Source organism: Rhamphochromis longiceps, linkage group LG5, assembly GCF_057381845.1.
Source record: "Rhamphochromis longiceps isolate RC_006_pf linkage group LG5, R_longiceps_female_GT1.1, whole genome shotgun sequence".
NCBI lineage: Eukaryota > Metazoa > Chordata > Actinopteri > Cichliformes > Cichlidae > Rhamphochromis > Rhamphochromis longiceps.
Window position 1 is genome coordinate 28,742,627 of NC_140561.1, and position 64,015 is coordinate 28,806,641.

Below are 64,015 nucleotides of genomic sequence, written 5' to 3' on the forward strand. Positions count from 1 at the left end.
CCTCTTTTATTTAATTTGTGGTCTTAAAAAAATCCAGTGACATGGGCTCTGATACTGGGCTTTAATATTGATGAAATATAGAAAAATCGAAGACGATTCATCACAAAAAACACCAACAGACATGAAAAAAACAACCTGATTCTCCGTTCTTTTCTAAATCTGCATTAAGATAGCTTCCAATTCTTCAAAAATAAAATAAATATAAAATTATGCACAAAAGATCAAAACATCACATCATACCAACATTTCCAAAGGTGAATTTATATTTATTTAACATGTTATAGAGTACTTACACTGCCACCTGCTGGTGAAATCAGGTTAGTAGCTAAAAAAAATGTAGGTGCTAAACGCTAAAATAACAATAATAAAATAAACACATGCAAACCTGAACTAAAGCTTATTTCATTTGAGCAACAATTAAAGCCCTTACCATCTCAACAATATAACACAATAAGCATTAAAGGAAAGCATTTATTCTTGTGGGTATGTCTTCTTCCAATTATTTCTGCTCTTTTTCTGTACCAGCAACTGTTAAATCTGCTAAGTGTTATTAAAGCTTTTATTCTATCTGGTAATAATATTTGGGCTTCAGAAGGGATGCATCTGTACATCTCTTTAAGACCACAAATGCTTTGGGAATCGTCTTTCAGTCGAATCACCCAGTTGTAAACAGTTTACAATTCTTTGATGTCGCTACATTTCCTTTTTCTTTGTGTTAGAATTTGCAGAGCTTGTGACTTTGTGGTGAATTTCCCCTGCTGGTCATAACATTGGCAACAAAAATTAGTGACTGGTTAACCTGCGATGAAAGCTTTCCTGGCTTTCTTCACAACTGTTGGATTAAAGCCAGATGTTATAAAAGTATTGAAAAGTAGAGCAAATCAAAATGTGGGACATTGTTTCAATGAGTGGGATGAGGGACAATGGGTAAAACTGGTCTTTAGTCTCACATGAAGCGTGACAGCTGGTGGGTGTATATAAAATACTTTATTGTTAATCTATCAAATACCACTTAGTAGAAGAGCAACATATACATTTGTTACCCAGGAAGTACAGATACTTGCAACTATACAACAGGATAAAAAAAAGAATAGTAAAAATATCCAACCATGCAATAAAAGTAGAATAAGCATATCAGAAGTAAAGGGTGCTTTGTGCATTGACCCAGGGGATAGCCGTCCTCATTAGTGCTTCTGAAGTGCTCCACTTTCCCTAATTTAAATCATTGAACTGGAACTCTCCACCATATATGTGTTGTTGGCATCTTTAGAGCATTTTCATGGAGTTATCAGCCAAATACTCTGGCCTCCTGTAAGGTACAGACCACACAGGACGTTTATGCTTCAGTTTTGGTTAAGTGAAATTCTGGCATTTTACCAGACTGTTATTCGTACCAATTAACAGGTATACATATGTGCATCGCACCCTTGGAGGCAACATGCAGGCATTAGCTGTAAACTTAGATCAGCTATTTACCCCGAATATGGTCGCTTTTGGTTCAACTGAATAAAACGTATAAACCGTTTCATACACACTGAATTCTTAATGTGAGGTTTACTTTGGAGAGGACTTTAGTGTCTCTTACTGCTGTGTGTTTTATCAGTCCAAGCTCGTGTTTTCAGAACAGTCTATTCCAATAATATCTCAAGTCATGTGTTATCTTGTGTCACAATTTGGCCTCGAGAGAGATTGAGGTCTCCATAAAACAGATTTAAATGAGCTCTTCCACGCCACTGGAGAACTTCTTTTTTTTTTAAAGCAGATCAGGTGAAACCTCAGGAGACATTCAAAACAGCAGACTGACATTATACATGTTGAGCTTCCTTCATCCCCGTTTGCCCCAACAGTCACCTTAAGGTCCTTTTATCCTGCCTCTTGATTTTTTTTTTTAATCCAATCAGTCAAGTGACTCTGAAAATGATTTAAGTACTTAAATTATGGCATTATTTTTGTGCCACTATTCTGAGCGCAAGTAAAAAAAAAAATTGCAGGTGCAAGTGTTGCATTTTGAGGAGAATTTTAATTTGAGCGACGAAAAGCTAAATTTGAGTGAACAAAAATCATTGCTGGGTGCAAAAAATGTATTTCAGTGTTTGCTATTATCCACACACACACAATAGCAGCCTCTCTCGCTCAGTTTTTGCATTTGCGCTTGCTTGCAATGTGTTGCTCGCTCTCAACATTTCTGCCCATGCGCGTTCAGCTCTTTCTGTACACCGTTATATTTGTGCCACAAAACCAGCCAATCACAGACTTGGATGCAAAAAAAAAATCTGATTGGCTGTTCTTGTCTCCAATCAGCTCGAAATGACGAAATGCAATATCCCAGAATCCATTTCGTCCAAAACTCAAACGAGGCAGTGGCGGAGTTTGAAATATTTCTCTTTCTGGGTCACAAAATAAACTGAATTCATTCCGCACGCAGCAATGAATTTTGTTCACTCAGCTTTTCTTTGCTCAAAATAAATTTCTCCTCAAAATGCAACACTTGCACCTGCATTTTTTTTTTTTACGTGCGCTCAGAATAGTGGCACAAAAATAACGCCATATTAAATCTGCATTAGGTCTGCTGATCTGACATCTGGCTTGTGTTGTGTCAGCTAACTCAATTTTATAGTCTTTTTTTTTTTTTATAAACATTGTGACTGATGCCTTGAGGACTTGTACAGCAGACGATCTTATCTGGATTTTCAGCTGGTAGGGAGCATGTTTGGACTGTGAGGCCAGAGCACACAGTGTCTTTTCCAAAAATTCATCATGTTATAATATAAAACAACTGCTCTGCAATGATGTCCATTACTAGCAGGAACAAAAGATTTACCAACAAGATAGTGGAGCCAACCACAGCTGTCAGACTAGGCACTATTGCATTCTGCAAATTCACCTTTAAAAAGTAAAGGACCTAGAGAATGACAGGCACTGAAGCAGTTGAAAGGGGAGGGGTTTTTCTATCACTTAAAAGTGTTTCAGATATGTGATTAGCACAAGAGCTGTCACTGGTTATTATATTCAACACATTACATATATTTAAAATGATGCAGAAGACATTTTTCCCAGGTAAGGGATCAGGCCTCCTTGTGTGACTCCTAACTACACTCATTTTTTGGGGTTGGACACCCACACCCCAGGTCGCCCCTTTAGCCTGTAAGCAAATTTGAAAATTTTAGAGCGAATGCCTGTGGTTTAGCTGTGCTCGGGGCAATGAGCTGCGTCGGGACGTGGATTGCTTTAACTATGAGGCTTGAATTTATCGTTCATTTATTTTTTTAACTGGTCATTCCTGCCAACCTGTTAGGAAAGATTATCACAGTATTTATGCCATACAACTAAAAATTTATTTAAACCTCATTTAGGTCACAAGCAATTTATCTGCTAAGACCCTAGAAATATGGACCGGAGTTATACCACAGACAATGGTAGGAGGACAGTTTTATCTTCATTTGGGAATTTTTTAGCAACCCTATGAAAAATCCTCAGGACTGTAATATACACACACAAGTGAAGAATTTTTTAATTATCTGCTGCTCTACTCAAACATGGTAATACAGTAGGCTATCAGTTGGCCAGAGTGAAAAATGTATTTGTCAAATAAGGCAAAAAGGACTTGTTGCTTTTACTGTATATCAATCAATCGCGCTTGTGTGTGGTAACCCTCCTGACTCTGAATGAGCCAAGAATAACCCTAAAGGTTTGTTTCAGTTTAGTGAAAGATCACAGCATGGATTAAACTAAGAACTTTGTTATGGTTAGAACCTGCTTTGTCATAGCTGCAATATTAAACACAGATAAGGTTATGAAAAAGGCTTAATATCAATTTAAAACAGGCAACGAACAAGCCATCGGGTGTTTCAGCCAAATGTTTTCTTGACCCGACCTTTCAACCCAATATAAAAAGTCCCCCCTCCAGAGAGATGCATCACCTTACAACCATACGAGGAGAAAGAATTCAGAGTCGGCATGTTTTTCCTTTTTGTTTTTTTAATCGTCACTTGGCAGTTTCAACATTAATCCACTTACAAGCAGGTAAAGCCTGCATTGAGGCTTTAACCGTTGAGGGGAAAAGACGGGCACTTCACCTTCACCGTGATCCATTTACACCCAGCATTGCAAGAACCTAACTGGCCATAGTGCGTAACGAAAAGAGTTGAGAAGGTGGGGCACTGCAAACACTTTGGCCCTTCGAGTTGAATTACATTAATTACATCAAAAGGAAGAAAATGAGGCATCAAAAGGACTCCTAAATCAGGCAAAAACGTTACGTGCTTTGGTGGTACTTTGATTACTTTGGCTGCGGCTTGCCTCTTGACTTCAGTGATTAGTCTGGATGAGTGGTTATCGCCTCAGGACCGATCCCAGTTTTGTTAAGACAGCTTGAGTGCAGTTTTCAATTAAGTGCTAACACATGTCATTATTAGTGTGAACACACTGGAATTAGGCCAAACATTTGCCTGGCTTAAGATGCGGGAGAAAAACCTGTCCCATCATGTTCCACCTTGAGCCGCTATGAGACAGAGAGAAGAGTTTAGATAGAAAAGCATGAGGATTTGTTTTATTCCATAAACAGAGAGGGAATGACAACCAGCAAGAGAAATTCTCTTTAACAGCAGTAGCACTTGATGGCGTTTCGGAAGAGTATGGGCGAGAAAGAGGAGAGATAGCCGAAGAGTTTGGTGTGTGTTGGTGTGTCAGAGCAGAATAAGACGAGATTAAAAAAAAAAAAAAAAAGCTTCCACAGCTTCATCTATTTATTCTTTTAAAAAAAACTAACCATTTAAAGCTACTGATGGAAGCTTTGGTGGTAGAATGGCATCCACCTAAAGTCTAGCTTCAACCAGAGGCGAGTCGTTCAACGCTCGCTAGTTAGCAGAAGCTACCGTTAAGGGTACCGTTTTCAAACGTCAGCATCACCAAATGGATTGCCAGATGCAACTTGTGAATTAATGTCTTTAGCATTTCATTTACAGGCTGAGGGGAAGAAAAATGTCTCTGTATCCCTGAATCACTGAGCTATTGTCCAGCCTAAAACCAAACACAGCACCCAGAGTGCAACATGGTTCAAGTGCTCCCACCCACCAAACACCAACACCATTCTGGCCACACCTCTTCCTCTTTCTTCTGTTCTTCCCCAGACTTGCAGGGGAGCTTAATAACGATAGTGGTCCGGTTTGAAGGGCCCCTCGGTGGGCAGGCCCAGGTACTTGGCCTGCTTTTCTGTCAGCTTGGTAAGCTTCACTCCCAGTTTATCCAGGTGGGCAGCTGCCACCTCCTCATCCAGCTACAGGCACACAAATAAAGAATAAATGAGCAAAAACATGTTAAATAAAGATTCCAGTTATTTTTCTTTTTTGCCTATTCAGTTTTGGGGGTTTTTGCATTTATCCTTCATGCTTTAATGTCTGCCTGAAAATATTAACAAGCAGAAACTTAGAATTTCAGAAGAGATAATTTTCTTGCAGTGGTTATTTAGTCCCAGAGGTAATTTTTGATCACATCTTAAGATATAATAAATTACTGAATAAAGGTATATAAAATTGCTCTTCACTCAAAAAAATAAATAAATAAAAATAAATTCTGTTTGAAAATCAATGTCTTTACACATCTAAAGAAATTTGACTTAAGAAAAAAAAAAAAGAAGATTCTAGTTTAAGTAAATATCTGACATTTCCTATTCATGTCCAACAAAGTACAAACCAGATACAATGCAAGTGCTGCATAAGCTTAAGCAGTATTATCACAGTGCATGTTCTGACCTTCTTAGGCAGGAAGTAGACTCCCAGAGGGTACTTCGCAGTGTTTGTCCACAACTCAATCTGAGCCAGCACCTACAGTAGAGAACTTGGATTTAATAAAGACTACAAAACAATTATAATGTTATCACTTTGTTTCAAAGACTTTGTTTCAAAGTTCCAAATGTTAATAGAATTCTAGTGTTACAGATGAAAGTTTACAGCATACATAATAATTTTTTTCTGTAGCATCGCTGACTCAGCCTTAGTACCTGATTGGTGAAGGAGTTGCTCATGACAAATGATGGGTGTCCCATGGCACAGCCCAGGTTAACCAGCCTGCCCTCTGCCAGGACAATGACGTGACGACCGTTCTTCAAACGATAGCGATCAACCTGAGGAGTCGGAGGAGAATCAGCAGCTGTGCAGGGACAGTTTAGACATAGCAGGAGACATCTGCTCATCCTTTGTGTTGTGTAACCTCTCCCTGTCCTCGCTTAGGCTTTACCTGAATATTTAGCCAGCTCCTACAACTACACATGTATCAGGGTGATTAAAAAAATGACAGCTGCAGTACATCTTATGTTAAGCTGTTGGTGGGAATAACTCTGAGTCCCCAATGTGTTTTAGAGTCTCAGTGTAAACCACCACCAGTTTCTTTCTGCCACCTTATGACACAGCTGCAACACCAACAGTTGGACTGTAACGCCTCAAGGGGCAGTAAAAAAAAAAAAAAAAAAACCCTAACTCATATTGGGTTTTGTTTGTTTGTTTGTTTGTTTGTGTGCTTGTTTTCCATGTGGAGAACTATTTTGGCCACCCCCCTCATGACTAACACACAAAGCAACAGAATACAGAACACTTCAACATTCACCAACATCCTATTAACAGTAATGCCATCTTAATATACATTTTAGTATATACTCTATAACCAAAAACACAGAATTCTCTAGAATCTTTAAGTAGCTGTCATTGTTCTTACCTGAGGCTTGACATTGATCTTCTCAGCAGCATTTTTGGTGAGCCAGCTGACATCAATCTCACAGTCAAAGTGTCCAATATTACAAACAATGGAGTCGTCTTTCATTTGCTCAAAGTGGCTGAAGGTAAACACATTGACTTATAAGCCACTTTTTAAATGTGTAAGAAAACTCAAAAACAATTAAACTGTTTGAAAGACACGAGAGTTGGTCAAACATACTGTCCCATGATTATGTCTTCACAGCCAGTGGTGGTGACAAAGATGTTTCCTTCCTTACAGGCCTCATCCATGGTTGTAACCTCATAACCTGCAAGACAGAGGAGAAAAGCACCGTTTCAATTACAGAAACCTGTTTATTTTAAAGGAAACATATATAATATGCAAGTTTCCCAACAGCTTAAAAATGATTGCTCCCATTATTTAAGTACTGCACAGTTTTGTCATCCTCATCTACCTTCCATAGCAGCCTGAAGGGCATTGATGGGGTCAATCTCAGTGACGATGACACGAGCGCCGAATCCTCGCAGAGCCTGGACACAGCCTTTACCCACATCACCGTAACCTGCCACCACTGCAACTTTACCAGCAATCATCACATCTGTGGCTCGCTTGATACCATCGATCAGACTCTCCCTGCAGCCGTACAGGTTGTCGAACTTACTCTGTGGGTGGGAAACAATGTTATTACATGGAATAAAGAGGCTGTTCCAGACTGAAATGAGGCAGAAGAATACAAGCTGACAGGCTGGTGTTATTAACTGAAAATCTAGTTCAAACTCATTCAATTAGCCATATCATTACTGTATACAAAGTAATTCACCTCATAAACAGATAATATTTTACAACTACTCCATTATCTTCAAATCTATAGGATGGAGAAAAATAGATCACCAGATAAATATTCACAAGGTCACACATTTTACAGACCAATTCAATCAAGCATATTTATAAACTACTTAACATATTTATATTTGCATGAATGAATAAGTCCACTAGGAGGGATGTTTATATTTTTATACATGACAGGCTGGAGATTAAAAAGCTCAGGATTGCTCACCTTGGTGACAGAGTCATTGACGTTGATGGCAGGGATCTTCAGTTCGCTCTTTTTCAACATCTTGTACAGGTTGTGGACACCTGTAGTGGTCTCCTCCGACACGCCACGGATACCTAGAAATACAAAATTGCTTAAAAACCTGGAACTTTATATAAACTTTGACCGTGACGAATAAATCATGACCACAACTGGTCATGCACTAGACTTATTATAGATGTTTTCAAGCCACAAAAGAACAGTAACAAATAATGTACATAATAACTAACCTCTAAGTGGTTTGGTGTACCCTGTACATAGTTTACAGATTTTTTTGAGAATTTTGGCCATAACCATAAGCAACTGCTGGCTATCACTGAGAAATTAAGGACACTGCATGGTTATACAAAAACAATACAATCAGTCAGAAGGGATTCACACTTTGAAAGAACATTAGGTTCATTAACCTAATGCCGTTTTAAAACAAGACCTGAAACTAGTGAAAGATACCATAAACTCATCTTGAAAGGTCATATATCAAGTGACCAGTAGTCTTTTTTGCATCTTCAAATCCCACCAGCAGGAATGAAAGACATATTTTCCTTTATGTTTTACCATAGAAGTGCAGGATTTTTTTACTGTGGTGAAAAATGAACACACAATGAAGAAAAATGTTCACAAACAACAAATAGAACATTATTGGGACTTTGAGTACCTCTCTCAGTTCTTTAGTTGTAAAGCCACTATTATTCTGTATATACATGACAGCTGGATTTTAACAGGATGTTTGGTCATGCAGTACACCTTTATGTGAAACTGTCGGTGGGAATAACTCTGAGTTCCAATGTGTTTTAGAGTCTCAGTGTAAACTACCACCAGTCTCTCTCTGCCACCTTATGACACAGCTGCAACACTAACAGTTGGGCTGCAACGCCTCAAGGGGCAGTAAAACTACGTGCATTAAAGTGCAAAAAGAGCTTGAGCCCCCCCCCCCCTTCCCGTTTTAGCATTTTCCCACTACACTTAAGATAATGGATCATTTACTGGAAACAAGTCTTGCACAATACCAAGAGCAAAACTATTGTTATACCACGAGCAAACAAGTCCAAGGGAGTTCTACATGAAGAACTTAAGAGCTTGGAAAACTTGCATGAAAAATAAAAATGCTTAAAAAAACCAAAAAAAAAAACCCATCAGTGTTCATATTATTAAAATAATGTGTCGCAGCTGCTGTATGCAGTGGCCAAAAGCTCAAAGAAAGATTGATTCATGCAAGATTTCTTAAGAATAATAATAGCAGCTTCATTTTACACCGTGAGTGTAGGTGCATAAAACCAACCTGCCAGCAATTTAGGGTACTTTGTGTGGACCAGGTTGGTGAGGTCTCCTCCATCATCCAGGATCATGTTGAGGGGCTGACCATCTTTGAAGTACAGGGTCTGTTCAATGCACCACACATACTCCTCATCTGTCTCACCCTTCCAGGCATATACTACAGATGGACAGAGATATATTTAGTAACGTGCTTTATTTCTAAAATTCAGGTGGGTATATTAAAAAGTCCTGGCAGTTTTGTCATGTATTTAAAACAACACATGGTGCTTTGGAAAGCTCTTAAGAGCATGTACTTCCTCCTAACTGTCACTTCCAAGATTTAAAAAAATCTAAGATTTAAGAATGCTTGCAGAAAATGAGTCAGTTCTGAGACTAATTATCCAATTCATTTCAACTTGTCAGTGTGTGTTACCTGGAATGCCAGCCTTGGCGATGGCAGCAGCAGCGTGATCCTGAGTAGAGAAAATGTTACAGCTCGACCACTGAACCTGAGGAGGAAGAATCTGGGTCAGTTTAGGCACAAACAAATGAAGCTACAATCACACACACTAAACAGGAAATCACCACAATCTATGAAATAAATATTTACATGAACCCAGGTAACCTAGCTGTTGATGAACCTCTGTGCTAATTGATTTTATAAACAACGTGTAAAGTGACATGTTAATAAATAACAGCTTGCTGGCTTTGAGTGCATTTAACTGGTTTTCTGGCAGGATTCTTACTTGGACAGAAATGTGTAGATAACGGAAACCAAAGTCCAATTAAAGCAAGCTACAGCACACTGTGTACTCAACTGTCGGTGGGAATAACCCTGAGTCCCCAATGTGTTTTAGAGTCTCAGTGTAAACTACCACCAGTCTCTCTCTGCCACCTTATGACACAGCTGCAACACTAACAGTTGGGCTGCAACGCCTCAAGGGGCAGTAAATCAGTCACAATGACATGCAATGACGCCTGGTGAGAAAATCATTCAGCACATCTAGATAAACTTTAGCAGCATTCGTTGATTTTTAACTTGAGATTTTCCAATCATCACATTCACCCTTTCATAATGTAACATTACATAATAAATCAGGGTAGGTTTTTTGTGCACACAAAACATGATTTTTCCTGAAGTCAAGTTGTTAGAAATAAACCTTAAGGCTATTACCTTATGAACAAATGTCACCCAATGCTGCCATCTACAGTTCAATACCCTTACTAACAGTTTTAAATATGCAAAGTTGACTGTAAGTCAAGTCACCACCAATGCAGACAGAGTAAAACCAATTCAGGGAAGAAGAAAAAAAAAGGGGGGGAGGGGAGATTGTTATTTGTTCTCTGCTAGGTCTCAGGGTGCAGGTTCTTGCAGGACAAGACCAGTTGTGGTCAGAGAGATAAAACCAACATGATAACAAGATACCACGGCCTTGAGGCACACAGAGGGGGAGAAAAGCCAGACTCCAGATGGGTTGTACCAATAAATGAATCAATTAATGTGTCCTCTACTGTAGTTGTCTGGAGGGTCTGCACAGTCTTATCGAAAAACAACATAAAGGATTTTGACAGATCTATATGCATCAACTTTAAAGGGACCTACAGTTTGTTCTCAAAAAGACATTACTATGTCTAAATGCAGAAAGTAAGAGGGCATATGTGCCCTCGCACAATGTAGGCGAAGTTACTGGAAGCTCTCTTGATAAATAAATACTAAAAGGCAGCTTTTAAATGTCACCTCAGCTCCGAGGGCAGTGAGGGTCTCGATGAGAACAGCAGTCTGCAGGGTCATGTGGAGGCAGCCGGCGATACGGGCTCCCTTTAGAGGTTTGGACTGACCGTACATCTCCCTCATCTTCATGAGGCCAGGCATCTCGTTCTCTGCCATGTCGATGGCCTTACGTCCCCATTCAGCCAGGCTGATGTCAGCTAGAAAAGAGACCGCAGGTTGTCAAAAGGAGTACAAAGATAAAACTGATTAATGCAATAAGCTTGTTCTCTGGTCTGGCATTCTCAGGTGGATGTTTTTTTGTCAGGTAAAGCCTCATATATGCATCAGACTTGGTCTGTTTATTCAAGTCCAAAAGTTTAAAACTTGAGTGTTTTTCTTTAAGCAAAATGCCTGTTAACATAAATAAATAAAAAATAAAAGACACTCATAACATTCATACATTATTTGTCTGGAGTGTTCCATTTTTCAAAAAGAACTAGTTGGGGGGGGGGGGGTAAATGCCTAAAACCACATCATCAGGATGTGGTTTTGCAAATCAGCAACTCTGTTATGTTTTAAACTGCAGTTTTACAAGTCTCAAAAAGGCAAATCTAATAGTTTTAATTGTACTGTCCAAAATACAAAATACTGGGGCAGGGATAGCTCAGTAGGTAAAGTGGTCGCCCCATGATCGGAAGGTCGGCGGTTCGAATCCACTTAACGGCTACCCTGAGGTACCCCTGAGCAAGGTACCGTCCCTACACACTGCTCCCCGGGCGCCTGCTTAGTGGGCTGCCCACTGCTTCACTGAGTGAATGGGTCAAATGCAGAGAAAAACAAGTAATTTCCCCATGGGGATCAATAAAGTATCCATTATTATTATTATTATTACTAGCAAAATTGTGTGCAAGTTTAACACCCTGTGCATACCCAGTTTTGTCTGCACAGATTTCTTATATAAAATTGTATAATCTTCTTTTCTAATAATCTTGTTGTAGGTGGAGAATTCACATGACCACAGCTGTGACATAACAGATTTGCACTTTTGACAGTTTGTCTCTACACTCCCTTCTTTCATTTTCATAACAGCTGCTGTTGCACAAGTTGGCCAGACTGAGGAAATAAAATCATGTCATGAACAGCATGCAATAGGGAAGTGTGATTATCCTTTTCAAATTGGAATGAGCCAAGTAAGCCAGATCTTTACAGAGAGCACGTAAATCTACAAAAAGTCTGTTTGTTCTTAATCCTGTTTCTTTGTTAGCACTTCAGCCTCTTGTTGCTTTGTATGAAGTGCACTTTCAGAACAACCATGTGCCTATATTAATATCAAACCATTCCTACAAAGAGTAGAATGTGTCATGTCATGTACATTACATGTAAAATAAATATGATTTCTGACAACTCAATGCATAAATATTAGGATTCAACAATGAGGTTATTCAAAAGTGGAGCACTTCTTACACAGAATCTGATACATGTCTTTGCCACAGACAACAGTAAATTAAATCTTTGGCTTTTGGAGGTTTATTATTATTTGTTGCTTTTACCATTAAGAAAGCAACTAAATTTTTAAGTGTGTAAAATGTGTGAGGGACAACAACAATGATGGCCAAGTGGCATTAAAATTAAGTTCACTGATTTGTTTTCCCTACAATGCCATCTGCATATTTGAAACCTACCACTAGTTAAGACCTTATTGATACACCTAATTTTTCTTGCTTTTAGTTTTAGACTTAAATACACAGCAAAAATTCCAGATCTATAAATACATTTTCTGACCACTGTCATAATAATTTAATAACATAAGGCAGCACTACCAGCCTTGCTCTCAGAAACATGCTGCTTTGGCTTGTTACTGTAATCATAGCTGCCGACCCACTACAATAGCCTTCTGGTTAGGGCTGTGCAATAAATCACATTTTAACTTCAAATATAAACAATACATTAATTTTGAATACTACAACACAAAAACTAGTTTTGCAACAATTCGTTGTTTCAACTATGAATACACCTTTTTACTTGACAATGGCTTCCCCATAAAGGTCATGAATCTATTTTTTTCTGTTTAATTATAATTAGTAGTTCAAGGAAATAACTTAAAACGTGCATTTCTTCTTTCATACGTTTATTAAACTTACCATTCCTCCAAACTTAATGTATGTTTGTAAAAGAATTGTTATTTATATATAATTACTGACCACAATGACTGTGGTTATGATTTTTTTTGTAATCAAGCAGCACTTGGGAAGGCAGTGTACAATACAAAAGACAGTACTGATTAAATGCTTGTAGTTAACTACTGATTAACCATTTGTAATTGTACTTGTAGTAAATGAGTGTTATTGCATATATTATTATATCACAAATTAACAGATTCGGCTATTGTGTTAAAACTCTTGACCCTTGGATTGCATGCGGACTTCGTCTCATGCCTATCAATTAGCGGGACATTGCCTAACAGCTTCTGTTTCTAGTCAGCTGCAGAATATCATCCACGACAGGTGTGGTTCACATTTGGTGCATTTCAATAGACCAATTGTCCATTTTCATGGCAGACATAGAAGCACAGTTCAAATTTATTAACAGCTCATTTATAGCAAATTGTGACAGAGAACCACGTCTAATTCGGGAACAAAACTATCAAAACAAACAAACAAAAAACCTGTATTCCAATAGAGAGGCCTGACATCAACATTAGGCAAACACCACGTGTAGTGCTTCCGTTACTAGTTTGCAAGTCGCATTCAGTGCAGCATTGTCTATGCCTGTTCTTGTCACTCACGCAGAAACTGGCGGTGAAGCGCAAGTCATCACGGGAGGTGCAGTTTACAAACACAGCTTGAGCCAAGGGTTCTTAGCGACTACGGTTCCACTGATAGACTACAACTCCCAGAGGCTTTGGGTGAGCTTTCTGTTCACGGAGCAGCCCATGCCCGATGCAAGTATGGCTGTTACATGTCGATTCATTCTCAGAAATGAATCAAAGTATGCTTTATTCACATACCGGGAAAAGGAAATCTAAAAGTTTACTGCTAAAATGACTAAGAAACACCAACAAATTAACTGGACAGCTTGCTAAACTGCGGTAATAACATAACACGTTTCACCACATGCTAGCAAGTTAGCAGTAATAAGAGTCCAGAAAGCCCTGCAAAGTCTGGGATAAGTAAAAAAAAAATAGTCTAAGGCATATAAAACATTTATTTCGGTATACGGTTGGCTTCTATACTAAATTAAACGCCTATGGGAACCGTTACCCAACCTGCAAACTTAACGCATTACTAGCTAACTAACCGCGAACGTGCTTAGCTTAACTTGATATACAAGTACGGCAGAAAAAATAAACATTGACACTGACCAACTTTGTAGGGGACTTTCTCAGACATGGTTGTTTTGTGGTGTTACGTTCCGGTAAGGTTGAGAGAAGCGGCAGCCTGGCCGACGGACAGAGGCAGAGAGGGAGGGACGAAAACATGACGGCTCGGTTTTTATCGTCGAAGCTTCATCCAGGCGAGTTCACTCGACAGGGCGACTACAACGCGCTTCTCTTTTGAACTCCGATTGGTTGCAGCAGCTCCCGCCCCACGCGTAAACGACTTGATTGGGTAACGGGTGATGTGGGACGTCGAGTCAATTGTGAAATGAGGTCTTGAGGCGAGAAGTTTGAGTGTGTAAGCAAGTTCAGGCTGGAATCTGTCGGTGGTTTCCTGGTTTCTAGATAAGTGACAGTGTAAACTACTTTATTCGTGTAATGCAGACTGCGAAAGTTGAATAACATTTTGCACACAGGCAGATGCTTCACGGTTATTCCTACACATACTGCGGTGTTCTTCCTATATAACACCTTCAATAGGGTCGTCTTGTAAGTTTTTCCTTTGTTAATAAATATGTTTTTTTTTAATTATATAATTTTTGTATTGGGTCAATTTAAGGCTGCATTAACAGCTGAACTCAGTCTCCAAGAACTATGAATTTATGCTTAAATGGGAAAACAAAGTTGTAGGTTTTTTGGAGGCAAACATATACTATATCGTGGAAGGCCACATAAAATCACAGAGCAGGAAGCTGAGGCGCATAGTGCGCAGAGGTCACCAGCTATCTGCAAACTTAATCCCTACAGTCCTCCAAACTTCTTGTGGCCTTCAAATTGAAGAACAGTGCATGGAGAGCTTTGTGGAATGGGTCTCTATGAGTGAGTGGCTGCATCCAAGCCTTACATCACCAAGCACAATGCAAACCATTGGGTGCAGTGGTATAGAGCATGCCACCACTAAGACGTGTTCTCTGTAGTGACAAATCATGCTTCTCTGTTCAGAAATCCAATGGATGAGTCTGGGTTTGGTGGTTGCCAGGAGAACTTGTCTGCTTTGTGCCAAGTCTAAAATTTGGTGGAGGGGGGATTATGATGTGTGGTTGTTTTTCAGGAGTTGGTCTCTGCCTCTTAGGTGCAGTGAAAGGAACTCATAATGCTTCAGCATCCAAAGACATTTTCATGCTCCCAACTTTGTGGAAACATGTTGAAACAAGAAGGGGTCATCCCTGTTTCAACATGACTGCACACCAATGCATAAAGCAAGGTCCATAAAGACATAAAGAGCAACTTTGGTGTGGAAGAATTTGTCTGGCCTTCACAGACTCCTGACCTGATAAAACCACCTTTGGAATGAATTAGAGCTGTGAACCACACCTTCTGATCCATCTAAATTCACAAATGCACTTTTGTAAGAATGGTCAAAAATCCCTGAAAATACACCCCTAAACCCTGTGGAAAGACTTTCCAGAAGAGTTGAAAGTCTTATGGGTGCAAAGAGTGAGGCGACATTGTATTAAACCGTATGGGTTAAGAATGGGATGTCAATCAAGTTCGTACGAGTGTTAAGGCAGGTAAGTGAATACTTTTGGCAGTGTAGTGTATTTATCCCACAGGTTTTTCAACTTTTTGGTTTATTCACACAATATTTTATAATATTTAATAATTTTAATTAATATTAAAAAATGTAATATGGTTAGGTAAAAGATGTGTTTTTTAAATGTTTTACTAATGAGATCAAGTGGTCAGTAGGATCATATGTATGCTTTGGTTCCTAAACTTTGACTAGCTTTCAAATCCACCATAGTCCTGACATCTTTGTTGACATTTAAACCCTGCATGCTATGAAAATGTGTGAGATGTTTCCTTTATTCAGTTAATTACACTTTAATTTGAAAATATGTTACTTTCATTGTATCTTGTTGTTCAGGTCTATCTTTTTTTTTAAAAACAATATTTTTATTAATTTTAATTTTCACAAACAACCCTTAATTAAATAATATAATATGGTGTACAGTTCACAGCAATAAAAACAAAACAAAAACAAGCAAACTGAACACAGAACACCAGTTCAGATCCATACTAACAATACCTGGGGTCCCAGTAATAATATACAGCATGAGAACTCAAGAAAAACCTTGTAGTTAGACATCAGGTCCCACATAGTTCAAGTACGGTTCTCACACCATAAAGAATTGGTCTGTTTTTGAGTGTAATATACATGTAAGATGACAATCTGTCAGGTCAGTGGAGCCACCCAGTGTATTACAGCCTGTAGACTGGATTACCCATAAAGCAAGTTCATACAACCACTCCCAGACAAAACCAGGAGTCAAAAGTGTTTAACCACTTCAATTGCCAAATGCTGCGTGTCAGAGAAAACGGAAACTGCCCGTTAAAAGTAGGGACAATAGGCTTTCAGACAGTGTCATCAAGTAGGTACTGATAGTCATGCACTTGGTTATTAAGAGGAAAAAGGCCATAGCTGTTCAATCACAGATTGTGCATGGTTCACTAGAGGATATTTGCACAACCAGAGCTGGAGAAGCAGTAATGGAGGACAAACAACTGAGCCATCTTTGTATTGTGAGGAAAACAAATTCCAATAGTGCAGATTAGACCTGATTAAGCAGCTTTTTGCTTATGCGTGCAGAGAATTTGACTGCAGTTTAAAGGTATGTTAGGTCTAGAGTGTGCTGGATTCATACTATACAATATTTGTTTATGATAAGATTTGTCAGTTTAATGTTGTGAGAGCCATACATTTTTGTTCTGACTTGGCAGTGACGTGACAGTATGCACTGGTCACTAAGCAAGGACCTAAACACCTTCTGTAGCTGATACTATAGTTTTGTTTTGTTCTGGTAACATTTAGTGCATGTCTACAGTCCTGTATAATTTGTTCATGTCATGATATAGGATGTCTGGGATCTCTTGATATTTGCCTAATGTATAAAACCTTCTTTAAAGAACTATTTAGGTGAATAATTTTCTTCTGTTTTGCACTTTCTTCCTGTGATACATCCAGATATTATGGATGATTCATTTTGCATTTTGAGACCTGTATAGTAGACGCAGACTTGTATAATATAAGATGACTAGATAACTGGCATATAGAAATACCACTTGATTTCATTAGCTTGTGACTAGATGAGTGGCTTAAAAGCTCAAAGTGTCACGATCTGAGGAGGCAGACCGTGCGGTGGTGTGTGTGGTGGACCCAGGTGCGAACACACGAGAGTAGACTGGAGTAAACTTAACTGAAAGCGAGCCTTTATTGTGGCTGGTGACAAGGAGTGCAGATAAGGCAGAAACGCAGTGACAAACTAAACTATGACTAAACTGGGAAAGTAAAACTAGGAAAAACTATGAAGACACAGGAAACCATAACTATGACTACTAAGACTGGCTGTGACAACATGGAGGGTGGAAACACAGACGACGCGACACAGACTACATGAAACACAGAGACTAAATACACATGAGGGATGATCAGGGGAAGTGGCCACACATGGGAGCACAGCTGACACACATGAACCTAACGACAGGACAGGAGAGGTGAAAATAAATACACTGACATCGAATACAGACTTTCAAAGTAAAACAGGAAACATGGAGATTAGACATGACATGAACTAAACATAACCACGCAGACATGACACATGAACCAGGGAGACTTAGTACAGGGGAGATGACATAAACAACTAAGGAACAAGACTAAACAGCAATCTAGAAATTAACTAGGTGAGCTAAACTAGGGCACAAATGAATACAAAAGATACGAACTCAAACACTGGGTCACAGACCCAGCCCATGACACAAAGAACATGGCTGAGGTTTAATCTTCTAACAGATAACCTTGTGAAAGGAGGCCAACAGCTGTCACCTGTATTGTGGGTTGTCCACAATACATAACCAGATCGGATCCAATCCGATCTGGTTATCAATGGATATCTCATATTTTCAGTAGCAGTACTGCACCATTAAATGTCTGACACAGAATAACAGGTGCAAGCATTATAACCCTGGATGTTTTATCTGTTTTTTGCTAATTCACTAGAGAAAACTGTAACATTTAACATAACAAACTTTTGTTTTTTTCAAGTTTCATATCACAAAGTGTGATAATTTTTAACATATCAAAAATCTCAGTTTTACCAACATTTTGATACCACGCTCATTTTCTAACCCCAATTCCTTCTGTGTCATTTTGCATCATTTTCCAGTGTAAAGTTCAATTCAATTTACTTTTATTTATACAGTGCCAAATCACAATAACAGCTGCCTCAAGGTGCTTTATATTGTAAGATAGACCCTACAATAATACAACAGAGAAAATCCCAACAATCACAGGACCCCCTATGAGCAAGCGCTTTGGCGACAGTGTGAAGGAAAAACTCCCTTTTAACAGGAACAAACCTCATGCAGACCCAAGGTCAGTGAGCGGTGGCCATCTTCAAATCAAATCAAATCACTTTTATTGTCACATCACATGTTCTGGTACACTGGTACAGCGCATGTGAGTGAAATTCTTGTGTGCACACTACACAAGCAACAGAGGTGTGCAAAATACAAGAAACATAAGGAAAAAAACCAAATATAAGAGCAGGACTGCGACCAGGTGGGGAGAAGGGAGGAAGACATGACAAAAGACATCCTGTGGAAGAGAGCCAGAGATGCACAATAACTAATGATTAAATGCATAGAGGTGTATAAACACATAGTGAGTGGAAAAAGTGACTGTTGAAGAAATACTCAATGCATCATGGGAATCCCCCAGCAGCTTAGACCTACTGCAGCATAACTAAGGGAAGATTCAAGGTTACCTGATCCAGCTTTAGCAAAACGGAAAGTTTTAAGCCTAATCTTAAAAGTATAGACAGTGCCGAATCCAAACTGGAAGCCGGTTCCACAGAAGAGGGGCCTGAAAGCTGAAGGCTCTGCCTTCAGTTCTACTTTAAAAAACTCTAGGAAGCATGAGTAAGCCTGCAGTCTGAGAGCAAAGTGCTCTAATGGGTGATGCAGTACTATAAGGTATATAGATGGAGCCTGAATAATCACAACTTTGTATGTTATGAGCTGGATTTTGAATTCAATTCTGGATTTAACAGGGAGCCACTGAAGAAAGTGCAAATGAAAGACAGCAGTCATACATATTTGTTTAATGTGCGCATTGAAGGAAACATCCTGGTCAAAAACGACTCCAAGATTCCTCACAGGTAATGGTAATGCCATCCAGAGTAAGCATCTGGCTAGATTTTTAGGACTACATACAATAACCTTAGTTTTATCTGAATTTAGAAGCAGACGGGTTGTTGGTGCTTCTCACTGTCACCCAGCCGTCCTGTGTTCCCGGTGGAGAGCTAACGGTGCCTACGCTACCTTTTGCTGCAGCGTTTATAAGGGCCTGGCTAGCTACGGGTTTTTCGAGGGTGCAAAGCCAAGTCTCCAATTCAGTGACCCTGGCCTCCAAAGCTGCAAATAGACTATATTTATTACAAGTACATTTGTTGCTAAAGGGGGCTGAGCAGTAACTACACATCTGACACAAAGACCAGGAAAGTGCAGCAGCGACAGGTGAAGAGGCCATGCTGTTAGCGAGTCACAAAAGAAACAGTGAGTGAACACTGCGAATATAATTAGTGAGTGACTCAACAGAGAGTATGATTTGGATAAAGCAAATGAAGTATGAAAATTAAAAATTAAATTAAAAAACACTATGAAATAAGACATTATCTAGAAGTTTTTAATTGGCTACGCTGACAACCTACACAAAAACAGAACAGGAAGTGACACTCTATCACAGAGAGAGTCAACATAAGTGATATATTTTTATACTTAATAATTTGGAGCCCTCGGTGCAAATTGCTAACATGCAAGCTGCATTTAGGCTCAGGAGTTGATCCCAAATACATCTGTTGCATGCATCTGTGTAAAGGTTTACCTGCATGGTAACTAAAAGTTAAATATGATTAACACAACATAAATACACTGAAATGGAGTAGAAGGCAGGCAGTGTACTGTGATACATGTACCTCAAACCGTTAATGTACTCATTGTTACTGCAGTCAGGTAAAATAAACAACTTTTGAGGGAAGGCAGGGTCTCCACAGGTTTTAAACATTACAAAACGGGACAGGTTGAAAGATGAAGGGGAAAAATAGAACGGTGACATAAACTCCAGATGTTTGCTGCCTGAGAAATATATAAAAGGTAAACTAATTCCAATACAGCAGTGCAGACACATTGAGTCTCAACTTTATTAAGATAAAATGTATGTAACCTCCCACATAAACAACAGTCATGTTTGTGACATGGAAATTTTTCAATGTCCAACCGTATTTTACAGCCAAGCTGAGCTAAGATGGCTACAGGTCACATTGTGGTTCTGATATTTGAGGTAAACAGAAAAAAATTATATATATATTATATAAAAATAAACAAAAACAAGCATTGGCATATGCAAGTTTTATTTCCCCAATTTTATTTTATTTTATTTACATGTAAGGATTGGGGTTGACCCATTCTTAAATGCATAACAACTGAGCACTAAAAGTTTCACCTCTTAATTAAAATGTGCAAGTTATGTTTGAATTACAGGAGAAAGCCAGTCATGATCAACCCCAATTTGTACACTGAGAATTCTGTTTCCCCAAGAGAAAGAAGGAGATGTAGCTGCAGCTATAAGTCAAGGGACAAGTGAGCAGAACTTCCTTATGTCACATTTGTAATCAAGATGACCAACATGGAACAGATGCACCCCATGCTTGTCACACAGTGCTGAAAAATCAATTCGTACTACAGGAGAGTTTAAATGGGGTGGGAATGTACCTCACCATCTTAATTTGACTAAAGAGGTCACTGTGTCAAGTCTCAAAAAACATCACACTCACACATCATCTTTAAATTCAACCAGCGTAGGACTTCAGATATAGTCACTGTGAAACCACAGACAGTACAAGGTATCAGGCACAAACGGATCCAAGTTGTTGTAGTGTGCCCTCTGGCAGCTTTACTGGAGTAACAAGTTGACTACATATTTCTGAATGACTGGTTATGAAGTTAGAGCAGCCTTATGTGTGCTTTTTCAGAATGAAGACCAGACTAAGCAGAAGCAGCAGAAGCTTTGGTGTCCTGAATATTGGTCATTATTACGGGCGTAGCTACTAATTTGTAAGACTGAGGAAATATAAAGAGTGCTTATGAGAACTGAATGGATTCAACTGCAGTTTGGCAAGTTGGAACTTGTTGTTGTAGGGCTAACTGATCTGATTTACTGGTTTTACTGTTACTGCTATCACTGGGTGATCTGTACCATTCGCCCTGCATGTTTGGCCCTCAGTACCCAGTTTGCTTGATTATCAAGCTCAGGCATGATTTATTTTAGTGTGTCCCAACCAGCTTAGAGGTGTAAACATCTGGTTTGATTCTTACTGTGCACGAGCACACAACTCAAATGCTTTCAACATCAGCCATGTCCCTGGAGCACATATGACACATTGTCCTTTCTCATGCCCCAGCTGAAAAAGCCACAAAGCAAACAGAACCAAAGATGCAATAGTGTTATGAAAGACTGCTTTCGTTGGATACAAGCAATGACATCAATCTAAGAGAGTATAGGATAAAACAAAAAACAGAGATGGAAAGTAGTGGAGTAAAATATGAGCAGCAGCAAAAAAAAAAAAAAAAGAAGAAGCAGCATAAACTGTGTAGCACTAGCAGTAAATCATGCTTGGTAGCTTATGACCTCTAAAGAGCTTTTTTTTTCCTTCTTTTTTTTTTTGGTGGTGGTGGTGGGGTGTTCACCACATGCCGTTATTAGTAGGATGCAACTGATTAGATGACCCAGATGTTTTTCTTATTACACTTCAGCAGACAGAGGGACAAAGACATCAAATCTTGGATCCTTCCATTAAAGGATTTAATGTAGTTTACGACAGTAGCAGGTCTGTAATTTCACAGTGACGTTTAATGAGAAAGGCCTACACGTTTTAACTTTTCTGCTGCTTTTGGTAGCAGCAGCAATGGCTTGCTGTCATCTTTGTAGAAGAGCTGAGAGATGACGATGCAGGAAGCAGAAAAATTATTTATTGTCTTTTTTTTTCACCCCCAAAATGTGTTGAATTTTCACATTCGAAACAAGCCTTTAAGCCTGTTACTCCACACACCCTCCCAAAAAGTATGCACCCAAATGCTCATACACAATCTTTGATACATAACCACAGGCTGCTGGACATGAAGTTATTTTTCCCTCTATGCCCTTTAGAAAAAGAGGAGTGCACAGCTGGAGCAAAGAGATTCATTCTGTAACATTAAACTGAGAAAAAAAAAAAGCCTGGGTTCATTTCTTTTGAAGTCATAAAAATATGTGCACAAGTGCATACTTCAAAGTTGGGGTATGGTTAGATATTGGGAAGTAGGCTTTAAGACAGAGCAGCATGCCAGCAGCCAGCTCAGCAGCCCAGAGTCCCCATCTCTCTTCCAGATGCCTGGGATCAGTCTGGTAGCAGGGAGAAGGCCACTAGCTAGCTAGCAGGGCGAGCCAGCTCAGTTAGCCGCCCAGGCCTCGAGGTCTGCCATCTCGTCCTCGTCTTCTTCCACCTTCTTTTTGGCTAAAAAGGAAAAAAGGAAAAAAAAATATTCAATTTTAATTTGAAAAAAGTATATTTTAGTCAAATGGATGGTGCACTAAACTGAACTAAAACTAGTTTTGCTTTTTTATGTGCCATTATACCTGGTTTGGATGGAAGTGATGTAGACGGTACACTGGGTAGATTTTCTGTGCCTCCAATCTCGAGAAGATTTTTGTCCAGCTCTTCCTGTTCCAGCTCCTCCAGCTCAGCCATGAGTTCATCCTAAACAGAGAAAAGAACAAAATGAATCAGATTTATGTAGATCAAAAATAACTAGACAGAAGCCATTTAGTAAGATAGCCGATGTAAGATATGTATATATTTGCTTTACAAATCATTTAAGATCTCAGTTTTATTTTCTAAAAACCAGTAACTATCAGCAGTGGCTCCAACTCACTGCTTAAATGAGGCAGCAACTACAGAGACATTATAGGAAAGAGGCAAGTCACTCACTGCGTAGTCACATTGTCACAGTAAAAATGTAAGTAAGTGTGTTTTGACTTTTTTTATTAATGTTTTCATGGGACACTGTATCTATAATTACTGTAACATTTTGCTGTGACATTCGTTTGAAAGAAAAATCTAAAACATCAGCCTAAATTTAGGCTTTTAGTTTCTGTAGGCCTCATGTTTTTTGTTGTTTGTTTTTTGTTTTGCTCTCACCTCATCATAGTCTTCCCCAAAGCCAACTGGTCTAGAGATCACATCTGAGATTTCTTGGGCAACCTCCTGTTGTTCTGTGATTTCTGCCATCAGATCGTCTACTTTGTCAATGTCCCTGTGAAACAGGCGAGTCAAAGGTGGCATGTAAATGTTAGTAAATATAATATAATTATACATTCTACCACCATGTAGCCGCTAATAATAGAAAAAGAACTAAATTTACACTGCCAAGTACAACTCAGACACACTTTTTACTATCAATGAATCTGAGGGCACAAATTTGAAGAAAAGGGAAAAAGGAGGAATTATTGAAGGGAACAAAGAGGGGGAAGCAAATTGGAGAAATAAAGTCTCATGACAGAACATACGGGGAAAAGTAAAAAAAAATAAAAATAAAGAATTAACAGAAATCCTGTGGCAAATAAAAGCTAGAACAACAGTTAAAAAAATGGGGAAAAAAATGATGAAATAACAAAAGACTCTTTTGATACTGCCAGAACTTCTCTCATACATGTTTTCGTGTGCGGCCTTCATTGCTTTAGCTGCAAAGCCCATGTTCTTGAGCACTTCTGTGTTAGTGTTGGCGTTCTCCAGAGCTTCCCTCTGGAACTCAATTGTGGACAAGGTTCCGTCAATCTGAGCCAGCTGCTTCTCGTAACGCTTTTTCCTCTTCAAGGCCTGTAGAGCCGCTGGACATGCAAAAACAAGAAGGGGAAAATAAACTTCGTTTAGAAAGCAGCACAAATGCTCATCAGTATTCTATTCTTTTTTTAAAATTAAAAAACAAACGAAAAACGAAAAGTACAAAACATATAAATGTTGCTTATTTGCCAAATACTACTGTGCAGGCCTTTTTTTCTTCCTATACACAACTGATCATGAATCACAAATGGGATCGATAAAGAATTTGACCTATAAGCAGAGTCACTATTGGCTAATCGGTATCATTGAAACCTTATCACCATCCCATGACATTCAACATTACAATCAAGCTTCTCAGCTGTTTCTCTTTCCCTCTTTCTTTCTCCCCTTCTTTCCCCCAGTCAAGTCTGTCCCGTATTCAGTAAGTGAAAATAAAATAAACAATAAAAGGTGAATCAAATGGACCATTACGGCAAGGCTGGGATGGTCAGTTTGGTAAAGTAAATCCGTTGGGCATCTTTCTTTGCCTTTAGACAACAATTCTGATGGCAAAAGAGCCAAACGGGACAGGCCAAAAAAAAAAAAAACAAACAAAAAACAAACAAAAAAAAAAAAACATTACAATCAACCACGCAGCAGAAAAGCTTGCTTTGTGCTGAAGTGCAGTAAATGGTTTCATGCTGTCATCACGAAACAAGACTCAAACGGATAAAATCCTGTTTCAGCCAAATCTCTGCATGAAGTCACAACATGCTTCAGTCAGACTTTTTAGGTTTGTAACTCACTGAATTTCAACAAGTCCTGCAGCTCATCAAGCTCACATAGGCCCGGATCAAACTCAGTTGGAAAGTACAACATTTGGAAATCCGGTGATGGTTCTTTGATTAGCTGAGAGTAGAGCAGGGCGATATGACCAAAAATATTTATCACGATATACATTTGAAAATTTGCGATAACGATATAACTGACGATATAATTGACAAAATAGACAAAATACTTTACAACTCCACAACTTTATTAGTGCAAAAAACCCCATCAATGTATTTTCACTTAAACAAGCAGCTGTTTTTTATGTGCATTAAAGTTACATAAAAATGTAACAGTGCAAATGCAAATTCCTTGCTGACAGTTTAACCAAAAGGCATTTCCAGTGGAAACTGGCCGACATGTCCTCAGCATAACCATGTATAATATCCACAAAACTTAAAAAGAGGTTATACACACACACAATACGGTAACATTATGTTGAAGCACAGTACGTATCACTCCGCGAGGCGCCTGCCTACGATAGCCGTAATGCTCCGACAATCCATCAAACGGTGCGGCTTCGTGGCTTAGCAAAGTCGTACTGAAACATTTGACAGAACTTCGAGCGCCGTGTACATAAAATCATTTCGAGGTCAGTAAACACAACCAGAATTCATTCATAAGGCACATGGGATTATAAGGGCCACTGTTGATTTTCAGAAAAATCAAAGGCTTGATTTTAAGTGTGCCGTATTTTCCAAAAAACATGGTAATAACGACGGCCCGCTAGCATGCTCTACCAAAAATAGTGCTTTGTTGTGTATCTGATGGACGAAAGCTAAACCAGTTCCACACCACTCAAGTTGGAGCATTTTTACAAACCAGTTCTGGTTCATCCGTTTCATTTAACGATCCGCTTTCGCTCTTCTCATTCTGCGTCACCGTCATGTGCGTTTGTAAACATAGGCACTGCGCATGCGCGTTTTACCCATATTCTATCGCGATATTTCATTTTCCTATCGTTGCCCAAAATTACACCGGTATTACCATGAACGGTATGATATAGCCCAGCCCTAGCTGAGAGGATTAAAAAAAATATATATACATTTATGTGTGTGACTATAAATGTGTATTTTGGTTCCTGTGTTCTTCAAGGGAGTGGGGGTTAAATACAAACAAACAAACAAACAAACACTACAGCCACACACCTATACTGGGAATTCCCCTTAGGTGCTTACATAGGAAATCACCTTAACAATGGATCAAGTGAAACTTACAACTGACTCAAATCTGCTGAGTCACAAGGAACTAAGAAAAGAGGTCAAAAAATTTCAGGACCTTTTTTCCAAGTGCATATCAAATTGAACTGCACTTGTAGTGGAAAAACAAAACAAAACATCCACATGAAAAGCATACTCAGCAGTAAACACATTCATATCAATTCAAAATGTTGAACAAAGTTGTCCAAATGTGTTTATTACTTACACAACAAAACTGAAATGTTGCTGTTGTACAATTACAGCAGGTTTAATACATATTACACCTCAGTTTGATCTCAAAAACTGGTGATCACAGATTTGTGAAATCTGAAAGAGGTCCTGCACTATTTTATAAATATAAATTGAATGAATGAGTGATTTAATTATTGAAATACTAAGGGCCTTTCCAAGACCCTCAAAATTATAATTAATGTCAAACAATCTTAAAATTATTGAGTATATTCAGACTTTTTGAACAAACTACAACTGATGCAAAGTAGAATAATCCCTATAATGGAAAGGATTTGAGATTTTCTTTGTAACACATTACAAAATTAATAATTTAAAAAACTATTCAAGATTTCTGCCCATGTTTTGCAAGGCAGGAAGCATGATGGTAATTCATCTTCTTCCCAACTTTAGCTAATATATCTAATTAGTCTAATTTTCATTGTTATTAGTCATTTCATATTTAGTCATAGTATATCCTAAGTAAATATAATCATATTGCTGCTATATTACATTATAAGGAACCATATAAACAGGAAAAAATGAAAATAAGCCCTTTCCTCTTAGCATTTTTTCATTTCTGAGCTAAATAATAATGACAACAATAACATCAATATTGGACAATTTCTAAGACATGCTAAATGTTCCTCTAAATAGCAGAAGATAACCACAGTAATAGGTCAAAATGTCCACATATGAGAATGTTTAGGTTAAAACCATTAGTCTTTCTATCACCTGTATAATTCTATTCTTGGTCACATTGCCCAGGAAAAAAAGGGCCTCCGATACCTTGGATATACATCTTAAATGTATTACCGTACATTACCAAATCTCCATTTGCACTATTTGCCCATTTGCACTACTCTGCCTGGTTTGCACTCAATGTCATTTACTCATTATATTGTATATTGTATAGCTTTCTTGTTATATGTAAAAATTGTATTGTATTTATTTATTTAAATTTTACTTTTTAATTATTTTACTTGCATTTTTAATCACTCTTATATTTAAATGTTCATTTGCTATTTTATCTAGGGATTGAGAGTAACGTAGTTTCTATTCTCTGTATGTCCTGTACATGTGGCAGAATTGACAATAAAGCTGACTTTGACTTTGACTTTGACTAAATTAAAGTTATGCATACAAAATAAAACAGTAATTAGTACAATACTCAAGATTTAGCACAATACCAACATTTTCATATATTTCTCATAGAATCAATTCTAACAGTAATCTGGGATTCCAAAAAAATCAAATTTACCCCACAATAACTTTTCTTGATTTGTCATTATTAAACTGCTTGTATCTTTTTGTGGTTTGAGAGTGAGGACGAAGTGGGTTGGTTGACGAATGAACCGTTAAAGGGTTAAGAACATTTGAATTTTTCTTCAACACAACAATGAGAGAAATGTAAGAGGCTTCGAAGAACACAACTTTGTTTTGTGGAAAATAAAAACAAATGACAAAACCATGTGATAAGAGAACTGGTCAAGACATATGAATTTGAGCAAACATTATTATTTAACTCCAGAAGTGCACCTATGACGCATTAAGGTGTGGTTTGTTTCTAAGGTTACGTGACCACTGTTTCTACGGTAGCACATTTACATACCACAGCCAAATATGATAGAGGTGGGGCTGGTGTCTAGATACTTTTAATCGTTGTTTCACAATAAAAGAAAAAGGGAAAAATACCTGTTACCTTTACAGCTTTACTACTTAACTTACAGATTAGAGTAGATGAAGGCTCTGCTTAAAGGGGGATATTTCTTGCATATTCATTAATAAATGCACTGGGAGTGTAAATCAGTCAACATACTTTAAAACCATATAACTGTTAATGTGACAATTTAGTTTTATGGGCTCTTTTGCATGAGATACACTTTGATGATGATGATAATGATGGGTAGTAATCTAGATTTAGAAGTTTATGCAAAATGTGAATGTAATATTTCCTCACTTTTGGGGGGAAAAAAATGGGAGAGGACAGCTTCAGAGCAAGACAGGAACTATTCATAGTATGCAATCAAATTATGTAGGTTTGAATACAAAAATTGATTATATGACACACAGACAGCAAGGCTACATTTTACAGGAACATTTCACCACCTGTCCACCTCTTTTCTTTGAAAAGCCTGTCAATTATAATCCACTAAACCTTGCTTCGTGACCACAGCTGCCATATACCACCAACACACACACACCCACATCCACACACATGCACACCTTTAGCAATCTACTTTGTGCCTAGCCTTTTCCACTAGCAGCCAGACAGCAGCTGACAGTTTCCATTTGATCAGATTATATCAGCAGCCGGACCTATTCCTAGACTGATAACATCATTAGCCAACATCACACAAATCATTATCACATTATGTGGGTTGCAGAAATGCATTCAGACTCCATGTTTCAGTCTCAGAGGTCGCTCTAATTGGGTGACGTTTTGCTTTTCCTGCCACTCTGCTCCTTTTTAGCGACCATCAGCAGTTTTCATGCAACAAGTACAATGTCGAGTCCATTTTGGTCTATGGCTACTTCAATGAAAAAACATAAGTGTCCGTGTGAAAAGAGACATCCTGAGTATTATAGACGAGACGTGGTGAATTAAATCACTATTTCTTCAGTAATGTTAATAGGTAGAAACATCCATTTAGTGGTAGGCTGCCAGTAAACCAAATAAAGAAGTAATAGAAAGTAGAAAATGTGGAAGAAAAAGTCAGAGGTCCTCCTTGAAGTACAGTAAAAAAAAAAAGTAAAACCAAGCAGTGAAAACAGAGACCATGAATCTTGAAGCTGCCAAAATTACAGCAGGGTTGGTATATTGTCATGAGGAATTTATGTATTGTGTATAATCAGTCACCCCAAAGATAGACGGAGGCTGACTTATGGGATGAACTATGTTGAAAATCAGGTTTTGGAGATGGAAAGATTTTTCCGATTTAGATCACACTAAGACTTTAAAAATTACTTTTAGGTGACAAGCTCACAGTGATAGTAACTAGTGTTAAGCCAATAGTCTACTTTCTGTATTTGCAAGCATGTAAGGATCTGCTTGGGTCTTTGCGCCATGACAGTCAGATCAACCTGTCATTTGTCTAACTGTTCTACTGCTACTCAGTTTAGCAGGCACACATGCGGTTGACACAGTTTAAGTGTAATGGCTGCACAGACATTCACTCACTCACTAATAATTCTGTCCTTCAAATATCCATCCATTTGATATACTTATTTAAAACCACAGTATAAATTTACAAAACTGTGAAAAGTCCAAGTCTGTCACTGTAATAGGATGGTTACAGAGAAGATAAAGATACTAGTCTTAAAAAAAGTAATGTATTTAAAATGTGGATATAACTTAAACTGTAACAGCGCATACTGCAGTATGGGAATGAATCTATGACTGACAATGCGCTTTATATCGTTACATGCCCAAGACTGAAGGGTGATATACTGTAGATTAAAAAAGGACACAGGGCTAAGAAAAAAAATGGACAGAAATTAATTGTAAGGTATGACCTGTTCCAAAAACAGCTCCAGGCAAAGCTTCCATTTTATAAGATAAACCCAAAGTTTGGTGTTATTAAGCAGTTGTTTAAAAAAAAGACACTGTCTGTCAAGAGAGAACAATATGAATATGTTAGGTTTTGTAAATATTTAGAACAATACCTGGATATATATGCATGCAAACTTAGTTACGCTCATAAACATCAGTTTAATATTTGGCTGCCTGAGTCTTCGAACCTAAACGTTACAAACTTTTTGTCTCTTGTTTATTTCATTTCTTAAAGTTTGTTTCTTCCCTTCAGTTGTTTTATACGTGCCAGCCAAAAACTAGACATTTAAATATGGAGTCTTGTAGCCGGGTGGACAGACTTGTTTTCAGGTAAGCAGCGTGTCAACTAACAACTTCCCTCTTCCTTCTGTTGAGTTAGCCTCAGGCTAACTAAGAAACTAACTAGCCCTTCTGACAATTTCATTAAATCCGACGCAGTTTAAGAGCTTTTCCTCACCTCGTTTGTTTTTCGTGCCGTTTTTCTTCGCCGTCACGAGCTCCTGTTCAATTTTCTTCTCTAGGAAATCCTGTTTTTTGGCCAACATCTCCTCGGTCTCTCTGAGTCGCTGAATAGCCTCTTGGGGTGTCGGCGCTTTCCCACCCTTACCCCCGCTTCCGAATATCTTGCCAAATAGCGACATGTTTCTAGCTTAAATGTAAACTTTAGCTGGTGGGTTAACCGTAGATAAAGTCCGCTGACTTTCTGATACCACACAGGTAAAAAAATAAAATGTGCGTCCCTCCCTGTTGCCGAGGCTGTTGTTGTTTTTGTCTCTTCCGCTTTCAAAGCAGGCCTCGTGATGTCATTACGTCAGCGTGACTCATGCGTGGAACTATGGGGAATTTCGCAGTTGAGCAAACTAATAAATGCTCATTGTGGTTATTACCAGTCAGACGTTACATAACCTGTTTTAAAACACTGTAATTGGAAAAGAGTGGTTAACATATAGAGACAGGGAGTCATTCGGAATCAGATTCACATTTATGGGCAATTTAAAATCATCAGTTAACCTAACATGTAGGTCTTTGGACCGAGAGAGGAATCCAAAGTACTCAGAAAGAGCCGATGGAGTAGTAAGAAAATCAAAACACAAGAAAAATTTCGTTCCGTCTCATTACTTCTGGTAATATTGGCTAATTTTGTAGTTACAGTATTCTGCCTTTGCGGGGCAGTATTGTGACACAGGTGTAGATTTATCAGTGATTTTATGTTAGTCATTTTATGTTTTTGATGCTATTGCAACTTGTCAACACAAGAGGGAGTAGTAACGCCACTTGGCACTGTCTCAACAGCCACTTAATCAAGGTTCAGTGGTGCTCAGCTGTGATGAGATGGGACAGAGGCAAATGTTTCTTTTTTTTTCTTTTTCTTTTTCTTTTTTAATCTTGTATCATTGTGAATGAGTGGATATCATCATGTATACACTCCACACCAGTTGGTGGCGGTATTGCACCATTTTGCTGTTTGCCAACCGCCAATAAAAATATAAAGAAGAAGAATCATCATGCATGGTCTTCTTAGATCATTTTGGCAGAGGTGGGACCAAGTCATTGTTTTGCAAGTCTCAAGTAAGTCTCAAGTCTTTATCCTCAAGTCTCAAGTCAAGTCTCAAGTAATGTCAGGCAAGTCAGAGTCGAGTCTCAAGTCACTGGTGTAAAAGTCCGAGTCAAGTCACAAGTCTGAAACTTTGAATTTCAAGTCCTTTCGAGTCTTTAAAAAAAACAAACGAAAAAATAATGTTGCAGTTATGCTAAATGTAAATATTAGACCATGTAATTTTTAAATCTGTGTTTTTCTCAACACATGACAAAATAGTGAACTTAGAAAATATACACAAATTGTGAAATTGCACCTCTTTAAAATGCAGCTCAATTAAACCTAGCTCCAAGAATAATTTTCACCGACAGTTCTGAGATAAGCTGCATGTTATTCTTGGATGCGGTTGTAGGACCAGCTTTAAAATCGCATGACAAAAATATCATACACATTAAAAAAAACTGTATCACCAACGTAGCCTGGACAACATTTGCTAGTTAGATGAAGTCAGCTATCTCATCTTAGCATATTTATATGCATATTTATAATTATACGGTTCTTGGAGTGAGTGCATACACTCATGAAGTTTAGTAACTTCAGGTCACTGCAACAAGCCCAGGTACAGTTTACCGACGGATGGGTACAGGACCTTGAAATGCACCGTGTAGAACGAAAGACCATCGTACGTATCATAAGTTTACCAGTCTCACAAATTGTCGTCATAAATACACATTCCTTAACCGTTTATTAATAGGACCTTTGAGCTCAACGGTAATTAATTAGTAGTGGAAATAATTTCTGGTACCCATCACAGAAATGTAGCAGTGACAACAATACTGTATGCTGTAATCGTACTGGGCAATTAGTGATACAAAAAACCTGTTTTAAACTGTGAATAAAAGTATATGTTTTTGTCAATGTACCATAATAACAGAAGCGAAACGCAATATTGTGTCAGGACAATTCACTATTTATGCACAATAAATAAAGGAGCATAGCGCGACAATTTCTGTTCTTGCTTGTAACCTATATCACCAATTATGTTATGAAAATGACGTATTAACTACTAAAAAACACTGACCTTTGTGTAAATGCTTGGAGCAGACTAACCTGTGAGCTGGAGTGTTCTGGGACGTTATATTTGATCTTTGAATGGCTGCAATCCAGGCCATCCGTCGCGTCTTTGTTACTTCGGAAACATGAACAATTTCTCTTCAACGACGTAATCCGATAACAACCGATCTCTTTACCCGTCGGCTTCCCGTGGCTGTCATGCGACCGGCTATTGCAGTTAATAATACAACAGCTTCTTGACATTTTTGTGTTTCTTTTTATCGCTGTGTGACTGATTTCAATTGAAAGCCTGCGTGCGCTAGTACCGCTTGCCACGAGTTCCCAGAATCATTTGCGGTTCTACCCGTGAATGACGTCACATTTTCAATCTCTATATAATATGCATGTTAAGTTTTATATTTGGGGTAAAATATCAAGTCTTTTCAAGTAAACCGGTTCAAGTCCAATTCAAGTCCCAAGTCATTGGTGTAAAAGTCCAAGTCAAGTCACAAGTCTTAGAACATTTTTTCAAGTCAAGTCTAAAGTCATAAAATTAATGACTCGAGTCTGACTCGAGTCCAAGTCATGTGACTCGAGTCCACACCTCTGCATTTTGGGATAGTTTAAAGAAAATGGACTATACAAAACTTGAGCTTGATGCAAGTGGTATATGGACATTATTGAAATTAGAAGAATAAATAATACATTGTTTTTTTTTTCAAGGACATTTTCAATGGACAATTAATGGACAGTTTTGTAAACCACTTGTCATCTCATCATCTGTGGTAGTTGATCTTCGACTGGCGAAATTTATGCCCTACGCTGAGTCTGAAGTCAGAGTTGTGAAAGATTTATTTGTTTTATTAATGTGGAATAGTGTCAAAGAGACCATGAAATATGCCAAATATGCTCCAGTCATTAGTCATTTATTAGGTGAGACAACAGTGGCCGAGGACTTAAGTACTCAAATACAAGCTATAAAAGGTCAGCCCAAATCCTTCAAAAAACTACGCCTCCTATGACGCACTGTGTTGTACTTTTCCAGCTGGAGATGTGAGTGACCTGAACGCCAACCAATCATGCCCTGAGTTGTCTGAGGAACAGGAGGTGAGGGGCTAACCTGAAGGGAAAAAAACCCAAAACCTGTCAGATACATGAGAAAGACAGATAAACAGATAGATAGCCAGGTCATACATGTATGTATTTTTCTGGAGGGGTCAGAGGTTGTGTAGTCAGGTGCTGGGGAAGCTCCACTTTGACTGCCTTCTTCAGCTTCACACTTTCCACCTCATACTAAAATACACATAAGAGAGAAGTTAGATCCACATATGTGGAATCCGGAGACCTTAAACAATATGAATGTTGTGTTTATTTAAACATTTGATTTGTAATTTGTGGGACTGTTTGTAATAATTAACTGTATATAAAAGATAGACATAGGCACTAAAAAGTCACCCCCCTTTCCGTGATATTTCAAGCTATGTGTTTGTGTGTGTGTGTGTATGTGTTTGTTTTTAAAAGATGGATCTGACTGAGAAATCAAGCTTGAAAAAAAAAAAGCCTAATGAGAGAATGCAATCTGACACCAAAGGAGAGGGGCCCCTTTACTTTAGTTTTATTTGATGTCCATTTAACTGATGTCTGACTTGAGGGAGTATTTCTTGGAATTTCTGTCAGTTCTTTTCCACATGTTGTGGACTAGAAGGGGATCTATGATTGTACCCTAACCAGTGGACAAGTGTTAAAGGTCCTGTGCTCCACTGGTCACCCTTCATTCAGTAAAACGAGTGGTGCTATCTGTGGCTGTCTTTACCTCCTTGTAGGCTTCAGACAGGAAGCCCCACTTGTTAGGCCAAACTTCAGCCGAGTGTTTCTCAGCCTTTACATGCGCTTTCCTAACACACAAATACAAATACGCTTGGGTTTTTTTTTAATCATATGTGGTACCCTGCATCATACACCAGTGGAAAGAAACAAGTCGTTCCTCCAGTTTCAGCACTGTCTGCAAATCCAGAAAGAGCTGAAGGTCTCACTCCAGTCAGAGTGATGACTGCTTTACATGCCATTGCTCAAAGAAGAGCTTCCTAGTAACTCAGCAGATATGCAAGAACATATTTTTATAAAATTTGAGTAAAATCAAACATAAATAACATACTGTGATGATTTACCAGATTTCATCCTGATGCACATAGTTGATGGGTTCAGATGTTCGCTGCGGCTCTGCCATCTCTCCTGACCAGCGAGTGTTCGTGTGTCAGACTGTGTGGCTTCTTTCGCTCTGTCCAGATAATGTTTCATCTGTGTGTAAGCCTTGCTGATAGGCCTGTTTACTGTGGTCATGGAGACAGGTTTCCCTGACACATATACCTCTGCAGATTTCTCTGTGTGCGTGCGGCTGTGTGTGAGTGTGTGTGTAACCGTGGTGACAGTGGGATGGATGAAGCCTTGGAGGGTTGCTGCAAGCTCAGACAATTTCGTTTTTAGTATCATACTAGGTTAAGCTGCTAAGTACCTAACATGAGCATGCTAACATTCTCAAATAAAATGCTGTTCTTGCAAAGAGCTAAAGTGACCCCAGGGGTCTACCAAGAAGCCAGATTAATAAGCTAGTGAGTTACTGTTGGAGTTAAAGTAACCGTTTTTTGTGTCACGAAAGTTTTAACTGGCTTAATCACTAAAGTAACTTATGCTGAACACATAACTTGTTGGGAGCAGGTCACGTTTAGAGCAAAGGTGTCAAACATAAGGCCCCGAATTTACCCAGCAAAATATCCAATCTGGTCCACTGGGCAGTTTTGGACTATGTGGAGAAGGGGATTGGACATAACTGTATTTTTGTAAGTTTTACAACTTTTCCTGCTGATAAAGACCGCCCCCATGGCCATTTATACCACAACAAAGTAATTAAATAATAGTGTAATTGAAGTGTTTCTCTCTGTACTATATATATATATACACACATACATATGAATTATTTAAAAATTATTATTTTTTTAAAAATCCTTCAGTTTGTATAATTACAGGACAGTCTGAGCATCCAGAAACCTTTTCTGTAATTTTTACCCATTTATCTCTTATAGTTTAAATACAAAGAGTCATGCTAACAGACTTTTTTATCATGTAGAAAAACTGGGATGCACTCTAAATGTGCTGTAGTGGTGTAATGGGGAAGGCTTTAGGACTCAGTATCCAAAAGTCTGTAAACCCCTTTCCAGATGCCCAACTCTTTGCACCAGAGGGACCGAGAGCCCCCCTTCCATGACCTGGCTATGTACATCTGTACATTACCACTATACCTTTTAGCTGGGGGTGTAAATATAGCTACTAGCTTGACATTGGCCTGAAAACAAAAGTGCCTCATTGAGGTAGGTGTGGGAGTTTCTCCAGTCTGACAAGGCTGTGAAAAATGGACAGAAATATGCTTCATAATGGGATCCATGGTATGCGTGCGTATTTATGTTAACTCCATGTACTACCTGACAGTTGTCATCACAAGATTAGGTTCGAGACCTAGTTTTCCTTCCCTGCGGGCTTGCCTCAGCTAACCTAAGGGCAATACCTTGAAGGGTAATAAAGGACATGTCTGGTGTTTGAAGAATCCGCTGTTTCAACTCTCTACGCAGCATATCATCATGAACATGTTCAACAAACTAATCCCTTAACATTATATCACTGTGGAGTTAGCCTCAACTAAAAAACTAACAAGCCTTCTGACAATTCAAATTCCCACACAGTTTACAAACTTATCCTTAACTGTTCCCTAACTGTACACAAAGCTTGTTGACTTTCTGATACCACACATAATATACAAATTTTTTATCATGCTGGTTTTTATTAGGCTTTATAAGAAACTTGAGGAAAATGGTTAAAATGAGTGGTAAGACCTCAGACCTGGAAACAACTCTAATGGCCATCTTTTACAGTAGTGATAACAGAGCTTCGATAATATTTCTTTATAATATAATAATATAATATTTCTTACTCCAGCCAGTGACATTTAATTGTATCAATAATGAAGTCTCAATCTCAGGGGTGCACCAGCAAGGACATCTGGCATAAAGTTCTGCCAAATCAAATACCTGCTGTGGTGATTACTCGTGAAAAGGAACAGCTAAAACTAGCTGCTTCTTCTTCTTCGTTTTACATATTAGTGTTTGTAAAACTGCACTGACATCAATGCTGTTTTTACTTTCAGGGTTGAACTCTGTTTTTAACATCTGCCATGTTCATTTTTATAAGAGAGAAAACAAATATGCTCAGACTATAAATTTTCACAATTTATTATCAATCGGTTAGAATTTCAGATGAGTTTTACATGGTGCCATGGACCCCCGCCTCTCCACAATGCTCCGAGAGACAAAGGCTGCCACACCCAGGCAGTAAACACTTTTACTTTGTGTGACAGAAACAGAATGTTAACATGACAGATTTAAAGTTGGAGGAAAACTTTAGGTCACGTTTCATCTCCTGCACCCTCCTGTCTCCCTAAAAGGAGATGGCACTTCTCACATCACCATTCTAGGTTGGTGTCTGGCCTGTAGACTCAGAGAAGGGTGAAAGAGGGGGGAAAGAGAGAGAACTCCAAAACACCTGAATTTATAGACATGCTTTGGTCTGGCCTTAAAGTTTTGTACCGTCTGGTGCCACCACCAGTCCAGGCAGACACTCACCCGCAAACTCCTCAGAGAAGAGGCTTCTCCCTGTCATATTTGTTAGTGTCTGAATGTAACAGTTGTCACAACCCGGTTCAAAGGAAGTGCCAAGCAAGTGGGAGACCACACACAGGCTTTTAAAGGCTGTAAGATATATTTAATGAAAATAAGGTGAAGAAACTTAAACACAATTGAAATGATATAACAGCCATAACTGAAGCCTCAAATAAACATGATGGGTGTCAGGCCAAGAGAGACAGCCACCCATGGTTCAGTCAAGATGTCTTTATATGCTGGGACTGGCCTTCTCAGGTGTGCTGTGTCTATAATTGGGTCAGCTCCACCTACCTGCAAGAAACAGGCAACAGAAAAACCAAAACACAAGGCCAGCCCACTGGCTGTCACACAGTTTAAATCCCAAACTATTCTGCAACACATATCTGTGTGCAATAAAGGATAAACATAACTGTGTTATACAACTTTTAAAGTAATTGTGTAATATAGGTTAATGGGGGTAAATTCTAACAAATCAAAGGTTTATATGAACCAATTAAATACACTGAAGCTTTTTAACAAGAAGCTCATACAGCAAAGAATAATAATTAAACTGTGTATTTAACTACACAAAGTCAGAAAGTCATTACTGAACAATTACCTAACAGCTTTAACTATTTGGACATAATTTTTCAAGGTGACTTTCACATTGCAAGCTCACAGTGACCGTAATGGTGTCACTTGTTTTATGTAGCTGCGTACATAAAACAAGTGACATGCAGCTGTATGGTGATTAAAACTGAATTTAACTATGTCACATTAACTGTCACTGAATGTAATGTTACATAAACATAAAGTAAAAATTTTAAAGATTCATCGATCAAGGCTACTTTTTAAATATACAATATACTTATCAAAGTTTTCTTCTATGTTGAGTTATTTAATTTTGTTTTGTAACAACTATTAGAGATGATTTATTAAAAGATGATAGTTTATAGTTTAAGATGATTAGTTTATAGAGAACCAGACAAGTTTGGATCAGAGGTTTTTCTCCTGTAATAGATCAGTCCCAAAGACAAAGTTAATGCTCCAAAGATCAAAGCACAAACTCCTCCAGCTAGATAACTCCTTTCAGATGGTCTCAAGCAAGAGTCTGCAACAAAACACCAACAGAGATATTCATAACTGTTAATAATGCAGTGCTTAAATAAAAAAGGACTCTGTGAATTTATAGAAAAATGCAAACAGCACATGACTAAAATGATCTTGTCTGTCCTCACCCCAGTAAGAACTCTTGGGCTCCTTTAGGCTAACATGCTCTACCGTACAGGTGACTCTGTCCTTGGGGATAGGTGTGCACTCCAGATAAGAGTGAACCTGATAGGTACAGTCTCCATTTGTCATCACTTCACTTATGGTCACACCCTCAGTCACTTCCTGACCATTCAGGTACCAAGTCACAAGGATGTGTTCGGGGTAGAAGTCATAAATGCTGCACACGAGTATTGTGTCATGGCTGGAAGTGTGGTCTCCCTCCTGGAGAGTCATGCTGGGTGCAGCTGAAATCAGAAGGTCAACAGCTTTAATGATGAAATTCATCATTCTGTAAACCAGCGATAAATAACTGGTTATTTATTTTAGTTAATCAACGTATTTGGTTGTAACCAGGTTAAAAATATCATCTATTAAAATGTTTTGAAATATTAAAAACATTGAAATCCATATCAAATAGTAATAATCCATATGAAATAATGATGGTTAATGTATTTAGAAAATGTTTTGAAATTCCTTAAAAGAGCATTTGCATTATATAGCATTCATTGTACAACTATCTTGTTTTATTGTGAAAAGCTTTGCAAGAGGAAGTGAATGGTGTTGTGCCTGCTCTGAGAGATCTTGTAACGGAAAGTACGGGAAGTTTCTGCAGGCTTGTATGAACTGGACTATCTGCTCGAAGGGTCTTTGTTGATGCGCACATTTTGCAAACTGTCTGTCAGAAGTCACATTTTTTCCATTAGATTTTGAAGAAAACTCTGCACTTCCAGTACTAACAGTACTATCTAATTTAATGTGTTTGAATATTTACCTATGTTTTCCTGAACTGCGTTGAATACTGCATCAACATTATTGACACAAGTCAGTTGTTTCTCTGCTTTTCTCTGCTCAACATCAAATTTGTCTTCATTAAACTGAGATGCTGTGATTAATCCAGCTGGAGTGAGGCCCGTCCACTTGCCGACTGTGCTGTTGTACTGCATCGTAAACTCTTTGTTAAAATACCAATCGATCAGATACTCCACTGTCTTCGGGTCTCTGGAGTGCATAACACAGCAAAAGTCAGCAAACATGAAGTAGCCGTCTTCATCAACAGAGCAATCTGAAAGGAAAAGAAAGAAGTGCTGTAGAAATTTACTACAATCAAGATTTTCAAGCTCAGCCAACCCTCAACAAAGTTTCCAGCCAAAACAGCTTCCTCGTATTTAAATCTGAACTGTTATCAACCGGGTGGTGTTCCCTGTAAGAAGAGACAAGTTCTCTTTCTTATCAGTGAGCTGGTGCATCTGTGCCCTTGAAAAGCTGAGATTCAAAACTGGTTTTTGCTGCTGTGCTCAGATATTCTCACATTTGATAGAACAGGTTAAATCCAAGTCACACTCTGTTCAGTTTATTATGTTCATTAATGAAAGTCTGATAAGAACAACAACAACAACAAGGCTCCCTCTGTGTTTTAATAGGAAATTAGAAAATCTTCACACTCAAAACCCCTTTATGTTGATGTAACGTACATCACGAGGCTGACCGTTTCCTCATTTTATAGATTCCTGTACACAGTGGCATTGTATTCAGCTTCTCTTTAAGGTAATTATGGAAAAGTCTGTCAGTGTGCATCTGAATAAGGCATAGAAAACATACGTAACTGCCTGAGCCGGACTTTTAAATAAAATATACTTTTCACTTTGTACTGAGAAGCTTTGTGTGAAACGGCAACATTTCACATCATGACAATGATTTTTTAACCCAGTCTGAGTGAGAGGCCTGAATCACTGTCAGTTGCATAGTCGTCTCACTAACAAAGAAATACTATTAAGCCAAGAAGCTGTGCAAAAAAGTTTCTTCGGATACTGAATAATGATGGGATGTGGAAAACGTGAGACACATTGTTGATATTTCTTAAGCGGACCTCTATGTGTTTTGAAACTCATAAAATTTTTTAAGATAAAAGGAAAAGCACAATATTTTAATGGGTTTTCATGCAATTGTTTTGTAGATTCAGCCCATTAGAGATCGCATTTGGTCCCTTGTGAATGACAGTGAGTTTGACACCAGTGGTTTAGACTGAAATACACCATAACTGAATGAACTACCATCAAAATTTGGGTTTTAAACACTGTACCTGCTAAACACGTAGTTATTTTACGTTGATGCTGCACTAATGTGTTCCTCAGAGCTGCATATGTGTAAAGTCTTATTGATTGCATGCCTTTAAATGTGATCCAAAAATGCTAAAGGACAGGTTTATACATTTTACAAATCTATCAAATGGCCGTGCAGATGTTGAAACTGTCACTACTACTGCATGAAATGAAAAACACTTAAAAATGACGTACAATGTATATGTGATTTGATATCTATAGATAAAAATAAAGAATTACTCACCCACCACAAGTGGAGAGAGGAAACATATCAGCAGCAGGTACCTGAAGCGGTTCATGTTGAAACCAAAATGAGGCGTGACTGAGGCATGAATTCAATTACAAACCAGCCTGTGTGCAGTTTTTGAGCGAGTCTGTTCTTTCAGCTACACTTAGAGTTTCAGTTCACTCCGATCCACATTTTGTTCTGTTCACTATTTCTTTCCAGACATTTCTCCTAAAATTGTTTTAATAAACATTACTGTGTAACAGTGCAAGCAGTTTAACAACCTTAAAAATGTATAACAATACACTGAAGTACTTTGAAGAATTGCACTGAAGAATTTAAAAAAAAAGTGAAATTCATATGCATTTAATTCATTTTTTTAGTTTTATCTGCTAAAAATTGTAATGAGGCATTCATGGTGATTGTTTTTTTGTTTTTTTTTTTACAGGCAGTCATTGACTACAAACTTATGATGAACCAGTTCATGAAAAACATTCAGACGTCTCACACCACATTGTAACCACCAGTAACAACAATTTGAAAGCAGCAGTTGTCGGGGTAAAAGAAGAAAGCACAAAAAACGAGCCAGTGTATTCCTATAAGTGGTCCTAAACTGGGATACAAGTGGAGGGTTGTGCCATGAAGGACATTTGGTGTAAAATCTTTGTTAAATCACATTTGGATCAGTGTGGCTGGATCAGACTGGTTTGGGTGATTAGGGATAGAGATGGGACTGCAAGTGAGAAACATGTTGAGTTGGTGAAAAGGGTATTTTGAGGAGCTGATGAATGAATAAAATGAGAGGAAGAGGAGATTTGATGGAGTAAAGACAGTGTAGGATGTACCTGTGGAGGTATGGATCTATGAAAGTGTGGTTAACTAGATTGTTCGACACAATTTCACCAAGTTTAGTGGTGGAGAAGAGGTTTAGTGGTACAGATGAAACAAACAAACAAAAAATGATATGCCTAAAGCTGTAGTATCTACTGATGCATTAAGTTCTTCACCCATCCAATGAAAATATGGGCAGGAATTGTTGAAACTAGCTTACCGGTAAGAGAGAAGTTGCCAATAAACAAACAGCAACATGGATTCATGGGAAAAAGAATGAACCTACTGCTGTTTGTTTGGAGATTGTTAATGGAAAACTGCATTGTGTCTTTGGGATCTCAAGAAAGCATGTGATAGGGTGACAAAAGAGGAACGTGTGGTAGTATGTGAGGAAGTCGACAAAAGAATATCAGTGCATATCATAGTCATGTACTGCATATCAGTACATATATAAAGACACTATGAAAGAGGTGTACGGTTGATTTGATTCATTCATATTGTGGAGGTAATTTTTCTGAATTAATCAGTCTTTAAACTCAGTATACGCTATGCAATTTTGGGGTGTCTCTGACAAAAGAAAAACTACGTGAAAGCATCACCGTGATGCCTTTGCTTGCAACTTTAAAACAGTCAGGCATCTAAATATGCAATCAGTTTTTTATTGCAATAATCATCTGTCTTATCTTTGAAGAAGACAAAATTACATTCTTTTTCCTGTGCTGATGGACTGCCCCCTACTGTCCATTAAAAAGAATGCAGTTTTCAGACACTTCAGGCTCAGAAGCTATGCCCATCTTGCAAATGCATTTATAATCAACTCTTAAATGTGATATAATGTCAGTGTTTGTGAAGCTACATGGAAAACACTAATGAAACAAACAACGAGATCTGTTCTTGTGCTTTGAAAGTTGTACATAACATTTTTTCACAGAAAGTTCAAATTGCAAAGAAAAAAATGTAAATGGACAGTGATTAAATTGGGGTGTATTTTATAACACAAAATCTGAACTGAAGAAGCTTCTTGGATGAGAGGTGAAACGTCTTCAAGCAACTTAAAGAAGTCCAGCCGCTTTTCTTTGCAAGCTCCTTTGACTACGATGACCTGTATGACTGGGAACCTTCACAGACATAACACAAAATCATTCAGTGTGTAATAAAATAAAATTCAATTCATAACATATAACTATTAAGGGTAGTAAGGGTACTTTTACATCACTTATAATATCTTTACTTTATTTTTTAATTTTTTTTTAACTTCCCTTAAAAATGCATCAGAGCGCTGCACACAAGAAATAAAAAAACAAAGCAAAACAAAAAAACCCACAAAAACTCTGTAACAACATATCTGTAATAAAGTTAAAAAAGGCGAGATTTTAATTTTCTCTTTGTTTTTTTAAATCATTATATGTAGATTTAGTTTATAGAGTATTTAAAAATGTTGGATCAGAGGATTTTCTTCTGTAATAGATCAGCCCCAAAGACAAAATTAATGCTCCCAAGAGCAAAGCACAAACTCCTCCAGTTAGAAAACTCCCGTCGGACTGTTTCAAGGAAGAATCTGCAACAAAACACCAGGACACATATTCATAATGATTGATAATACAGTGCTTATATATGTGTGTGTATGTATGTATGTGTATATATATATATATATATATATATATATATATATATATATATATATATATATATATATATACATACATATATATATATATATATATATATACATATATATATATATACATATATATATACATATATATATATATATATATATATACATATATATATATATATATATATATATATATATATATATATATATATATATATTAGGGGTGCAACGATACACAAAATTCACGGTTCGGTTCGATACTTTGGTGTCACGGTTCGATATTTTTTCGATACAAAAAAATGTTCATGCATTTTTAATTTGTCATTTATTAAAATTATAAATATATATTTTAACTCAAAAGTACAGTTTTTAAATTTAACCCTAACCCTTGTGTGTGTTTTTTATTTTGACAGCGAATGCGCACCTGCGGACCACTTATGTGCAGCCCTGGTTATATAGCTCGTCATATTGCAGCCACAGAAATTCTTTTGTCCATGAAACCATAAAGCTGCACTTTCTTTTTGCCTTATAGTCTGATTTGTCATAACTTCTCCGTTTTGTGGTAAGCTTTTCTTTGGCTGTCACTTCTTCACCCTGACCTGTCTTATTTGGCTCAGCAGAACTGAAATGCTTTTACACGCTCACTCACATAAGCTCAGCGATTCTCTGCGCGATCAACCTCTCACATGTTTAAGCTTGCTGCGGGAGATTTCACTTGTCATGTTTGCATAGTAAGCTAACGATTAATAAGACGATGTCAGAGGAATTGGTGCACAAATTATCATCACTCACAGATCAGTGCTGTCGCTCTCTATACACAGTTCGCACGATTGCAAAGTGAAAGCAAAAAAACAAGCGCAAATTCAAACGCAACTTCAATATGTCACATATTGACAGTGGCTCACCGATGCCAATGACATAATTACCCAGCTACATTTCTGAAAGAATGCAAAAGCATTGACATATATTTTTCCTACAATAGCCCGACGGGCAGGGAAGAGATAGATTTTGGTAGCCCGACTGAAAAAATCGCTAGCTCCGGGACGTCGGGCTAGCGATATTGCGAGCCCTGTATCTGATTGAGGAATCACTCATCTTTGGAAAAGAGAGTTTATTACAGAGAAATGTCTCTTTCCAAAATAAAAGCTATACTATCCGCTTCTTCTGGGCTATATTCTCAGCAGCATATTAAACATATCAGGTCTCCATAAGGAGAATCCTGTGCTAACAGGTGTCTAAATGACTCGGCTAAAGTTTGTAGCATGCATGCTTGTTGTTTTTGTCTTTGCACTAGGATGATATCGGTGTAAATGTGCAGTCATATTCGTTGTGTTCCCACTAGTGCTTTCAGGTTAATCTCGTTGAAATAACCTTAATGCCACAACACGGCAAATCTCCGTTAACGAGCTACCCTATACAGAGGGGCTAGACGGCCAACACGTTAACGAGCTAACTGCGCTAACACACTAGTTCACACCAATGTAATTAAGCATTGCATGGCACATCCAACATACTGTTTTACTTTAGTCCATGACTCGCTTACCTTCAGGGTCATACGTCACATGAAAACCAAAATAATTCCAAACGCCAGATCTGAATGAGGGTGGGGAGGTCCACTTCTGTCTCGCTAGCTTGCCCTGCGCTCTTCCTTCTGACCATGCTGTCTGTGTTGAGTGCTCAGTGAATCTGCGTTCGACTACTCCGCCTAGGCTGCACTCTCGAGCCTAGGCGGAGTAGTCAAATGCAGATTCACTGAGCGCTCAACACAGACAGCATCGTCAGAAGGAAAGTTGATAAAATAAATTACAAATTTTGTATTGTTCTTTCTTTTTTCTCCCCTTTGTTTTTCTTTCTTTCTCTCCCCCTCTTTCTTTCATTCTTTCCCCCTGTCCTATCCCACAGTCATGTCTGTCCCGTTTGCAACTGAAAATAAAATAAATTCATAATTATAATAAAGGTCAATCAAATGGACCAATATGATGATCCACTTAAAATAAATCCTCTTGGCATCTTTCTTGGCCTCAAGACAACAATTCTGATGGCTATAGATCCAAACGGGACACAAAAAAAAAAAAAAAAAAAATTGAAAAAAAAAAAAATTTGAAAAAAATTGTATTGTTCGAATATCGTTGCACCCCTAATATATATATATATATATATTAGGGGTGCAACGATATTCGTATCCATATTGAACCGTTCGATACAGTGCTTTCGGTTCGGTACGCATATGTATCGAACAATACAACATTTGTAATTTATTTTATCATTTTATCAATTTTCCTTCTGACGATGCTGTCTGTGTTGAGCGCTCAGTGAATCTGTGTTCGACTACTCCGCCTAGGCTGCACTGTCGAGCGCAGATCCACTGAGCGCTCAACACAGACAGCATAGTCAGAAGGAAGAGCGCAGGGCAAGCTAGCGAGACAGAAGTTAAGCTCTACTTGCAACAGGCAAATTGAACCTCATTCAGATCTGGCGTTTGGAATTATTTTGGTTTTCATGTGACGTATGACCCTGAAGGTAAGCGAGTCATGGACTAAAGTAAAACAGTATGTTGGATGTGCCATGCAATGCTCAATTACATTGGTGTGAACTAGTGTATTAGCGCAGTTAGCTCGTTAACGTGTTTGCTGTCTAGCCCCATGCACGGAGCGATCGGCGGTAGCTCGTTAACGGAGATTTGCCGTGTTGTGGCGTTAAGGTCATTTCAACGAGATTAACCTGAAAGCACTAGTGGGAACACAACGAATATGACTGCACATTTACGCCGACATCATCCTAGTGCAAAGACAAAAACAACAAGCATGCTACTAACTTTAGCCGAGTCATTTAGACAGCTGTTAGCACATGATTCTCCTTATGCTGCTGAGAATATAGCCCAGAAGAAGCGGATAGTATAGCTTTTATTTTGGAAAGAGCCATTTCTCTGTAATAAACTCTCTTTTCCAAAGATGAGTGATTCCTCAATCAGATACAGGGCTCGCAATATCGCTAGCCCGACGTCCCGGGGCTATCTCTGCCCTGCCTGTCGGGCTATTGTAGGAAGGAAAAATATATGTCAATGCTTTTGCATTCTTTCAGAAATGTAGCTGGGTAATTATGTCATTGGCATCGGTGAGCCACTGTCAATATGTGACATATTGAAGTCGTGTTTGAATTTGCGCTTGTTTTTTTGCTTTCACTTTGCAATCGCGCGAACTGTGTATAGAGAGCGACAGCACTGATCTGTGAGTGATGATAATTTGTGCACCAATTCCTCTGACATCGTCTTATTAATTGTTAGCTTACTATGCAAACATGACAAGTGAAATCTCCCGCAGCTTAAACATGTGAGAGGTTGATCGCGCAGAGAATCGCTGAGCTTATGTGAGTGCGGCAGGATTTATATTTGACTACGATGACCTGGATGATTGAGAACCTTCACAGACAGATATATATTTTAGTTCTGCTGAGCCAAATAAGACAGGTCAGGGTGAAGAAGTGACAGCCAAAGAAAAGCTTACCACAAAACGGAGAAGTTATGACAAATCAGACTATAAGGGAAAAAGAAAGTGCAGCTTTATGGTTTCATGGACAAAAGAATTTCTGTGGCTGCAATATGACGAGCTAAAAAACAACACGCACAAGGGTTAGGGTTAAATTTAAAAACTGTACTTTTGTGTTAAAATATATATTTACAATTTTAATAAATGACAAATTAAAAAGGCATGAACATTTTTTTTGTATCGAAAAAATATCGAACCGTGACACCAAAGTATCGAACCGAACCGAACCGTGAATTTTGTGTATCGTTGCACCCCTAATATATATATATATATATATATATATATATATATATATATATATATATATATATATATATATATATATATATATATATATATATAAAAGAACACTATTAATGTGCAGAATGATTGAATTTATCAACAGCATTTTGACTAAAATGATCTTGTCTGTCCTCACCCCAGTAAGAACTCTTGGGCTCCTTTAGGCTAACATGCTCTACCGTACAGGTGACTCTGTCCTCGGGGATAGGTGTGCACTCCAGATAAGAGTGAACCTGATAGGTACAGTCTCCATTTGTCATCACTTCACTTATGGTCACACCCTCAGTCACTTCCTGACCGTTCAGGTACCAAGTCACAAGGATGTGTTCGGGGTAGAAGTCATAAATGCTGCACACGAGTATTGTGTTATGGCTGGAAGTGTGGTCTCCCTCCTGGAGAGTCATGCTGGGTGCAGCTGAAATCAGAAGGTCAACAGCTTTAATGATGAAATTCATCATTCTGTAAACCAATGATTCTTACAATGTTGCAATGTGATGCCTGGTTTGATATAATTCAAAATTGTCATGAAACAATTAAATCTAAAACAATAGTCTTTGAAAATGCACTTAATTCTTTTTTTAAATGCAAAAAAAGAAAAATTGAACATTTTTATCAGGTACTTGAAATAAAGGTATTAAGGGAGAATCACGGCCAAGCAAATCATAAAGTACTAATGGAAGTGTTTAGTTTTAGGCTCGTGCTATCATTTATAGTCCTGTTCACGGTTTGGGGTTTTGCTCTTCAATTGAAATGTTAGAGTATAATTGCTGTATTACTGTTACAATAATGATTGTAAAATAGGAGGGTTATTACACCCATATTTGTTCTGCTGCTTTAAGATGATAAACTACATAAATGGATCCTTGCACTGTAATTTGGGATCATTTGTTTGGTAATTTAGCCCTTTTAAATACAGGAAGGAGTAATATGTTTACTTCCTATACTAAAGAAAAGGTCATTTCAAAAAAGGAAGGTTTAAGATTGTCCAAGTGTTTTGGTTTAGTTCTTTATCATTATAATTCCTGTCATTAAACACTGTAACACATTGCATGATTTTTTTTGTATTTGGAAGAAAATGTTAGTATTTTATATATATAATATTCTCTCTACTGATAGCAACGCATACATCTAGTATTTGAATATTCACCCATGTTTTCCACAGTTATGTTGAATACTACATCAACATTATCGACACATATCAGCTGTTTCTCCACTTTTCTCTGCAGAATGTCAGCGCTGTCTTCATTAAACCGAGATGCTGTGATTAATCCAGCTGGAGTGAGGCCCGTCCACTTGCCGACTGTGCTGTTGTACTGCATCGTAAACTCTTTGTTAAAATACCAGTCGATCAGATACTCCACTGTCTTCGGGTCTCTGGAGTGCACAGCACACCAAAAATCAGCAAACATGAAGTAGCCATCTTCATTAATGGAGCAATCTAAAAAGGAAAAGAAAAGGTTAATCAAAAATTGACACCGATTTGTCTTTCTGTGCCTTAATTGCACTTTCAAGCTCAGAGTAGTTCAACCCTCAGCAAAGCTTCCAGCCAAAAGAGTGCTTCCTCACATGTAGAAAAGATAAGGCCTCCTTTCAGCAGGGAGCTTGTGCAGCTGTGCTCTTGAAAAGCAGATTCAAAAGTTGCTTTTCACTCATTTGCTCAGGTATTGTCCCACTGGGTTGGACAAGTAAATCCAGGTCACACTCTGTTCAATGTAGTATTTTCATCAATCAAATTTAGATTTTTTTTGCCAGTATAAAAGGAACTAAAGCTCGCTCTCTATGGCGTTATTTTTGTGCCACTATTCTGAGCGCACGTAAAAAAAAAAAATGCAGGTGCAAGTGTTGCATTTTGAGGAGAAATTTATTTTGAGCAAAGAAAAGCTGAGTGAACAAAATTCATTGCTGCGTGCGGAATGAATTCAGTTTATTTTGTGACCCAGAAAGAGAAATATTTCAAACTCCGCCACTGCCTCGTTTGAGTTTTGGACGAAATGGATTCTGGGATATTGCATTTCGTCATTTCGAGCTGATTGGAGACAAGAACAGCCAATCAGATTTTTTTTTTTGCATCCAAGTCTGTGATTGGCTGGTTTTGTGGCACAAATATAACGGTGTACAGAAAGAGCTGAACGCGCATGGGCAGAAATGTTGAGAGCGCGAGCAACACATTGCAAGCAAGCGCAAATGCAAAAACTGAGCGAGAGAGGCTGCTATTGTGTGTGTGTGTGTGGATAATAGCAAACACTGAAATACATTTTTTGCACCCAGCAATGATTTTTGTTCACTCAAATTTAGCTTTTCGTCGCTCAAATTAAAATTCTCCTCAAAATGCAACACTTGCACCTGCAATTTTTTTTTTACTTGCGCTCAGAATAGTGGCACAAAAATAATGCCATAGCTCTCTGGTAATGAATGAGTTTTGAATTTGCAGGCGGAGTCACTTGATCATTTTGAAAATGTTCACATTGAAACTTCTTTAGCCTCCCTCTTCCCGCTCCTCCGCCTCCCTCTTCCCGCTCCTCCACAACCACCCACACATGCAGGGCCTTGGAGTGGGGGTATGTCACCAGGGTGCAGAGGAGGCTACCCCCCCCCCCCCCCCCCCCCCCGTCCCCTTCTGGCTGCCTCTGCCTCAATTTTATCCCACAACTTAGACATTCACATTATTCACACTCTCATTACACATACATATAGGATCTTGGGGGTGGGCACAATCACGGAGTCCAAATCACCATCAGGGTGTATACCTCACCCCTGACGTCGTTGCCCACCTCTCAATTTTAAATACACTTAGTCATTGAGGGTTAGCAGGAGGGACTATGTGCTTACCTGCTGCTCCTTGGCAGGTAGCTCCATGCCCTCCTGGGTTTTAATTGCACCTTAGAACACATATGCATCAACACTACAATGAGCGGGTGGAGGGAGGTTTGGAGTCTTCTCCCACCCCCATTCTCTGCGGCCTGCTGGAGCGGGAGGGCTAGTAGGAGGAGTTGGCCGTCCGACTGCGGTCTGGGGTGTGGGGCCTCCCTGCTGCTGCGGAGTCGGGGTGGTCTGCCTCTCCCCACCGCAGGGAAAAGGGTAACACCACCTGGGTCTGGGTGCAATTCCCCCCTCCAGGGGCAAGGGTACCTAGACCCGGTTTGTAGAGTACGCTTGGGGAGTGTGATTGTGTGTACAGCGTCTCTTTATGTCTGTCTCCACGTTGGTTGAGTGTGGAGTGAGTGCATATGAGAGCATGAGGGTGGGAATGGATGTTTGTGTCTGTGTGTGCCTGTATGTCTGTGTCTATATGTCAGGTTGGGTATCAGACGCCACCTCTCTGGGGACACCTCAGGCCCTCCAAGGTTTGGAGGCCTATCTCCACCCACCACCACTTCCCCTGCCGGTGGCGGACTCCCTCAGGTGTCGGTGTGTTGGTGGTTCTTTGTGTCTGGGGGTGGGCGTCCGGGTGCACACCGGCTCACTCCTTGGCGGCCGCTTGTCGGGGCCTGGGGCCTGGGGCTCGCTCGGGCCCCTTTGGAGGTGGGGTGCCCCCGGCCTCTCGGCCTAGGGCTCGGTCACTCAGGCGCAGCTGGGGGCCGGCGGAGCTCACGGGCGCGTCACTGCAACTCCCCCTGACTTCTGCTCCGCGGCTGCTGGGCGAGCCCTCATCTGGGACTCTCCTCAGCTCTTACTGGAACAGTGGCGCGGCTGCCCCTCTGTTGGTCTTCCATGGTCTCTTGTGTTCTGGGGGCCTCTGGATGTCTCGAGTTTTGATCTCCTCCATACCCGCTTCACACCCTGGAGGACGGGGCTGTGGCCCCCCCACACTCCCTAGCAGATCATTACATGGAGAAACCTTTGGAATGCAAGCATGCTGATCCACACAGGTATGCACACATGGGTATTCACAGACGCGGACTAAAGCTTTCTTGGCTGCTGCCTCAAAGCACACTGTGCGCTGTCTATCTTGCGTGCTGCACAATATCGTTTATTACTTAGTAAATACTGATATCTATGACTAGCTAGTTTATTGTGATGGTGCTTTGTTTTCTCTATTATTATGTTGCTCTTTGTTGTTTGCTGTCTCCTCTGTTTGTTTTTGTTTGTTTGTTTGTTTGTTTTTTTTATCTCCATACAGGTGACCCAGGAGTTTTTTTTTTTTCTCTCTCTTCCCCCCCCTTCTCACCGTCTCTTCTCCCCTTTGGTTTTCTTTCTTTCTCTCCCCCTCTCTCTCTCATTCATTCCCCCTGTCCTATTTATTAAAAAAAAAAAAAAAAATGACAAAGGATGAACTGAAGCTCTGCCATCACGTAATGTCGCATACTGCTGTTTCTGATGTCATTTAGAAAAAAAAAAAAAAAAAAAAAAAAAAGAAACTTCTTTTGTGTAAACATAATGTCCAATGTGACGGTATCTGTTTCTTCATTTTATGAATTCCTGTAGATAAGAACAGGAAAGCCAGTCAATCAGCCCTGACTTTGCTACAGACAACACAAAGTGTCAGATTTGGCCTTCTGTGTGGCTTTGCAAAATGTGTGAACTGCGAAGCTTCTTTTTAATAGTAATAATAGTAATAATAATAATTAATTTTATTCAAAAGCACCTTTCAAGACACCTAAGGACACTTAACAATAGAATAAAACACATAGAACAATGACAAAATGAAGAACAATAAGAAAATAAATGAAATTAAACACAAGATCAAATAAACAATAAGTTCACGGTGAATGTGCAGATATGAACAGATTTTTGGGTTCTCTCCCACATTTTAAATCTTGATTCAGGTTTTGAGTTGAGATTTAAAATGGGGGAGAGAACCAATGTTTCTTTAATCTGGGGGTAGAAAGTTCCACAGGCAGAGCAGCTGAAAGCTCTGCTTCGCATAGCCCTGAAATACATAAAGAAGGCAAAGCCAGCTAGATAGAAGAAGAAGAAGATCGAAGTGAGTGGGCAGAAGAATAGAATAGAATAGAATAGAATAGAATTCAACTTTATTGTCACTGCACATGTCACAGGTACAAGGCAACGAAATGCAGTTTGCATCCATCCAGAAGTGCTTTAGCCATGATATAGATATATTACAAATATATATTAGCAATAATATAGATATGTGAGTATATTACAGAAATGGGTCTATTAAGGTATGTTATAATGCACACGGTATGAAGTATGTTATGAATATGCTATAACTATAAGTATGTACAGGCTGTAGTGAGTACAAGCTATGTACAGGCTATGAACAGGATATAAATATGAAAAACTATACAGAATATGAAATAAAAAAAACTATACAGAAATATGAGATATGCAGCTATACAGAAATGTGAACTAGAAGAAGTAGTGCTTAAGAGGTCAGAAAGGTAAGAAGGAGCAAAGTTATGAAGGGCCTTGAAGGAGAGCAGAAGAAGCTTGTACACTATTGGGAATTTTACAGGGAGCCAATGAAGTTCCTGAAGGATTTGGGTGATGTGCTGGTAGAAAGGGATTCTGACAGCAGTTTTGAACCAGTTAAAGCTTATGGAGGGATTTTTGGGGGAGACCATGCAAGAGAGAATTACAATAGTCAAGGCGGGAGGTAACGAGACTATGGACAAGAATGGACGCAGACTGGGTGGAAAGAGAAGGACATAATTGGTTAATGTTGCGTAGAGGAAAATAGACAGAACATGTGAGGTTACTGATGTGAATGTAGCATTAGCTAAATCAATCTGAAACATTATACGTGCTAAACCTAAAACTAAAGTTTTTCAAACTGCGTTTTGACAACATTACTGAAGAAAACACTGCACACCAATGAGACTTCATGTAAAAATCTTGTGGCCAGTGTATAAAAGTTGATGTATTTACTTAGACTAGAGTCAATTCGATTTAGCTTTAGATTGTTTCATTTCCCCAAATTCAAACATCTAAATGGGGAACTTGACCTGAGCAGAAATGTTGTCTTGCGCTGGTGTTACGAATCGTGATAACAAGGTTTGTGATCACAGAGCCACACAACTGAAATTTATAGTCTGCTTCCATTCAAATAAATCCACTATGTTAACGTAAAAGACGTATGGCACAAAGTACAGCATGTACACCAGCACTGTGTAAACACTGGACCTTGTGGTCATATTAAGGTTAGCATATAAAGTGCAGTACAGTCATAACCTTGTACTATATACTATACCCCGTAGTATATAGTAACCTTTGAAAATGTGCTTCATGTAAATAGCAAAAGTACTCACCAACCATAAATAAAGAGAAGAAACACAGAAGCAAGTACTTGAAGCGGGTCATGCTGAAACCAGAATGAGGCACCCCTGTTGCTGGTTTTTAAACCAACCGCTGTGGCGTTTGAGAACGACTCTTTCCTTTCAGATACACTTACACTTTCAGTTCACTCTGAACCTGGTGCTGTTTCATTATCTAGTATTCCAGGCATTTCTCCTTAAAATCTGTTTATACACCGACGATTTGCAACGGTAAAAGCGTTTTAAAAAACTTTCACAAATGAAACAACCGGCTGAGGAAAATAAATGTAAAGAGCCCTTTTTAAAATGTCTGTGCATTTATTTTTGTTTTCTATTTATACCTGCTATAAACTGTAACGTTGCGTTTAGACACTCACAGGGATTCTTTGTTGACCTCAAACAGTCACTCACTCATGATCATAAACTCATAATGAACAAGTGAAAAAAAAATCCAGATCATGAAAAACAGTTTGACTTCTCACAGCAGCTGTAATTAACACTAACAAGAATGTGAAAGCAACAGCTGTCAAGCTGAAAGAAAGACTTCCTCTTTTTCTCTCTGAGAAGTGGGAAGTGGGCAGAAGTGTGTCTCGCCTCCTCTTGGCTCCTGCAACATCCTCGGGTTAGCTGCCACGCCTGTCGCTCATCTTCTCACTAGCACTGTGGATTTAAGGACTGGCTTTCCAGTAGATTGTTGTCATTCCTGTATTGATAATTACCCTAAATTCAACTCATGTTTAACTGCTGTTGGTGCTCCAGTTTCCCGTCTCTGGTAGTTTCTAGAATGTATTTCTGGTGATGTATGAGATATATGGATTTCTGGAAAAGGTAAAATCTAAAGAAAACTACATTCTGTAGAAAAATTAAGGATGCTTACCTGCAAAGATGGGCAGTAACGGGTTAAAAGTAACGTGTTACTGTGATCCGATTACCTTTTTCAAGTAACGTGTAAAGTAAGAGATTACTGTTGCAAAAAAAGTAATTAGATTAATGTTACTTTCCCATAAGCATGCTGCATTACTGCATTACAAAACCGTGATTTTGTTTGTGAGAGTGTCTTATGGCACTTGTGTGTGTCGTGACATTGGTGAGAGCAAGAGACGTGTAGATCAACAATGGATAATATGGAGTACGGGAGAAACCAAGCACACCATTGTTTTTCTTGTGACATTACCAATAAGTTTTATGTGTCACATGGCCCTCATCCTATTGAAAAAACAAAAGTTGTATCCAAGATGGCCGACTTCTAAATGGCCACCATGGTCACCAGACATCTTGAGGAGTTTGCCCCCTCACATATACTAATGTGCCATAAACAGGACTTTAATATCACCAACCATTCCCATTTTATTACGGTGTATCCATATAAATGGCTTCTGTTTTCATCCCCAATAGAAGATTCATCCCCATAAAAAGTCAAATAAAAGTTCCCTCAATATCCACCTGCTCTGAGGTACATGTCTGGTTAGTCTCTGTATTAGATCTCTGCTTGAGCAGAGCAGAAACAAATGGTGCAAATGATTTTTCTGCAGTTTTTGGATACAATAACAGGTCTATAGGTCTACAAATGAAATTCATACTCACTGAAAACAGAGATATTGATCTATTGGAAAACAATGAGTAAATCTGTGATATGAGGTAGTGACTTTATTTAGGCCTAGTGTTCTGAAGAAATGACTCTTTTTGTAAGTTATGCAAGCCTCCTTTTATCCATGGATTAAAACCAGTGATTCTCTTAAAATGCGCAACTCCTATTTAAGGCCACCAGATGTCACTGCTGACCTTTCAAAAAGTAAGACCAACTTTTTATTTATCTCATGGTTTTAGCTCTCTCTTTTGCGCTTTATGCACCAGGGCTCAGTTTTTGGATTCTGACTTTGACTAAGAAGCCCTTCATCTCAGTTTTCACATCTCACATGTTTTAGTGAATTCTAAAAATAACAAGGAGCATAATGCTTCCTCAGTGCAAACGTTTGGCTTACTTCAGCTGTTTAAAACTGCACTCTTTTTGTATATAAAGAATACTAAACTTGCAGTATATTAAAGTATATACTGCTTTAAGTTCAGTTCTATATATACTAGAGCTAAAATATATACTTCTTAAATGTGGGTATGCTGATTGCCTGTCTAGTGTAAAGCTCTGTTTTGATGATACAAAGTTCACCAAACTCTCGAGTACAAGAACAGTTATGGGAAACTGATCCACAAACCATCAAGAGATTAGACATGGAACAATTAAGAAAGCAGATCAGCATTTAATGCAGTTTCATATGAGTCCTTAAAATAGTTGCAACCTTATAATCTATTGATGCTTATTTTTCATCTGTCCTCTCTCATATGTGTTTGTGTTCATTAATATTTTCCACTTTTGAATTCTAGACCAATGAGTCATTGGTGGAGCGAATTATTTTGACTCATCCACATCAGGTTATCAAATTTACATTAAAAATAAATACATTTAGATTTCACATTACTGATGCAATGTCCTTATATGGTTCTAATATATGTCATTATATGGACCAAATATTCATTATGTGGACCAAATATTCACTGCAGACACCAAATCTACTTCCAATACTTCATTACAAAGATATGCTGTTAGTAAATCATTTGTTTTTACTAACCTTTGGGAGTTTGCATGTTCTCCCTGTGTCTGCGTGGGTTGTCTCCAGGTACTCCAGGCTTCCTCCCGTAGTACAAAGACACGCAGTTAGTGGGATTAGGTTAACTGGAAATTTCTAAGATGAAAATTAAACGATATTAAAAAATCATGGTGATTTTTCTGATTGTGACTTTGAATGAACTTATCATTCGTAGTCATGAACTTATAAGACAGCTAACATCACAAAGTGGGAGATTTCTAATGAAACAAATCACCTTTTTTTCATCACTGCAGCTAAATTTACAGTACTGCAACAATTATCTCTCTTACCTTTTGAGAATGCAATGTCTTTTTTTTTCCTTTTTGCAATTACAGACTCTGCCAGCCTTATACCAGAACAAAAGAAATGCAGTGGGAAATCATATTTGCTAACAGAATTTGTAACAAGACAGCTAAAGGTTAAGCTAAGTGAGTGGCCGCTTGAATGCGCAGTATTGTGTGGTCTAAAAAAGTAAGAAGAAGTGGAGAAGTAATGGAGGGAGACAGAGAAAGAGCAGGGTGTTCAGTCCTAAATGTGTTCTGCCCGGACAGCCACATGCAACCATCTGCACTACCACAGTTAGTATTACACAGCCTGATTCTGAAAGGAGACACCAAAAATAAGCAGCAGCAGCAGCTTATGGCATCCACCACACCATCAAGGAGGAAAGATTCAAGGCCCAACAGCTGAAATAAAATGCAACAATTAAATGACCTTAATAGCAGTTTACTATAAAATCAAAATAAATATTAAAGTATGTAAAGACAACATTTAATTTTCGAAATGGTGATGTAATATCGAAATATCAAAACTGACTTAAGGCTTAATAGACAGCCATTCACACACCATCTGAGTGGAGACTACAAAGAACCGAAAGCAGATAATATATACACAGGAGGGAATTGTGGGCAGTGTGAACACACCTGTGAACTCAGCTGAACAAAATCTAACTGACGAAACAGGGGAAAGAAAACTGAGCGTGATTCACACAAGACAAGGAACTGTCAAAATAAAATAGGAAGTGACTAAGACATACAAACTTAAGACAGAGACGGGAAAGAGGGGGAGACAGAAGGATAAAACACAGATAATTATGGGAACAGGAAGGGATACATTGTGCAAGACAAAGATGAGACTGGCACAGACTGGACAGGGAAAAGAGGAACTAACATAATCAAACAAGGACCAAGAAATAGAAATAACGAAGTTTAAAGGCACTCAAGAACTTGAACATAAGTATCTCATAATTCCAAAGAAGTAAATCAGAGGTCCAGGACAGGGTCCCACTTTGCTAAGCCATCCAATGGGCTGAAATCAACCCTGTAGCTGCTTGACTCTGGTCTGAGGCCAGTATGCTTGACACCCTCACTACAAATTCATACAAAAATAATACAAAGTCATACAGGAGGCATTACAGAAGGCCTTTTCTCTATACCTGGAAATGACCATTTAATTTGAATATATTTTCCAAAATCTTCTCTGTTGTCACTCATTACTGCACCTTTGACAAATAGTGTTTTCTCAACAAAGACCCCCAGTGCTATCGGGTGTGTGCCTTTACGTCAGTGCACTTGGTACTTTAACCCCCTCTGATGCAGCTGCTGTTTGCTGTAGAGTTCGACTCACGCACTGAACAGTTCAGACCGAGCCTGAATGACACATTTCAGTCTGTTTTCTATCGGCTGCTGTCACTCTGGTGACGCTCTGACACACCTTTGACACACCTTTGACACATGCCACCCAACAGATCCTTTTAGAAATTTTAACTTGCAAAGGTCTTTCTTGCGTTTTACAAATGATTTATTATGTATCTTTTTTGTAGTCTCTTTGGTGAAAAGACAGAAAAGACATTTTGTTGATCACCAGAAATATACAAACATCATTCCCAGCAATCAAAATGCTTGATTTAGGTCATTCTACTTGGTACCTGATTTCAGCTAAATACTTCTGATATCTGCACTGCAGGACGAGTAGTAATACTATGTAAATGTGTCTTTTTGTAAGCTATGTTTATTAGGAAAACTCACCTTTTTCACTTTGGTCTTTGCAGTTTTTGTTCATTTTCTCTTTTTAGCTCATTTGCTATTCCTGCAGCAATGCTGCAGTGCTCAGCCATCAGAAGGTATTTGATTTGATCTTTAAGTCACTGGTCTTTTAAACTGATTAGCTGTCTGTAGCTCATAAATCCATCCTGCCTTATCTGGACCTTCTTTCTTTACAGATAAAACTATTCAATCACTTTCATTCTCTCACCACTCAGTGACATATATTAACTATATATATATATACACACACATATATTAGTTAAACCAGCCAGCTGTTTTTCTAACCCCTTGTGTTATTCAGGGTTGGAGGCCTCTCAGTTTCCATAGATCGAAAGGCAGGGAACACCCAGTCTACTGCAGGGCTAGAGTTAAAAACTGGGACATTTATTAATTTATTTTTGCTTTGTTAGTGTAGATCTTTGCTAATAGTAGAAAAGCACCTAAACAACCTGCAGTCTCTCATTTTGGTGGAACACATGGCAAATGTGAGCAGGATATCTGATATGAGGTGTTGACTGTCTTCACCAGTTAGCACGCTGCCAACCACACCACAGGCAAAACTGGAGATAGCATATCTGTTTGTGCCAATTTTCCCTGTTAGTGAATGTTTCCATGATATATACACTGTATACTCTTGTTGCATAGATGATGACATAATAGCTCAAAGACATTGTGTTCAGTGATGTTTGCACTTGTAAGCAACCCAGCCACCTCATGCTGATAGTGGCACAAAACATCTGAGTTTTTGATTGTAAAGAAAGAAATTTTCCACAATCACAGCCTTTTCATCCTTTCCACCCAAGTTTTGTTGCTGGCTTCTAACTTGAGCAAAAACAGAAACCAGGTACTGTAAAGTGAAACGGTGATCTGCTGAACATGCATTTGTTTTGCAAGGTGAGGAAATGAGTTAGAAAATAAAGGTCTCTCATTTATTTAAAACATTGTACAGGCACTGGTCAGAGACACACAGAGACCTCTGAAAAATAACAGTGTCAGCTGTTCACCAAGTCGCTGTTATTGATGAATACAGTCGGTGCAGCACTATCAGTGTTCTTGTCCCAGAAAGCTCATAAACAGACTGCTTCTCTCTCTCTTTATCTCTCTCTCTCTCTCTCTCTCTCTCTCTCTCTCTCTCTCTCTCTCTCTCTCTCTCTGTCTCTATGTCACTCCAAAGGTATTGTAAGTTCTGACATTACTCACATTACTCACTTAAACCTACCATGTTTTTCACTGTATAAACCAGTGGTGAATTGTGACAGTCTATAAATGTCAGTGCAGCAGCACTCGTAACTATTAAATGCTGGAAACCTAGACCAGCCATATACAGTTTTTTTTTCCTTCATAAGGAAGGGATTAATCATCTTGAGCCAAGCTGTTAATGGTAAAGTTTACCTCGATGTGATGGAACCAGCTAGTCATGAATCATAAATGGCCATTGCCTGAAGCTTTTCTCATCTCACTGTGGCAGTTTCCATTTATGATATTCCACTCTGCAGTATTTAAAATTCATCTGTCTAAAATTCGAGTATTTATATACATTTATTGGTTAATTAGACTTGTTTGACTAATGTGTTCAATGAAGTGCTTCATAATCAGTGAGAAACAAATTGCAGTTTTTATGACTGCAATTTGTTCCTCAGTGCAGGCAAAGCAGGCCTACTTGTTGTTCCCAGAGTATTTAAAAGTAGAATGGGAGGCAGAGCCTTCAGTTTTCAGGCCCCTCTTCTGTGGAACCAGCTCCCAGTTTGGATTCGGGAGACAGACAGTATCTCTACTTTTAAGATTAGGCTTAAAACTTTCCTTTTTGCTAAAGCATATAGTTAGGGCTGAACCAGGTGACCCTGAATCCTCCCTTAGTTATGCTGCAATAGACGTAGGCTGCCGGGGGGATTCCCATGATGCATTGAGTTTTTCCTTTCCAGTCACCTTTCTCGCTCACTATGTGTTAACAGACCTCTCTGCATTGAATCGTACCTGTTATTAACATCTGTCTCTCTTCCACAGCATGTCTTTATCCTGTTTTCCTTCTCTCACCCCAACCGGTCGCAGCAGATGGCCCCGCCCCTCCCTGAGCCTGGTTTTGCCGGAGGTTTCTTCCTGTTAAAAGGGAGTTTTTCCTTCCCACTGTCGCCAAAGTGCTTGTTCATAGGGGGTCATATGATTGTTGGGTTTTTCTCTGTATCTATTATTATAGGATATACTGTACAATATAAAGCGCCTTGAGGCGACTTTTGTTGTGATTTGGCGCTATATAAATAAAATGGAATTGAATTGAATTGAATTGAATGACTATTTTGACAGTGAAGGTATCCCTGTATCTATAATAATACATCAGGAGATAAAAGCTTTAGAAAGCTTTGCCCTCTTAGGTAGGTTGGGATCTGTAGTGTATTAAAGGACATCTTCAGTTTACACTAAACTATTGTTTATTGTATTGAGAATTTTTCCTCAAAGATAAATTCTGAGGTCACATTTGCCCTAAGAGCTGGGACCTTCCCCTCAAGACAAAAATAATTCTGGATACTGTTTGAAATAGAATGAAGATTTAAATCTTATATTTAAAAATTATTTGACAGAATAAATAGTAAAGGAAAGCATGCAATGGGTTCAGGAAGACATGTGAAGACCACTGTCAGCGGGTAGCTTGTCACTATTGCCCAAAGTGCAAATTAAAGTCTACCATGCAAAGAAAAATACATACATAGACACGATCCAGCAAAGCTGCCATCTACTCTGGGTCTGAGCTCAGTCCGAATGGACTTGGAAAAGGGTAAAATTATTCTGAGCAATTAAAATCTGAAGTTATTTTTGACACCATGTCCTCTGAGCTAATGAGGAGAGGGCTCATCAAGCTTGTTACCAGCACACAGTTGAAAAGCCAGCATCTGTGATGATATGGAAGTGTATTATTACAGGTGGTATGGGTAACTTCCACATCTGTGAAGGTCCCATTAATACAAAATTATATAGAAAGATATTTTGAAAGCAATAACTGCTTCAAAAATCCAGATGACATATTTTTCTGTAAAGGTGAGCTTTTAGCAAGACAAAGCCAAACTCCACACTGACAACACCATAGCTTTGAAATAAAAGATGCCAAACTTGCAGGCCTGCAGCAGCACCTATCACCCACTGCAAACATCTGGCAACATGGAGGAGGAGCCAAATATATACAAGGGACCTGGAAAACATTTAGCCCCAAACCTAAATCACTTCAAATGAATAAACAGGTTCCTCATTGATTTCTTGATGTGTAAATGAACTAGTTTTCGCTCCCGTTGCAAGGTGACAACTTATCATCCTAAAGAAGTATCTGTCATCTGTTCACATACAAAAGATAAGATGCATGAATGTTTGTTTGCATTATGTTAAAGCAGCATTAAATGATTTTCTTGACCTATTGGAGCATATAGCACAAGCTGGAAGCAGTTCTGACACATTATCATTTTTTTAAGTTCGCAGCATGAACATGTTAACAAATACTCAGGAGAAACATATTATGCAGTAGAGTTGTGTTTAATTAGTTCAAAATGTAGTTTTGTTAAGATCTGACAATATTAGCTTCCATTCACTTACATCCCGTTGCTGCAGTTTTGTTCAGATTCCATTCGGTTTGAGCTGTGCTGATAATATGAGCATCATTAAAGTTGAAGATCCTCTGGGTATTTTTGTTTTATGACAGCTGACAGTTCTTGAATAACTGAACATATTGTTCATGAAACACTTGAGCTGCAGGTGTTACACAACTTTAAGGGCCATTGTCGAGGAGTTTCCTTTTTATTACATCTTGTTGTCTTCAACCTTCAGTCGGACCCTGTGTGAGGTTACTCCTGTTCACTGCTGTTTCTATATAACTGCTCAGATGTACTGACATTTGTCCACTTGGCTCCACAAACCATGTTCAGGAAAATATCCCCCCTTAATTGCAACACTATCATGCATTCAGTTATATTTAGAGACAATATCTACACTAAAAGTAGCACTCCACTCCTATCAGTACTACAACAAGTACTAAGTTTAGCTACAATTGCTATAACCACTACTACTTGCCTTTTCCTATCAATGATGATGGTACTCCTTCTGTAGGAGGAAAGTGGGTTAATACTAGAGCTACTACCAGTACAAGTACAATTATACTTTATTAGTTTAACAAATTGTTGCAATAATTTTTCACAGGACTCTATAGGGTCTGTAGAGCTAATCAAATGTGCTTGATTAACTGATCAAGGTCAGATGGTGCAATGCTTAATGGTCAAACTGCAAAAAACCCAAGAGCTACACCTCAAACCTTACAGGTCATGTTAACGTTCATAATATTACAAATTAACAAATATTAAACAAATACATCTTGTTTAAATGTATTACCAATCTGCAGTTTGCAAAGGTTCTGGAACGATATCTTTTGGATCAAAGTGGACAGGTTTGGACATAATGCACAGCCACAAAAATAATAGCATATTAGCGTATCACCACCAGCATCTGTCAGTAGGGTGGCGAAAAGGTGAAGATTGGGGCAAGATCTGTAGCCATACTACATAGGAATCATAGCCCCTTGTGGTCATTGAGTCAACCATGAAGTATTGCAGAAAATCAAATCTGAGACCATCTGTCCAACAGCTAATGTTTAGTTAGGACAACAATCCGAAGAAGACCAGCAAATCTACAACAGAATGCTGTGTCTGGACCTTAAAAGAGCCGTGCAGAAATGAATGCCCACTAACTTCAGAATTCAGTGGTGTGAGAGACTGCTAAAGTCATGAAGAAAATTATTACTTCTAATCATTGGTGCTAAAGGTGGTTTTACAAGCTTTAGACTCATAAGCTGTTATTAATTATTCACAGGATTAGACTCCTATGAGACTGCACACTTATACAAGCTGAACCTGTGTACACTGCAAACAATCCAAGCCAGTCTTATTGTCACTGTTATTAAGCTTGTCCCTGTACTGTGACCAAGCTATATCATTGCCTACCAACTGTTACCTTTTTGAACTGTAGCACAGTTACTGTAGAGCCTTCTGGTGCTTTTTGTTAGTCAGTCTAATACAGATGCAGACATTTCAGAGATGTTGTTTTTCTACTTCAAGCTAAAATTTTGTTATAATTCATAGATTATATTAAATTAAAGTAAAAATGCAATATTTTTTTCCAAATCTCACTCCTGGCTGGCAATGAGGATAATGAGACCTGTTGTACAAAGTTGTCCTATGTGCCATTGGGTCGTTTTAACATCATTCATTTTGGATTCAGAATAATCAAGCTGAGTGAAACTCTACTTTCTGTCAGTGTGTAACTACATGAGATGTCTTTAAATAATATAAAGAAGTGCAATTTTAACAGTAGATCTCAGTTTATGTTTGACACCCCTGCCTTACAGGAAAGGAACTGTGCAAATCAATGCAAAGTGGTTCTGAGTAATAACATTTGCAAACACATCTATACTGATGGGAGTGGTCTTTTCCAGGACAATAATGCCCTCATCCATAGGGAATGAGGGCTCACTGAAATTTGATTTGGAGAAATCAATTCCAGAAACTGTACTTGTAGTGGACCTTTGCTGATACTTTCCCACATCCCTTAATTTGAATGCGCCCTATCGTTTCCAAATTTATATGTTTATGCTGTTTTGTATGATTTACTGTAGCCCCTCAGTTCATCCTCTGTTTGAAACAAGCTGTTATAGCTCCTCATCATTTGAAACGTCTGCCACATGTATAAGTAATAAGTAATAAGTAAAAGTATATCAGTGATTTTTCTTTGATTTGTGATCTGTCCATTTTGCGTTGTTTACCACACTTTAATGAAATATTAGAAAACCTTAGCTGAAAAATTACTAATGGACTAGAATATTCAATACTTTAAAAGAATATATTATTATTATTAACAAAACAAAGCTTCTCCCATTTCCCACATGTTACACAGTCACAGTTGCTTCTCAGATATTTCACAATTTTTCAGATTTGTTCCCTTCCTTTACAAATAACGACTTTTGACCTTTGAATAATTTAGTTTAATTTGCATTCATTTGTGCAACTCTGGTTTTGATCATATGTTTTTAAACCTCTTTTTGTTACTAAAGCTCAAAAGTAAACTTAACTTGAAAAAGAGGGTGCATTAAAACGCAGTTTATTCCTAAAGACATGTAGCATACCAGTGTC

The 64,015-nt window shown here is 38.5% G+C and overlaps 5 protein-coding genes and 3 non-coding genes across 8 annotated transcripts; all 8 read right to left on the minus strand.

The window, feature by feature from the left end:
- Positions 1 to 4,666: 4,666 nt before the first annotated feature.
- ahcy (adenosylhomocysteinase) lies at positions 4,667 to 14,285 on the minus strand. Its single transcript, XM_085407096.1, has 11 exons — positions 14,128 to 14,285; positions 10,794 to 10,984; positions 9,489 to 9,564; positions 9,081 to 9,233; positions 7,766 to 7,878; positions 7,163 to 7,370; positions 6,928 to 7,015; positions 6,709 to 6,826; positions 5,999 to 6,121; positions 5,751 to 5,822; positions 4,667 to 5,275 (listed from the first exon to the last, which is right to left on the minus strand). Exons 1-11 carry the CDS (start codon positions 14,153 to 14,155, stop codon positions 5,144 to 5,146), a joined length of 1,302 nt encoding a protein of 433 aa, XP_085263222.1. The 5' UTR covers positions 14,156 to 14,285; the 3' UTR covers positions 4,667 to 5,143.
- On the minus strand, positions 6,316 to 6,448 carry LOC146670266 (small nucleolar RNA SNORA17). Its single transcript, XR_014911904.1, has one exon. It is a non-coding gene; the product is annotated as a small nucleolar RNA SNORA17 (small nucleolar RNA).
- On the minus strand, positions 8,557 to 8,688 carry LOC146670267 (small nucleolar RNA SNORA17). The gene has a single exon (XR_014911906.1). It is a non-coding gene; the product is annotated as a small nucleolar RNA SNORA17 (small nucleolar RNA).
- Positions 9,872 to 10,004, minus strand: LOC146670268 (small nucleolar RNA SNORA17). The gene has a single exon (XR_014911905.1). It is a non-coding gene; the product is annotated as a small nucleolar RNA SNORA17 (small nucleolar RNA).
- Positions 14,286 to 20,542: 6,257 nt separating the features above from the next.
- On the minus strand, positions 20,543 to 30,610 carry chmp4ba (charged multivesicular body protein 4Ba). The gene is made up of 5 exons (XM_085407097.1): positions 30,262 to 30,610; positions 23,887 to 24,064; positions 23,376 to 23,490; positions 22,814 to 22,934; positions 20,543 to 22,691 (listed from the first exon to the last, which is right to left on the minus strand). The coding sequence occupies exons 1-5, from the start codon at positions 30,443 to 30,445 to the stop codon at positions 22,627 to 22,629; spliced, it is 663 nt and encodes a 220-aa protein (XP_085263223.1). The 5' UTR covers positions 30,446 to 30,610; the 3' UTR covers positions 20,543 to 22,626.
- A 2,769-nt stretch (positions 30,611 to 33,379) lies between these two features.
- On the minus strand, positions 33,380 to 34,640 carry LOC146670270 (ciliary microtubule inner protein 1-like). Its single transcript, XM_085408061.1, has 4 exons — positions 34,563 to 34,640; positions 34,208 to 34,289; positions 33,589 to 33,687; positions 33,380 to 33,514 (listed from the first exon to the last, which is right to left on the minus strand). Exons 1-4 carry the CDS (start codon positions 34,619 to 34,621, stop codon positions 33,380 to 33,382), a joined length of 375 nt encoding a protein of 124 aa, XP_085264187.1. The 5' UTR covers positions 34,622 to 34,640.
- A 3,205-nt stretch (positions 34,641 to 37,845) lies between these two features.
- LOC146670271 (rano class II histocompatibility antigen, A beta chain-like) lies at positions 37,846 to 40,752 on the minus strand. The gene is made up of 4 exons (XM_085407994.1): positions 40,698 to 40,752; positions 39,127 to 39,417; positions 38,321 to 38,599; positions 37,846 to 38,193 (listed from the first exon to the last, which is right to left on the minus strand). Exons 1-4 carry the CDS (start codon positions 40,750 to 40,752, stop codon positions 38,054 to 38,056), a joined length of 765 nt encoding a protein of 254 aa, XP_085264120.1. The 3' UTR covers positions 37,846 to 38,053.
- A 1,420-nt stretch (positions 40,753 to 42,172) lies between these two features.
- LOC146670272 (rano class II histocompatibility antigen, A beta chain-like) lies at positions 42,173 to 53,216 on the minus strand. Its single transcript, XM_085407995.1, has 4 exons — positions 53,165 to 53,216; positions 48,103 to 48,393; positions 47,092 to 47,370; positions 42,173 to 43,068 (listed from the first exon to the last, which is right to left on the minus strand). Exons 1-4 carry the CDS (start codon positions 53,214 to 53,216, stop codon positions 42,929 to 42,931), a joined length of 762 nt encoding a protein of 253 aa, XP_085264121.1. The 3' UTR covers positions 42,173 to 42,928.
- Between the last annotated feature and the right edge of the window lie 10,799 nt (positions 53,217 to 64,015).

Coding starts and splice junctions, on each gene's coding strand:
- ahcy (XM_085407096.1), bottom strand. CDS start 14,155: ATGTCTGAGAAAGTCCCCTACAAAGTTG. Junction 5,823..5,998: donor GCAACTCCTTCACCAATCAG/GTACTAAGGCTG, acceptor TCTCTACTGTAG/GTGCTGGCTCAGATTGAGTT. Junction 5,276..5,750: donor TCTACTTCCTGCCTAAGAAG/GTCAGAACATGC, acceptor GTGTGCCTGTAG/CTGGATGAGGAGGTGGCAGC.
- chmp4ba (XM_085407097.1), bottom strand. CDS start 30,445: ATGTCGCTATTTGGCAAGATATTCGGAAGCGGGGGTAAGGGTGGGAAA. Junction 22,935..23,375: donor TTGGGGAAGACTATGATGAG/GTGAGAGCAAAA, acceptor TTCTCTGTTTAG/GATGAACTCATGGCTGAGCT. Junction 22,692..22,813: donor ATCACTTCCATCCAAACCAG/GTATAATGGCAC, acceptor TTTCCTTTTTAG/CCAAAAAGAAGGTGGAAGAA.
- LOC146670270 (XM_085408061.1), bottom strand. CDS start 34,621: ATGGCAGAGCCGCAGCGAACATCTGAACCCATCAACTATGTGCATCAG. Junction 33,688..34,207: donor TGTCTGAAGCCTACAAGGAG/GTAAAGACAGCC, acceptor TGTGTATTTTAG/TATGAGGTGGAAAGTGTGAA. Junction 33,515..33,588: donor CTCCAGAAAAATACATACAT/GTATGACCTGGC, acceptor TTTTCCCTTCAG/GTTAGCCCCTCACCTCCTGT.
- LOC146670271 (XM_085407994.1), bottom strand. CDS start 40,752: ATGAACCGCTTCAGGTACCTGCTGCTGATATGTTTCCTCTCTCCACTT. Junction 39,418..40,697: donor CCTCTCTCCACTTGTGGTGG/GTGAGTAATTCT, acceptor TTTTCCTTTCAG/ATTGCTCTGTTGATGAAGAC. Junction 38,600..39,126: donor CGCAGTTCAGGAAAACATAG/GTAAATATTCAA, acceptor TTCTGATTTCAG/CTGCACCCAGCATGACTCTC.
- LOC146670272 (XM_085407995.1), bottom strand. CDS start 53,216: ATGACCCGCTTCAAGTACTTGCTTCTGTGTTTCTTCTCTTTATTTATG. Junction 48,394..53,164: donor CTTCTCTTTATTTATGGTTG/GTGAGTACTTTT, acceptor TTTCCTTTTTAG/ATTGCTCCATTAATGAAGAT. Junction 47,371..48,102: donor CATAACTGTGGAAAACATGG/GTGAATATTCAA, acceptor TTCTGATTTCAG/CTGCACCCAGCATGACTCTC.